General features: G+C 39.5%; 1 protein-coding gene and 1 non-coding gene across 4 annotated transcripts; both read left to right on the top strand.

Moving 5' to 3' along the window:
• The first annotated feature begins 660 nt into the window (after nt 1-660).
• On the top strand, nt 661-44,162 carry kansl2 (KAT8 regulatory NSL complex subunit 2). 3 transcript variants are annotated; one of them, XM_076276000.1, is made up of 11 exons: nt 661-1,014; nt 2,033-2,085; nt 10,194-10,452; nt 13,666-13,820; nt 18,690-18,804; nt 21,530-21,693; nt 28,233-28,396; nt 31,859-31,955; nt 32,971-33,224; nt 37,900-38,103; nt 43,065-44,162. In XM_076276000.1, exons 3-11 carry the CDS (start codon nt 10,202-10,204, stop codon nt 43,176-43,178), a joined length of 1,518 nt encoding a protein of 505 aa, XP_076132115.1. In that variant the 5' UTR covers nt 661-1,014; nt 2,033-2,085; nt 10,194-10,201; the 3' UTR covers nt 43,179-44,162. The 3 variants fall into 3 exon arrangements, with proteins under 3 accessions (XP_076132115.1, XP_076132114.1, XP_076132116.1); XM_076275999.1 differs by lacking the exon at nt 2,033-2,085; XM_076276001.1 differs by lacking the exons at nt 2,033-2,085; nt 37,900-38,103.
• Nucleotides 25,890-26,026, top strand: LOC143115666 (small nucleolar RNA SNORA2/SNORA34 family). The gene has a single exon (XR_012985269.1). It is a non-coding gene; the product is annotated as a small nucleolar RNA SNORA2/SNORA34 family (small nucleolar RNA).
• Nucleotides 44,163-60,948: the final 16,786 nt, after the last annotated feature.

The following is a 60,948-nucleotide window of genomic DNA, read 5'->3' as shown; positions in this document are numbered from 1 at the left end:
AAAACATTTCTGTTATACAGCTTTCCTATCTGAAGTTAGGAAAAAACTGACTTTAGAGCGGCTGTTCTGTAAGTTAGCCTCTCTATCTTCTTCTGCCGTGTTATCCCAATGAAGCTAACTAGACGTACCTAGCCGACCACACGTTTAAAGACAACGTGGAATTTTAAAAAATGGGCGGGGCTGAATAAGGTGAATACCCCGTTTTCTAGCCTCTCGGGGTACCGGCTATCAGTATTACACGTCCCCCATGCAAAACGTTTGACCATGGTCATCCGTAGGGGTTTTTTGAGTTAATAAACTCCATAAATAACCATTAATTTGTCATTTTATGCCTCCTCCCTGTTGTTTCCTATGGAGTTGTCCGAGCTGATGTCCGAGTCCGACTGTCATTGGCTCATCAGCGTTCTAAGGGTGGCGCTTAGCGGTTTGAACCTGCCGCTATTCTGAATGTAATTAGTGTCTACACGGACCCGGCTAGGTGTTGCACCTAGAGAATCAGCACGTTACGATAAAGAAGGACGTGTAGACACTAATTACATTCAGAAGAGCGGCAGGTTCAAACACACCTGGCTCCACAGGAAACAAACAAGCTCACCGGGAGCCTTTCGTGCAACTAGCCCATAGACCTCTCCAGAATAAGTCCCGCCTCCTAACTTCCGTATCCATCCAACCTTCGGTCGTCAAATGTCTATGGGAAATAACATGGCGTTTTGAAAGATCGTACTAATTAAACGGCACCGACAATCAAAAAATCCAGTGGAAACTAGATGGCAGAAGTGTGTAGACCAATCTGCCCACCAGCTTTTTCTACTTCGCTACCTACAGATGTTTTACCAGTATGATATTTCGAAACGCCATGTTATTTCCCATAGACAATCGACGCCAGGAAGTTGGATGGATACGGAAGTTACGGAGGCGGGACTTATTCTCGAGAGGTCTATTAGACATTCTCTGGTCTTAGCCTGCCAACTGTCGAGTCTCACGGACGTCTTCTTCATCTTTGGTCTTGCAATGGTAAGTAAATGCGCTCAGTCGTGTTATTTTATAATATATATATTACGATTTCACCGTATAAGTCTGTTTTAACGTTGTCTATGGATATTGCTATTGCCTGTGTTGATATTATGTCATGTGAAAGATTGGACGGCTACATTTTAAAATGTGTTGACAAAAATGGCCGACTAGTCAATCGCGTGCGTTACAATTGATTAACGTATTATCTGTGTTGTTAATACATTGTGAAATATCAATTAGCAGATTATCAAACACTTTTAATTATTGAGTTTGATAATAAAGCAATACGTAGGCCTAAGTTGAGACGTGAAAAGAATGACTCTTAACGCCATTTAAACGTACTGCACTCCCAAACAACAAAAAACACTTCACGTTTTTTACGCTGATAGCGGCCCTCAACATCATTTTCAGAGCGCTTTGGTGTTTTTGTTGCTATGTTACCAAAACCGTGTGCCTGGACGTCTTTTTGGAACGTTACCTAATATAATGCGAACCAACTAGCTATACTAAAATCTTGCTAAAATGCAGTGTGGTATTATCTGCTAGGTACGTCATAAGTCATTTTTACACTAAGATCGCGCACAATTCGGGGGAAGAGGAGACGTCTTTATGCCGTATCATGTCTAAAAATGCCTGGTACTTCCTACCAAAGATTCTAGAGCGCTACGCGCAAGATGGATTACTGGCTGGAAAATACGTTGGATATGTTGAAGTACGTTCTATGCAAGGGGGCAGGCGAATTCCCGGAAGTAGAACAATCGACGTAGGCTGGAGGGACCACCTCTCTGCTAACTCCCATAGAAGCCCATTCATTCTAGGATTTTTTTGAAATACCATAACTTCATATAACATATATCCTGTGCCGATATTGTAGCTTCTGTGTAATCCACATAAACACTACAAAGGCAAAACAGACTCCACTACCTCGTCCGTAACGTTGGTTACCCGTAAGAAGAATGGTTAGCTTGTTCGGTTGGAGGAAAGCTAGCTTTGACGTAATCTCTCTTTCGTGCCTTAGGAAGATAACCGTATTGTTTGGATAAGAAGCTCAGTCCACCTTACTGTCTGACGGTAAGTCATAAGCAAAACCTAGCATACACGACCGTATGTTAAGGTAAAGCATTACACAGAGGCAACCTAATAATAATAAAAAAGTAAACCTAATTTTTTTTAAAAACGGCACTAATCATTTCAGAGGTTTTCGATGGATTGACCGTAGGTCAGAAAAGTGGAAAGAGATTAGCTTCAAGGCTATAACTTTTTTTGTTTTGTTTTAGCATGACTGTTTTTGAAGATGATCATGTATGGTAGCTTCAACATAAACACGACTTGGTGAGGATGATATTAATAATAATACATAAATAAATGTTTAACTTCGATGACTTTGAAGGCGAAGGAAGTGTGAGAAGAATTTCTGTGTATCTATCATATGAGTTACAAGATTCAGTTCGATGGCTAACGTCACAAAGTTAAGTGTGAGTCTGCGCAGTACTGGGGGGACCAACTGAAAAATCGTTCTATTTGACTCAGTGCCCTCCCATTGAAAATGATGGAGTCTGTTCGTCCATTTCTTTTACTGTCTTTTACCTGAATAAGTTCAGGTGTCGTCACAGACGCTGGCTACCGTGGGAATCCTATGGCGCTGGGGCCTGTACTACGAAGGGAGCTTAACCTACCCAGATGTAACCCAGGGTTACTTTGTTAAACCAGGGTTGACAAAACCTGGTTATCTTAAGTGGTGTTAATCGGTACTACGACGCTGATTATGAAGTTGATTTGTTGAGCCGGGGTTAACCTGTGCGCGTTCACATAAAAGGGGCGGGTTGCAGCGCAAGTCACCACTTTCAATGATGACGCGATCACCTTATTTTACGGATGAGGAATGCACAATTATTATGACAAGTTATGAGGAATTAAAACCCACTCTACGACAAAAATCAAATACGTCGGCAGTGAGCAAAGCAAGGCTGTTGGCAACGTATTACAGATCGGGTAGCCTAAATGCCTAAAAGTAAAGTTTTATTCCCACATGTTCTTCAAATATGTGTTACAGAGGATTAGTGGAGGATTAGTAGCTTACGGAATGTCTGAAATGATTTGAAATAATTAAATAGCCTAATTTGAGTTCATAGAAAGGCCTACAGATGCAAATTCAGAAGTGGGCATATAGATTACAGTAATAAGGATAATTGAATGTTTAAGTAGCCCCCATTGACTGATTTAGTGTATGCCTAATCCTGTGAACATTTCAGATGCAACACCATTGCCAAACGCACATGGCAGCAGGTGAAAATGAAACACAAAAACATTATTCCGAATAGTAGGAATAGTTATAGCTTGCATTAATATTTCTTAATTATGAAAACATGTAGGCCTAGCTTATAGCATTCACTTGGCCTCTGTTTTACAGGTAACAAGAAACAGGTGTCTTCGAACACTACTGTAGGAGGAAAGGCACCAGAGTGTTTTACAGTAGCAGAGGAGTTGGCCATCTCAAATAATAGTGGAAGGCCGATTATGGAGGGGGTTGAGGGAGGCATTCGGTCGGATTTTGGTGCTGTGGAAATGTGTAGCCTTTATGTGCAGGGTACAGTAATATGACATTCAATTCAACAAGTTTGTTAAAATGGTGATTTTTATTTATTAGGCCTACTGTAGGCTATGTCCGATTTATTTTAGGCTATTCTTGCTCAGATGTTCAGCATACTGTAGGCCTATGTCCGATTTATTTTAGGACATACAGTATTCTTGCATCACCGATTGAATGCATGATGTCTACGTACGGGCATTGCTATGAGACGTCTTCCTAGATCATCTGACAAAGATAACTAATTCCCTCGGCTGACAATCTATATCTTCATAGAGAATATCGTCCGGGTAGGCTATATATATTTTCTGGCGGTCTTTAAAACCCCTCGCCCTGCGAAGAGAGTCCCTCACAATTTGCGCTCCAATGTCGTATGGATCAGGTAGCCTACGCCGACATGTCTCGGGAGAAATTGTTAGTGGAGGGGTGGTACTTATAAAGGGTGTGGTTAACGGAAACCTCGGGTTAACCAAGAACATAACCTGGTCGGAGCAGGTTTGAGATGCAGCGTAAATTGCCATGGCAGCATACCTCGGTTAAAACCTATCCACCTTTCGTAGTACGGGTTAATCGGGAAGTTACGCCACACGTGATCAAGTTACTCTCGAAGTTACCCAGATAAGCCAGAAACCCCGCTTAGTAGTACAGGCCCCAGATCCTAAAATGTTATCAATATTTATTCTTTAAAGCTGTATGTTGAAATTACGAGAAACCCAATAGACCACACCATGTCTAGACCAGTTAAATATATTGTATAAAGACATTGTCAAATTATTTCCGAGGGTAAATTAGGCTAGGGCACTGACATCTGTCCATCCTCCACCAAAACTAAGTTCAATAGGCCTATGTTTGGGATATAGCGTTAATGTAATTTCGTTACTTTGTTGGGAAACAAAGAAGTCTAAAGGTAAATTTAAATTTCATTAATTCGTTACAGTTACTGAATAACTGTAACGTCCATTCCTGCATTAGGCCTAGGCCTACTCAGCCTATTAACTTATTGTCTCCATGATTGCTTATTTAAAATATGGATTAGCCTTGACAGCCTAGGCTACATTATTTCATAGAGATGTGTAGGCTACAGCACGCATTCTCTCCCTGCGCCTCTCTCCCTCAAACGGGTTCAGCCTGCATCTCCCCTAAGCAAGCAAATCAAAACGGTGGCTTGTGCAATAACTGTTCATGCAGACTTCAACTGGCGCGGTAGCCTACACAACTTTGCAAAGTCAACTTGATTGTATCAATTTTGAGCTAAGTTAGTAGCCTATTATACCCTATTTATCACAACGTTGTCTGTCGCGTTGTCAATCGCAAACGCAAATTTATTCAAACGGCTAAGGAATTAACTGCAGCTTAATTTGTGGAGATCGAAGAGAAAGCATCTGTTTGACATAGGCCTACGCATAGCCACGGACGGGCCTAGGCCCGTCTACTTGCAGTCTTGCCCGTCCGATTAGAGGGCTTTCCTTCGTTTACGCTCACATCTTAAAAAGACGCGCATGCAAGTCAACACTGCGCTGAAACCTCAACGATCAGTCAAATCGTTTTTTTGTCAGGTGTGATGAAATGCGTTCATATTCCACTTCTTATGTCATAAACATTGAATGCCTATGGAAAGGTTTTGTGGTAGGATTGTCCAATGGTCAGTGTTGCATCAATTTGTGTTTTGATTTATGCGACGCACTGATGCTGGGTTCATCTTGCGCAAGTTTAAAACGTTTAGCCGACTGCCTAATTTGTCATTTTCGTTCTATAAGTTCCATTTATCATGTCATGAATGTAACATGCCTATGATAAGGCTTTGCAGTTGTACAAGATGGTCAATCTATTGTCTCAATTGTGATTCATGTGACGCGCACAGCGATGCTGGGTTCATGCACTTGATAGCCTAGAACAGGAACATTTTGGAGAGGGAATGAGAGAAAGAACGCACGCAAGAAACACTTTTTAATTAAACATAGGCCTAATTTACAAAGACATCGTAAAACACTGAAAGTTAATATTTAAACCACGGGTCTCACGTCGCTCTCAAGCTCAGTCGCGTGCTGCGCTCTTTTGAGCTTGCGAGAGGCTTAAGATGCACAATTGCGCAGCCTATAATAAGAAAGTAAATAATGCTTAATTAATAGGGCTGTAACGATATACGATTTGAAACCGAAATCGCGACATTTATATCCACGATACTGTGTTGCGGTGTGAAAAGGCCTTTCTAGTGTTTCACGCAGTTCTTTGCAGCTTACGTGGCCGCAAAAGCAACCCACATCTCCCGCTTTATGTATCGGTAGCCTACGTTGTCCAAAAACAAATAAATAAATAAATAATAATTTCATACCTCTCCTTGCTTTCATTGTAGACTATGTGTGCAACTTTACCAAACAGTATAGAAGTAAACCCCCTCTCCTTGCCCCGCTCTCTCTCGCGCTCCCTCCCTCTCTCCCTCCCTCTCCTGCTCAATGAACACGCGCAAATTAAATAAAACATTCACAATCGTGAAAGCAAGGACGCATAGAAGACGACTAGCTAAATTACTATTAAATCCGCTTAGCATCATTAGCATGCTGCACATATTTGTTTAAAACTCTTGCATTGAAGTTGACTGATCATCTCAATACCAACGTTTCCCAAAAGGGCCTGTCCCAAGGAGAACAAGTATTACCTTGACACATGGGGAAACTGAACAGTCCAATCAGTAGACTATGATAGGCTAGCTAGCCAACTATGCTACTTTGTTTACAATATTTCCAGGCTTCAACCAGACAGCTGAATTAAAGAGGTAGAGTTGTAATAAAAAAAATAGTAGGCCTAGGCTATAGGCTAATCTGCATAAAGTGTGCTGTCATAAATATCAGTCATTCAGAAAAATATTTGTATATCAGGATATAAAATAATAGATATATTATATTGTAATCCTCTGGTGTTCTAAGGGAGGCTATTAAAATGTTATTTAATAAAATGTCTACCCCCCCCCCCCCCCTCAAAAAAAAAGGGGGAAAAAAAGAAAAATCGAGATTCGTATCGAACCGTGGGTCAAAAATCGTGATACAAACCGAATCGTGAGGTTGGTGTATTGTTACAGCCCTATTAATTAAATAAAGGCATGTGCTTACGCAGCCTATAAGTAAAGAAAAGACCCATGGCATAATTTCAGGATTTACAGTAGGCCTAGATGAGTAGGCCTAAATAATAGGACTACAGCTTTTTTATAACTCAAGCAAATTGTTTTCAATTTTGCACAAATTAAGTTCAATGGTTAGATTCATCTGGACGTGTTTTAAGTTGGCTGCAGCCTGTAAATAGGCTAATGATTTTTGAAAACGAACTTCTGTGGTCTTTTACATAGGACAAGCAGGACAATTTGGGAGTTTTTGACTGCATGGAAACGATACAATAGTGTCAAGCACGGTTGTGTTTAGCCTAGGCCTACCATTTGCATTTATTTAAGTTATGAACATCAGACGCTTGAGTGAAATCTCGACCTTATTAGTGATTGATAGACCTTATTAGTGATTGATAGCCTATCTTATGCGCTGTGTTTAAGCAGGCCATGAACAAAGGGTTATACAGTCTCTCAATGGGAATTTATGTCAAGTCAAGTCAGATTTATTTGTATAGCGCATTTAACATGCACAGAGTGCAACCCAAAGCGCTTCACATATAAGACATTGTCATTGACACAGACTAACAAAGACAATAGATGCCGGACGGAGCGGCGTAGTCGCCAGCGTACCCATGACACCAAGACATACATTTAAGAAATAACAAACACAAAAGATGCCGGACGGAGCGGCGTAGTCGCCAGCGTACCCGTGACACCAAGACATACAAGAAACAAATTAATAAATAAAATAAATATAAATTAAAAATAAAATTAGTCCAATGTCCAAGGGGCAAAGATGACCCGCGTGACAACTGCGCACAGCTGTGTCTTCACGATGCAACACCAAAAGTTCTTAATAACTGACCAACCCGGAGAATCCACTGGCAGTCTGGAGAGCACTGGAAGGACAAGACAGTCCGAATTTGTGATGGGCGACCCTGCTGATTATCAGCTCGGTGGTCCTAGACAGTGACCGTTGTCACCAGTGATGTTGTTTCATGGTTGACACTGTCATCAGAGTTTCTTAGCACTCAATCCAGACTCCAGGCACCGGTAGATGCTAGCATAGCAGCTCGCATGTCAGTCGCAGCTCGGTGGTCGTGGCAGCTGCAGATCTCTTGCAGATTGAGGCACCCTTGCTGAGCAATCCTTCCGTCCAGACATTGGATGTGCAGCGTCACGGATGGATGAGGGACTTCAGAGACATAAGGCAGGCTAGCCAAGGCGCTCATCAGCCCAAAGGAAGCTGGTTAACGTTAACGTTAACTTGACGTTGATGGTGTCAGCCGAGTTTGTTAATCAGAAAAAAGGACTAAGAATAATACAAAAACGATCGAAACTAACATAAATAAAGAGTGATTACATTTAACTTGAAAAATAAATACAAAAAATTAACAGAACATTACATAAAATTACGAACATTACATAAATACAAACAAAAACATGATGCCAGACGGAGCGGCGTGTCTCGCCAGCGTCCCCGTAACCTAGCAACCCTGTTGTGTTGTGATCTATTTACCAGTGCAATAGCTACTTCTGTCTAAATAATAGGCCTATTTACCTCTCCTTATTCAGTGTAAACTTGGAAAAAGATCAATCGGGTCTTTCACACTGTCAGTTCTTGCAGTTCATTACAGAGAAAGAAAAAAAAACAGCTGGCTACGTTAAAAACAGCTGTTCAGGCAGGGGCGATTCTAGATCTAGAGGCCCCCAACTCCCAATAGCCTACATTTAAAAAAAAAAAAAAAAAATGTGCGCGCAATATGAAATAAATAGCTAGCCTACGGGTAGGCTACAAGCTTCAAAATCATTATTGTCACTGTAATACTGTAGGACCAGTACTCTCCCTCAATTGTTGTAGCAGCAACATTCAAACACATAGGCATAAGTAGGCCTATACTCACTGCATGAATTTAATAGGCTTTCCTACTAACACAAGCTTATTTTTTCAAATAATTGTTAATTGCTAATTGTGTAGCACAGTTCATGACTTTCTATTGCAATTTGCCTGAATACACACAAATACAACTCGCTAATGTTACAGCTATTTAAACTTATCCATCTCTTCAGTTTCATTTGTTTTATCCTTGATCTCTGTTAATTCATCTGTATCATTTAAGAGGCTGGAAAAAGAGGCTAGAAAAGCAGTTTAAGAAATATGTTAGGTAGTAGGAGATCAAGTTTTGCCATGTTAACCTATGGAGACTGACTGACTGTGGGTCGTGAAGGGCACTTATTTGGATGTGCAGTGGCCTAACTTAAAATTTTGCACGATAGAAACATGATATAAATGGGAACACTTACTGTTACAGCTATAATAATAGCAGAATCATCCATATGCAAGATATTTCCATAACTGCGAGATACGCTTCAGAATGACGCCAAAGAGTTGTTATCAGACTCACTATAAGACGTATAGCCCAACAGCAATCTAATAGACCTCTGAAGTTCGCCTACAAAAAAGAACCAAAACGGCCATCTTTGCCCATATAAGGAGATCCGGGTGTTAATTGAAGCTAACTATCTATGGCAAGTTGCATTGCAGGTTAGCTCTGGGGTAGCAAAAATCAAAGTGTACCGTCTACACTTACCGGAGATCACAGTATCCACTCGAAGGCAGAGGACAAAAGTGTGTTCAGGAAAACGTCTGCATTTCAGAGTTTTTCATCCCTGCGAGATTTTAACAGGTGCGATAATTCAAAATCCCCATGTTATTTTCCCATTGGAAAAATCGATGGCAGCTTTTTTGTAGGCAAACTTCAGAGGTCTATTAAAATAAAACATTTTTAAAGTACCATTGTAAGGGCCAGCTATATGCTATATCTTGTTTTCAGGACAGTTTGGGCTTTCCATATCTGGGAATGTATGATGTGGAAATACTATATTAAGGAAAAAACATTTGCTTAACATGGATTTTTCATGTTTTTGCATTCATGTCACCAGGCATCATGCCAGTAATATCTATTCATATTGATGTATGTGATTGTCTGGAGTCTGGCAATATACAAATCATGATGGTTGGGTACTCTGGCTTAGCAATTGACAAAATATGTACTTGAATTTATTTAAATATCTCTAGCAACTAGACTAAGTGTTAGTGAGCTACTAACTATTGATCATTACCCTTTACAGCATTTCAACATCAATTACAAAATGATAAAAAAAATATGTATGTAATAATGTACAGTAGGCTACCCATCACAGCCTACATTATACATTGACAGCCGGCCAGTGGACAGAAGACACTTTGGGAATACTGTCCTAAAAAAAAACAATTCGTAAACACATCATTTTCATTCAGGGCAACAAATTCACCAATTGCGCCACAGCTTTTGTGTTTTGGACCACTTATGAAGTGATGTCTGGCTGATGCCTAAATGAAGCATATTGCAGCACTGTGTGTAAAAACATTTTTCGCAATTTTTAGGAATGGCAAATTTGTCATTTCTCTGCTGGTAAAATTAAGCACTAACAACATAATTGTTGTTTTCTCAGATATAACGATGAACCGGATTCGTATCCACGTGCTACCTTCCAGCAGGGGAAGGATGGTGCAGCCAGTGCGCCCTATCGAGCCCCAGACTTGCTCATACAGTCACCGACCTTGCTCCCAACCATGCCTTGATGGCCTTGAGTTTTGCATCAAACATGTTCTTGAGGACAAGAGTGCCCCTTACAAGCAATGCAGCTATGTCTCCAACAAGAATGGAAAGCGTTGCCCTAATGCTGCCCCCAAGCCAGAAAAGAAAGAGGGGTAAGTGAATTCTCCATGTTCACTGTTGAATTTCAAATTTGGCAAATTGCTAAAGCGAGCACTACAAATAGGGCTGAACGATTAATTGCATTTGCAATTCCGATTTGCAAATCCGATCATACATTGACCACTGTGCGATCAATGTGTGACGTCACCAAGCGCCTGGGACCAGCGCGACACTAGCTACCTTCAAAGTGTATGATGATGATTACATGTTTACAAGGCTGGAAGTTCAACAAATATACTACTCCCTTACAAAAATAAAATGTTTGCATACAGAAGTTTGCCACTAGTGGCAGACACACACACACACATATTTAATTCATTTATTTGGAATGACCAATAGTCAGTACATTTGAGTTTGTTTATCAGCATAATGATGTGCAGAGAAATTGGCTACAATGTGCATACTAGTCCAATAAAAACAAAAATGGTGGGTAAGACAGCAATTCCAATGTGGATTAGAAATCTACACGTTTCTACCCCAGTCTGTAAATATTCAGCAAAAAATATGGTTTGGTTGAGAAAGGAGAGGAATATATATTTTTTACAAAAAGGTAAACATAAAATACTAGATTTCGGGGCAGTTTTCTGGGTTGTATCTATCCATAATTGAAAAGACATATCTTTCAGGCTTGTGCAAAATTCTAGAATTGAATTGAAACTGGCTCTTAAATTCCAATTCAATTCTTGAATTTCACTTGCATTTCAATTGAGGTAGCAAACAGGAAGCAGAATTGCAATTCGAATTGTGCACAACCTTGATATCTTAGCTAATTAAGATATCAGGCTGAATTTTTTTGTATGCTAGTCATAAGAAATGGGGCACTGATTGGACAAAAAATGTAAATCAGGTATGCTAAATGTACGCTACCTAATACCATTTAATAGAGTCCCGAGGTCTGACGTAGCGTTTCCATGGCGGCAGAATCACTGGATCTAAACAAACTTTCGAAGTGGCTTAAATAGTATTGAATGTAGACATGTGGCATCATTTCTAGCTAATAAATAATTTTAAATGTAGGCTATAGCCATTTAAACGTGCTTTGCCTGCTAGGCAGCAGCTTACCCACATAACACGGATTCCCTGGCAGGTGTAACATAAAGAAACAAAATTCCAGTGGATCTTCTTTTCAAAGACTGGCGGCTGCTAAGAGTGACGTTTTTTGCTTAAAAATAAAGCCAAAATACGTGCGTGAATTTAAGGATTTAACCACATGCTGTGAAGTTACATGCTGGTCTCTTTTACAGAGGAAACCCATGCTAAAAACGAATTTGATCGTGTTGGTATGTGATTCCTACAGTGTAAACAAATATACTAACATCTTAGAAATGGTTAGATTGATTTGTTTAGATCCAGTGAAATTGCTGCCTTGGCAACGCTACGTCATGGCTTCGGTACTCTATTGACAAATTATCCAACTTGTATATTGGAATATTGGCCAACAAAACCAAAATTCCCCAGCTTAACTTCCCATGGAAAGTGTCTGGAATGTTTAGCAGCCATTTTCCAATCCTTTGCACCCTTAGTTAGGAACTTAAAGCTGTATAGCAGGGGTCTCAAACTCAAATGAGCTGGGGGCCAATTCTGCCAACGTCATCTGATTGGAGGGCCGGCTATTTCTGAAAATGCAATGTTCTTTTTTTCAAATACCACACAAAACTGCAAACAGAAAGTGCAAGTGTTTTTATCTAGTTTTAGACACTTGTGCTAGCAACCTTAGCTTATAAATAAAATAATGATAAAATAAATATTAATACAAATTATAAAACAAATGAAAAGCATAAAAACAGGTATGTGTGTGTTTCACACCAAATAAAAATATTTTCCTCTCATAACTTTTTTAAACCTGGCAAACTATAGGTGTCAGGGTTAAGAAAGCAACACCATTGGATTTTTATATCAAAATGTCAAAAGGCCATGGCTTGAAAGTGGTCAGAGATAAAGTCCTACTGTAAATGTAAAAATCTTTGAGTAAAACAAAAAGTTTATGAAGGGGGTAAATTTACCCATCTAATTTGCCACTGGATGGCAAGCACCTCAAATTATGCACCTTTCAATAAATACTGGATGAACATATTTGAGCAGGTTTACTTTACTTTTTTCATATTACCCACATAACAAATTAACAGGAAAACACCTAAGATGTATACCAACACCTAAAATGTATATGGTTTCTAAACCACCAGGCCTACAATAAAGTATTCTGGTTAAATCAGTCCCAATCGCGGGTAATCTGAGTACCCAGAAGTTCGCATCATATTGCAGGTGACTTTGTAGTTTAGAGCCCTATTTCTACTAGCCCTGCTGTCTGTACCACGTCCATTACGGACACTATCATTACGATTACCACTGCAACCTCCAAGCTATGTTGGGACACCATCGTATACACGCAGATGCACCTTCAATAGACGATCGATCATAATCTCCAAAAGGATATTCTCCTTCAGATTTAGAATAGGTGAATAACATAGCCTACCTAAGACTTTATCACACGTAAACGTTTTTCAACATTTGGTGTAGGCCTATTTCTGCTTAATTTCTGCTTCAATTTATGCAACACTATGGCCTGCATCGCTTCCGCGTCATTACAAATGCACGTCTTTGTGTTTCTCGCGTGTAATACAAGTATTTCCTGAAAACTAGCACATAGTGGAGCAGAGTACAAATGAGATTTGTCACCGTACTTGGAACTATCGTCTATTTTAATCAGTATCGTTGTTTGTCACAATTAAAAAGTCTCAAGGGCCGGATTACATTATTATTTTGACATGCGTCGCGGGCCGGAATTGGGCCGGATTTGGCCCGCGGGCCGGGTGTTTGAGACCCCTGCTGTATAGCCATTATCATATGTTTATGGATGGCTAGCACATTCCAATGCCAATGTCAGGAATACTTTTCCAAACAAATCTCTGATTTTGATTAATAGGTTTTATGAAATATCCAGTGTCCAGTTTTTTTGCCAAGAACTACCTCAGACAATTTGTGTGTGCTGCTAAAGTGAATTCATAGCAAACAAAGTTTGCCTTTGCTTTCATTGACTGCATCTTGGGTGTATGTTGTGGTGTTTTAGGGTTGTGTTTAAATGTCTTTACTGTAAAGCTATTCTGAAGACTGATGAATCAGGTGTGGAATTAAATGTGACCAATCTCAAACTCATTTTGAGCATGTTTGTCTGTCTTCCTTCCTGCTTGTTCGGCTTTCTGCACCAGAGTGGCTTTTTGCGGAGAGCACACCCACAGAAATGCACTAGCCCTTCAGGCACACCTGAGGAAGGCTTCCTCTGGTCCGTCCCCAGAGTTGCTTCTTTCCCAGCTGAGTACTTATGGCCGGAGCAACGCTGAAGTGTATAGTGTGGAATGCACAGGTGAGTTCCTCTGGTACTCAAAGAGCATTTAGCCAACTCTAATATACTCTACAGTAGGGGTTGCAATGATTTGCTGTCCAGTACTTTAGGTTTATGTAGGTTTAGGTAGTATATATACATAGATGCCGCATTGTCCGTTAAGTTCTATTAGAAGGAATATGTCAACGCGGCCGCCATATTGGTAAGGGCAACACAAGCACATAAATGAATGGAGACTAATGATGACCTGAAGGAGTTTTGGGCTACAATGTCCTCAAACTTATCAATATTTCAATCGATGGGCATAAATTATATTTCATAGTTAAAATGTAGCTAAACTACATGAAGAAAACAAAAAAATAGCGCACTTTACGTGGAGAAAAATACATATTTTTTGAGAACAATTAAAAAAACACCCAAACTCATTACAATATATTTTTAGATTTATTTAAATATTTGACACCAGTTTCATTAAAAAAAAAAAAGTATGACTTTTGGCCGTTTTGATGGTTTAAAATAGAAAATGAGTCATGACGCCGGTAAATGTTGCGCAAGGTTCCCAAAACTTGAGTGGCCTGTGCACAGAGGGGAGGGGCGTGTTGAGTGTGAGGCTTAAAGAAGCAGCGTTAATCAGTGCGCTGTATGAGTTGAAATTGTATGCATTTCCAAAAAAACTATTTCTTCACGGAATGTGGCAAAATTGTTTTTTTCTTGATTATACTATTTTTGTGATTGTTTGGGGCCAAAATGGAAATTTGATTAATTGCACAGCCCTATCGGAACTCCCCCTATTGCCGTCGGTCCCGTATTTCCGCCGTCTTGAGTGTATGTGTCACTTAATATCCATTTCTATACAAACCAAGACGGCGGATTCCTAAAGAAACGCAAGCACCCACACCATAGGAATATCTAAATGAGCTATGTACTAAAAATGACATTTTACCGTGACTCGAAGAGCTGTAAACAGTGTTGTAAGGCTGCGTGTACACATCCGCTTGGAGCTCCAGTGGAATTTTAATTTCATGACGAGAATTCTCGTCTAACCGTTCATGTGCCGTTGAAACTGTAAATAGGCGACCCACCAGGCCAGCACTAACCTCCGAGCATGGTAAACAAAATCGGATATTTCAGGCATTAAATGCTCCCGTTAAGAGCCAGATTTTGTTCAAATCTAGACACCTATGGCTACTGAGAAATGTAAGGTTAATTTATCAAATGTTATTTTGAAGTATTAACATCGTTGTTTTAGAATTTTGGAACGCAAGTGGTGATAATTGGAGGCATTACGATAACTGCCCCAGTAAAATCTCAAGTCCAGGTTCAACCAGCCTGCACTTCTCGCAGAGTACTGATCACAGATATATGAGGGCATCATGCGAACGAGTGGAATCTAAGCTAGCCGACTCTAAATTAACCGACGCACTCCCTTAAGATAATCTAAACTAACCAACGCACTCCCTTACTAAATCGACTACATTTGTTGCACACTTGAAACTAAATGTCTTCGAAAGTATGTTAAAGGTGGTTACATTTATTTCCATTCCAGTAACTTCACACATTATATTTCTGTTTGTTCTCTACTGCAGTGTTTCTCAAACTTTTTCAGACCAAGGACCACTTAACCAATAAAAAAAAACTCACGGACCACCTAGCTTAAAAAAAAAAAAAAAAACAGTAGACCTACTTCAACAGTATATTACACAGTAGACCTACTCACTGAACCACCTTGCTTATTGTATTTGTACCTTGCTTATTGTGTCAGAAGATTCATTTAAACTGGCTTAGCTTACATAAGCAGTGTTGCAGAACTGTCTGGTTTTACATACAATTTGGTTCACTATGGCATCTAACTCATCTATATTATATTTTACCATGTCTGCTCGCGGACCACTTGGGTCAGCTTGCGGACCACCAGTGGTCCCCGGACCACACTTTGAGAAACACTGCTCTACTGGATAGAAAAGGCATAAATTATGTGAATAAAAATCTACAACATGTTTGAATGGCCAAAAAAAGGACAAATCATGGGGGGTATACCACACATTACCTTGGTGTTAGGGTAGCCTACTGCACATGCCATTGACAGTCTCCTACAATCTCCTACAACACTCATTAGCGAAATCTAAGAGATGCGTAGTAGGGTAGGCTATTAGGAAAAAACTGATATCCTCTATAACTGATATCGCCTATACCCCCTCTGTTTTTAAAAATAATTCTGTTGAACACTGATATGCTACAAACATGTTATAAACAGCTGGAAAAGGCTGTCGCAAATCCCTCGAACAGGTGGTCAATCAGAGATTTCAAATGAACGAGGGAACAACATGTCACAATGCAACGCGCTGTTTTCCCTTGATGAAAGTGAAACCATGAGTTTTCCCACATCTCAACTTTGGCCAAAGTTTTCAGAAATAATCTTTTTCAGTGATAAAAGCCATGTTTCCTTCTAGCCACAGCGTTTTTGTTGCAAACATAGGCCTAATCTAAACGTGCTCAGATGACGTGATGGACGAGGCGCTGTTGCTTACCTGTCCATCATTGTAAAGCCCGATTTGATTGGTCCGCCAGGTCTAGGGCAAGCATAGTTGCTCCACAACGGAGCAATGCCAGACCGAACTTCCCGACCTCAAATGTTGTGGGCGGGACTAAGTTCGGCTGGCACCCAGGCTAGCATGCCCCTGTACCCCCTACCATGGCTTGACTAAAACTTCCGGCACATCACAGCACCGCTGCTGGAGAAATATCTAGGGCAGGGGTCGGGAACCTTTTTTGCCTGGAGAGCCACTTTTACCGTTTTTTTTTTTTTTTTAATCTCAGAAGAGCCACATAAAGACGGTTACAAGAAAAAGTTTAGATATTTAACGTAGGCTACATTTACTTTCATTCAACAGAGGATTTTTAAATACATGTTCTACTAGTTTTAAAAGTAATGTGCAAGTGAACTTGAAATGTAAAGTGGAATGACAGAAGTATAGGCCTTAGGCTTCTCATGTAGGCTAAACACCACCGCTATTTTCCCAGTGTTCTTTTGGTATGCAAAGTAACCTCATAGTTAACAACACAACACTCAATTTTCATGACATGACATGTCATTGGCGAAATTGAACATTAGGCCTACTGTACCAGAGATTAGATTTGGTGATGGCATTGGAGTCTGGCTGGCTCATATTCAGTGAGGTGAAGTTTCATGCAAGAAAAGGCTGTCATCATTTAATGGCAACTCCACGCAAAACTGTCATATATCCATAACGCTAACATGGCATTGTGTTGGCGTTATGGATGTGACAGTTTTGCGCGGAATTGCCCTTAAACGTGAGCGCAGGTTTGTCTTTATATTTTTCATATGTGAGAGAGATTTCTCATATGCAAGTGGAACCGAACAGGGTTAACACAGCAATACTAACTCGTTGCAGTGTGCGATATATAACCAGACATCCCAAGTCTCCCGGAAGTTCCGGGAGTCTTCCGCATGTTGATAGCGGCTCCCTGACGCCCGCAAATTAGATAAAATCTCCCGGGATCTAGAGCGAGCGATCACACAGACCTAGACTTAAAATCGCGTGTGCATCCGAGTGTAGCGCGCACACGACAGGGGGGAGAGAAAGGGTGTGTGCCTTAACGCATCCAAGACAGAGAGCATCCTGATTGGCCTATTTCGCTAAATCAACCAATCAGTTTTCAGTATAGGCGAGCTTTTTATCTCTTTTTCTCCCGAACTTAATCAGTTCAGTGTATCTAGGAACAGGAGCCTCATGGCAGAGTCAGTGCCCCCAAAAAAGGAAAATGTAAGACCCATTTCAAAGTGTACCTTTGTCTCATAATCATAAGAGTAAAAAACAATGATAGGCCTAGTCTTGCACGCTGCACTGTTTGTAACAGTGACTTTAGCATTGCCCATGGCGAGTTCAATGATTGCAAAAAACATGTTGAGGTGAGTTTAACTAGTGTCAATTCATGTGCATATTCATGTGCAGGCCTATACTAGATGGCTAGTTGCCAAGGCTACATGAAAAGACCAAACTACCAAAATCTACATATTTTATTTTCACAATTTCTATCTATAGTCCTTCCTTATTTGGTGTGCTGACTAGACATTATTGAACAAACATATTCATCTGTATTTCAGTATCTAAGTAGGCTAAAGTTTTTATTATTATTTATTTATTTATTTATTTATTTTGGGGGGGCTGAAATTACTTTTTGCAGGTTGGGATGTCTGTATAACGGGCAGTTCATTTCGCGTTTTCAGAATCAGTCTTCGGATGGAAACTTTCCCATTTCAGCCCGCTTATGTTCGCGCTCGCAAGCTGTGGTCACTGACGTTTCCTTTTTGACATTTTCCTTATCTAGCCTACAGCAAGCGCACACATCAACAATAACAATTAAAGTGTTCTCGTTCATCTTTTTTTCTCTTCGCCATTTTCTTTGTTTTGGATACAACCGTTAGCTAGCTGAATTTTTAAGTAAAGCATCAGCGGGTGGAATGTTATCTCGGCACAGCATTGTCCAATAAAAAAACGCGTTTTTCATATCTGTACAGTACATCGACGTAACCGTGAACTTCAGCGGTAGAGAACAGACATGCGATGGATTAAACTACGTGAACATATATTATATTTCGAACACTATTTTAACATTTTGATTTCAGTAGGTCCATTTTTAATTTAATACAGTACCAAAATTATTCATGACTTATTGAGTAAACAAATGGCAGGTTTGTCCGAGAGCCAGATGCAGTTCCCAAAAGAGCCACATGTGGCTCGCGAGCCATAGGTTCCCGACCCCTGATCTAGGGGAATCACTTGACATTTATGACATATGTAGGATTTTTCCGTTTTTGCCAAAAGATTGTTTGAATACTGATGTTGGTACCTGACTGATCATGTACAGATGAGGACAGCTGGAGTGATGAGGAACAGGATCCTGTAGTTCTTGATCAAACATGGAGGGGTGACCCAGATAGTGAAGCAGACAGCATTGACAGTGACCATGATGACCCTCTCAAGTAAGTAGTGAATTGACAATGTCTACCTTCATCAATTGATTGCTTATTTTGATTTACCTGAAGCAAATTTCCACCTAGTGGAAAAAAGTGTTTTAATGAAAGACTTTTCAAATGATTAGAGATGCACCGATTGATCGGCTGGTGACTGGAATTGGCCGATTTTCACATCATTGGACATGACCAGTGACCGGCCGGTCAGTCAGTCTGAGAGATGCCAATTTTATGCCAGTTAATTGCACTCACGCGCTGCATGATTAACATCGCCCAACATCAGCAGCACACGTGCACGTGGCACACAAATGTAGGAAAACTTTCGGATTAACCTGCAACATGTCAGCTGTATGGAAGTTCTTTAGAGTGTATGAAGATGATGTCACTTCATACAAGCAGGACTTATCACCGCCTGTCCCTGCCCCCACTACAACGCAAATTGTGTGCCCACAGCTGCATTACAAGCGCAGTTAAATGGAGTTAACAGATTGACATTAAAAAGAATAGAAGTTTAGCGATCATACATAATAATAAGAGGCCAACAAGCAGCGACATACAGAGTAGGCCTAGTTGTGAAAGTGAAAATACAATATTAGAGAAAGGAAAACAAAAGTTAAGGTTGCTTTTGACATAGTACAATAAAGAAAACTGATCTGAATACTGATTCAACTGTCTCTGATATGTATATTAGTAAGTAGTAAGAAAAGCGCAGATTTTGCGCTTCAGTGGCACGCAAAATGCGCTTTGATCCATGTGCGATCAGTTTTGTACATATGATGCCATAAGTAGTAAGAAAAGCGCAGATTTTGCGCTTCAGTGGCACGCAAAATGCGCTTTGATCCATGTGCGATCAGTTTTGTACATATGATGCCATGTAAGGTTCAAAAAGCGTCCGAAATAGGCGGTTATTTGCCAGCAATTCTTAATACATCTAGGCCTCAGACACTTAAGGTAAATGTCAAGCTCAACCTAGTGCTGAGCCATCCACAAGTCAGCAACCTTTGTTAGCTCTTTTAAGCAAGGAAAAGAGTAAAGGGATAACGAGAAAGATAATGTAATTCATTACGCTAGATGACCAGCCGTTTTCTGAGGTTGAAAATCTGGGTTTTATTTATATAGTTCTATTTTATAGCGATTATCTGTTTATAAAAAATGTCACATCAGTATTCATTTTCCAAATTTGAATATGTTCCATGACCGCATGTTCAAATGTATCAAATTATTTTTGTATTTTTAGTTGGATATTGGATGTGAGAAAAAGAAAATGGTTGTTTCCATAACAACCATTACACATTTAGTAGTGTGTAAATGTCCCACACTGGGAAGCATTAGTTTGATACTGCAGCTAAAGTTAGACTTGAAGAGCAATCTGTCTGTTCACCTCATCCACTTTTTTAACAGCCATTCCATTATTGAAAAGTTGATTATATTTCTATGTTAAAATGTTCTATTAAGGCAGGTGAAAACATTGTTTTTTCATGCACTGGTCAATTTCGAGATTTTGGGCTAATTTGCTACCTTAGCATGTATTCTTTCACACTACTACAATAACAAAGTCCAATTTACACATTTGGGTGTTTATTTCATTACATTTTGTCTACTCGCCACTGTATATTTCTCCTAAATTCACCAAAAGTTAGCATTCACACATTTATGTATGGGAAATGTTGATTTTGTTAACAAACAACTGAAAACGTTACACAGGGGACCTTTAAACTGTTTACTGTTAAATTTAACTTTGTATTGTTATGTGTATGTCGCTTAGGACAAAAGTGTCTGCTAAATACCATAACCATGAATATGCGGTATAATCCACAAGGTGTGCAGTAGGGTGTCTCAATTGGTGTCTCAATCTCAATATCTTTTGCATTTCTTATGCAAACAGCGTCAAACTTGGCACTGCACTCACTCGTGCCCATAGTAAGACTTCTGCCGAGTTTGACACACACACACACACACACACACACACACACACACACACACACACAGATGACCTCATTAGTGGATAGATACTCTGTGTTATTTAGGAAAACAAGTTCAAAGGATTTAAAAAACTTTATTGTCTATCACTTAATGACAGAAAATTGATCATTCAAGGCCAGTAGTAGCCACTTAACAAATAGTGAACTGTTAAGCTATGAAAGTTGATGGTAATTTTGATACCATAGATTTAATAGAGACCCAGTCAGACCAATAGTATGAAAAATCAGGAACAGAGTTTATTTACAATGATGCGCATCAAGGGAGAGACAGCATGACTTCACCTAAAGATCCATCAGCTGCTCTAACTAGACAAGGAAATAGTTAGAGTTTAAGTATCCTTCCAGGCTGACGGGAGATGGCGTTGGTCATCCCATCTCACGTGGACTACACTGAATCAGACCCTGATTAGTGGCAGCCTGGCAATCCGGAGCAGATAGCTACTGACGCAGCCATGCAGAACAGTGAAACTCTGCAAAGTCATAATATTCATGCTTATCTCTAAACACAGTCACACAGATATACACAGGGACAGTACAGATATCATACAGTCATTACATAGAATCATACTTTTAGTATCAAAGTGACCTACTAATGAGAAATGCAGAACATTAAACCACATATTGGATTATTGGACAAAATGCAGAACATTAAACCATATATTGGAATATTGGACATAATGTTCTATTCCACTTTCTCTCAAAGTTGATACATTTTTAAATGTGCTGTTTCTCATTTATGTTCACAAATACAGACATGCAGGTGTTTATACAGCTGAGGAAGTGGCCCTAATCACACGGGAGAAACTTATCCGGTTGCAGTCCCTCTACATTGACCAGTTCAAACGTTTACAGCATCTACTAAAAGAAAAGAAGAGACGGTACTTGCATAGCCGTAAACTGGAGCATGACACCATTAGTGAGTATGCCTCTGGCTTTCCATTCAGGTTGGACCCGGTTTGACTGAGTTGGTCGGATTATGGCAAATGCATGTTTTTAAAGATGACCTCAGAATCACTCCCATACAACCCGAATGAAAGTGAAGCGAAATTCACTGCAATGCATGACACTATGCATGCATGCATGCAATGGCTCATACAAGGATGCACATATTCATAATACTCATGATATACTCATGCATAATCACAATACAGTAACTTTCCAGTGAAAAAATCGTGAGGCCATTCAAAATATACTCACATCTCCAGGTCAAAATCCTTCTGTATCCTCAGACACATAACTGGCCTCCGAGCCTGACCCCTCCTGGTCGATCCATGTCGATACCATTACCATTATTTGCTGTCTCTGCAGCCGTGTACTTCCTTGCCATATTGGGCATGCGCCTTACTGCAGTACAAACAAACGCTGCCTGTAAATCTATGAAACTAGCGCAAGTTGGGTACACGTGGGGTTTGTTTATGGATAACCAGACATGATGGTATAGTGCAGTGGTCCCCAAACTACGGCCCGCGGGCCGGATACGGCCCGCCACCTCAATTTGGGTGGCCCCCCAAAACATGTCTGTGGTAGGATCTGGCCCGCACGGGAGTACAACATAGTCAAACTATAACCTCCGTAATTTCCCCCATTCATTCTCTATGGCGAGTCTTAACAATACACATGTAATACTCTTTTTGTCCACTGGTGGTTGTTTTGGCGCTGTTTTGCGTTTGCCATCGAAAACGGAATCAACCTACCTGCAAACAATGTAAGAGGCCTATGCTGACTGCATCAGTGCTCAAAGTATTCTAAAAGTTTATCAATTAATTGTTAAATAACTAATTAACTAACTTCTATTCAATTTTTTTTTTTTTTTTTTACCGTCATCAATTTTGGTCAGTGATTCCCGGGTTACTGAAACACCAGGGAACATGAAACTTGGTGGCCACTCCGCCAAATAACTAGCCCTACCTGAACCGTTGCACCCAAGATGACAAAATATTTATGGTATGTTAGTCTCAAGAGCCCACATCAACCTAACCCACTCATTTGTGATTTGCACACACACGCACATGCAAGAACACACACACGCACGCACGCACACATACAGACAGGCAAGCACACACACACATAAACACATACAGACAGGCAAACACACACACACACACACATGCACAAACATCCACCCACATGAATGCAGACACATAAACACACACACACAGGCACACATACGCATGTGCGCATGCAAACACACACACGCACACACACACACACACACACACATAAACACACAAACACAGGCACGCATACGCACATGCACACACACACACTCTTATAAACAAAAGCAAACTCACATATGCACACACTAATTTACATGCACATGAGTTGCAGGAGTAGGAGATGGAGACAAATTGACAAGCGTGATTTATTTTTGCGAAGAGAATATGCAGGACTGAGAGGCGGTCATATTGTGTACCGCTATGCGGTACATCTAGTTTATTGCTGCTGTTACTCATGTTACTCTGTGGGTATTAGCTACAGAGGACCATGCTGGCATATCGCGTCACATTTAAAATTAAACTGTGTTAAGCAGACGTGAACGGCAGGCTGAACAGATCTGCAACAGAAGGAGGTTGCTATGTTAACTCCAGCTGCAAAGTCAGCCATCTTCACCAGCTAACACGATAATCCAGTTACTGTACAAAAACAGTATGACAGTTACGGGAAGATAATCGCTCAGATTTTCGTTATTAGGCCACTTGAAAATAGGCTATGGCTAGGCTAATCACTGGAGGTATTTTAATATTATGTTTGTTTTGCTAATGGTTAGGCAAGGCCTCCCTGTGGTTTTGATCAACCTAATAATCTTTGAAATGTCAACTGTAAACACTAAGGTGAAATGCGTTGAAACTGACATGCCACCAGAACAGACATTTTATCGGCTTTGAGGTATAATAAAGTCTCCAGTCTTATAAATTCACATTATGTAACATCCATAACGTCACATCCATAACGTCACATCCATAACGCACCATTAAAGGTTTTAAAAGTAAGAAAGGGGCACAATTTGGTCATCACACTTTACATTGATATAAATCAGCTTTGCACAGACACTTTGGACATTGTCGCATCAACACTGTATGTGTAGCATAAACTTTTCCTATAAAACGTTATGGATGTGACATGGCCATGGAACTTGCTGACTTAAAAACAAAAGCCTTACAAATGTAAGGAGTTGTGCTCTTAAAGGCAAGCTGAGCATAGACATTGCTCTACCATTCCCTTGTCAATCTGGAATTTGTCAAATGACACAATTTGTTTGAACCTTGGGTCCATTTATCCACTTTTTAAATATGTATAATATTACCATGTGAAAAATGTTGTTTCTGGTATGGTTGCACACCATATCTATGGTGTAAAAAGAGTGTAATTCTCCATCAAATTCAATCAGATCAGTTACAAACAATAAAATATAGACCTAAATGAAGATTTTAACAACAGTTCTATTTGCGTACATGCACAACTTTTTTTTCCATGGTAAGGATGACCTTTGCATGGAATTGCCCTATTATTTCATTTGAGCTACATTTTACATGGTATGATGGCAATATAAACACAGCTAACAATGGTATTACAACAGTCTACCTTAGTTGAATATTCCATTACATTTAATCATTGGCTACTGCAATATTGCAACTAAGGTAGACTGTTGTTGTTCACAGCACTAAGCTTTATGGTTACTGATATACTCCGAGTCTCTGGCCCCGTCTTAGAGCCAGGCATAGTGAGCTGACCCTCGGAAGAAAAAAGTTTGGGGACCACTGGTATAGTGTCATACACTGTTGGAAACCTCAGACGATTGGCTAAAAGTGTATCAACTTAATTTCACTGGAAATTTCTATTGCCTCGAACTATTCATGAAAACGATGCCGTCGTTGTCAGTCACATCCGGTTTTCACATTCACTGCCATTTTTTTCTGCATCCTAGGCACCGATTGGCTCGTCAGTGGTGTCAATCGATGCAGGAGAGTTTCACGGACGTCGACATTAGGTCAGATGTATGCATACATACAAGTGCGAGTCATACAATGTAAATAAAGCGGCGATATGTGTTTGGATCTACCTGTGTTACGTTACGTCGTAGGGCTAGATACATGGAGATATTGACGGAAATATGTTAGAAGAAAACTGATTTTATATTCCACATGCATGGATACTTGGCTATCTGTAAAAAGCATCCTGTGCCATAAAATGGTCGTTGTGGATAAAGGGGAGACTCTGAAGGTATGTAGGCATGTTTGCTAGCTATGCTTTAGCTGAATAGCTAACCTAGCTAACCGCTAATACTATTATGGCTGTGAGCAACCATATTATTCATGAGTGGTCTTAAATTAATCCTGGTGATGTAAGCTTTCCAATGGTGCATGGCATTCAGGCTTGGTGTTTAAAACAGTCAAGGAACTTGTCGCTACCACCCACCCCCCGCCCCCGTACAGTGGGCTGTACAGCCTGCCGTTACAGGTTAACCTAACTACAGTAGAACCACCTCCTGCTTCTCTGAAATGACCTGTGTGGAAATATTTTGAGGTTCATTCATTCACGGCAGTTAACACTAAGGCTACTCAACTTTGCAAGTCGTCTCTAGGTAGCCTAGAGTTCAAAACTACTTTAAGGCCTAAAACACACAATAACAGTGAAATATTCTGTGAACACTAACCTTGTTTCTCTTCGGAGTGTGTTATAACAGTCAATTTATCATGTTATTTCATTTCTCAATATTCATGTCCTTGTTGTCTGTTTTCTTTAGCTGCCTTGCTGGCAGTAGGAACGGTTTTCAAAATAAAAAAGCGGTTTCAAAATTCTCACCTACTATTTAGTTGGCTAGTATGGGTATTTGCATATAACCTTACTATCCCTTTATATTTTACAATGCTTCATGTATAGTCCATGTGCAGTATGTTTTATATGTTAACTCACAATTGAACATTTAGGATTTCCTTTTCACTGAACTAGATGCAGTATTCCAATAAAAATAAAGAAAATAAAACTAGTTAAAAATGTGCTGATTGTAAAATAACATTCATCTTACATTTTTTGAGAATGTTTGTCAGAATCAATGAAGTACCTAAACCTGGCCCCTAACACCACTCTGACTTTTCCTCTCATATCACATTTGTGGCCCTGAATCAAGGCTAGCAGCTTGTTGTAGCTACTGGCTTCAAACAGTGGCCCACAGCAAACTCTTCCAATGGTCTGTTGACTTTCCCATTCAACCTAAAATGGGAAAATCAATTCATTTGGAAGTAACAAGTTCTTATCCACTCTCCACAGATTTATTTATTTATTTACAGATCATCTTAACTTTGATTAGTGATGTTTATCCATGAAATCCCTCTTTAGGAAATGAAAAAAAATGACAGACTTTAATGTTGTGCATTCTTTATATTTGTGGATTTGCTGAGTTAATACTAGCGATGTTGTGATATGGACAAAAAAATAAAATCTCTATTTTTTGTGATTTGTGTTAGTGCACCATTTAAACCTACATGTGTTGCGCCATGAGCAGGCATTAATTATGAATTAGAATAGTATCCCTAGTAAGAACATAATAGTTTTATATTATATGGAATATTGCTATTTCGATTTAAGCTTAATATATGATTATTTTTTTAACTCCCTATCTTCTGTATTATTTAACAGACAGCAAAACATCATTCTATAGTAGCCTATGACCAACACAATATTAGACCAGGTCTATGTTATGACTACATTTGGTAATAATTGAAGTAGAAATATAATTCATATTAATTCAATCACAGTAGGCTAGTATATTTGAACTTTCAGCCTTGAAAACAAGTATTCCCTCAAATAAAATCTGTGCCCCCTTAAATTACTTATGGGGAAAAACACTTGAAATCACGCATTGAAACCCCATACATTCACTAAATCCAGGAAGTGTATGCGGGAGAAGCCCCTGGCTGCAGCAGAGCAAGTGTCATGATCGCTAGTGGGTCCACGTTGTCACACGCACACCTAATGTTTATTTTGTGCAGCGAGATGTACTTGGGATTTTGTGCGGCTACTTCTGTTCAAGTAGCATTGATAAGAGAGACACGTTTTTTCCTACACAGTATTATATGGAGAGAAAACATTAGCCGTTGAGTATTTTAATAGTCAGTTGTAAACAAAGAACTCTTCTCAGCCCTTTTTTTAAAAAATGGACTGAAGTTCGCTCTAAATATCTACGTTTATCGATTATACTAACCGTTAGCATCTCTATGGGATTTCTTATATACATAGCTATAAGCTAACACATTAGTTTCTCTTAAACAAAACATCGAATGAAATAACTGAGATGTACTCTGGTCTGCTTAGTTTTACAGTGAATCCTAAGTAAAGATTTGAAAGGAACTTCAGCTTCAGACTTTCTCTTGGGAAACTGTTAGGCCTATTTATCTTCTCTAATGTAGCTGGCTAGACAAGGTCATTGCCACACACAAGTGGGGGCAGAATTGGAAATGTCAGAGTGACAATGCATTGGTTGATTTGGTTAAAAAGTCACAGGTTAGGTTATTGGTTATTATTGTAATAATGCTATTCATAAATAATGAGCTGTAAAGTAACTCAGACTTTTACGAAACATTTTTTAAAGGATATCGACTAATTATTGTTACCGTCAAAATCACAAAAAATATCGAGATATTATTTTTTTGTCCATATCGCCCACCCCCACCTGCAACCAGCATTGAAGTCAGCACCACTAATGGCTCTAAAGTATCATGCATCGACTGTGTGAGACACGTGTCTTTGCTTCTCCCAATGTAATGCTACAATTTGATTATTAGATACAAGTTAACTGAAGACTGAATCCATTCATTTTTTAGGCTAGTTTGCTAGTAGATAACCTGATGGGCTATGCTTATGGGACAATGCTCTGCATTAAAACAAGCTTACTTCAAATTCACGTTGGCATAGAATGTTTTATTTGTCAAAAAAAAACCGAACGACCAAACTCATTTCAACTGACTGAAACTAAGTAACTTAAAGATAGACATGGGAAGGAGGGAATAATAGCATACTGTTAAATTGGTTAAGACTCATACAAAAGTGGATGGATTGCCTTTTTCATGAACATGGCCTAAAATAGCCTTATCACTAAACCCCAATGGACTAATTGTTTGACTTTGAGTCTTTGAGATTCAGTAAGGGTAAGATACCGAAGTATTGTTGAATACCGACACCAAAACTCAGGCACCGGTACCGATATTGGTTCAAATGTGATAGGGACAGTGTCGATTTCAGTGTTTAATTTCCCCAAAGTCTTATTTCCCCCGCTGTATGATAATTGCTTAGAATGTGTAAAAGCTGAGGCTGTTAAGAACCTTGTCTCAAAAAGTAATTCTGGTCTAGTGCAATTTGAAACAAACTTGAATTACGCATGGTAGTACAGGGCATGAAAACAGGTCTGTTTTACACCACTGTTGTCTTTCTGTTTGTCTTTGTGCCTGCATACTATAGGTAGCAGTTTGTTAACTGGGCCTGAGGGCCTATCTCTGAAGGAACGTGAGAACTTGCGCAAACTGAAGGCTCTACGAAGATACCGGTACCGTTATGGTGTTGAAGCACTGCTCCATCGCCAGCTCAGGGAAAGACGGCAAGCGGTCACTGATGGAGTATCACAGGTTTGGCCTTTTTCTTGTAAGCATTGAAAAGCATGGAAAAATTGTAGCATTTTTGGGGCACAGTCTCACAATCTGAGGGAGTTTTGTTAGGCTGACGTAGCCATACTCAATTCTATACTGAATTTGAGTCTGATACCGCATGCAGGGTGTCCGCGCGGTAGTAAAAGGTAGTAAAAGGTAGTAAATAGAATCTAGCAAAATTAAGGCCCTTGAAAGGTAGTAAAAGGTAATAAATGCAATTTGACTTGGTAGTAAATTTTTCATCACCACCTCAATATATGAGTTTACATTTTGCTTAATATTTGTGTCTACATGTTTTAACTTCATCTTGCCTAATTAAAAAATATATACGTGCTAACAGGACCTGAGTGAGTCGGAGTCGATAGCAATGACGTAGAAGTAAACTGTGTAGAGTTCCGTGGTTGACAGCCAACAAACAACATTTTCGCCTTTTTGCTTCAGTTGATATTACAGGGATACAAACAACACGCTTTTCGGTGTCTCCTTCACGTTGCTTTGTGCGACTTATATGAATCGTGCAGATCCGAAGAGTTTTTTTGGGGCCAGGGATGCAGGGATGCTTTTCGGCGACTCTCGCGTTTTTCACGTCATCTAGGCCCTACCGCAGGCTACCAGAGCTGCGTTTATCATATGAGCCTGCTGGTCTGGTGTCCGGTGCTTCTGTCACTCATCTAATAATATTTGTTCATGTAGCAAAGGAGCGGTAGATGTAGGCCTAGGCTAGCCTATCACTCGGATAGCAGCTAAAAAATATATAGGCTACACTCACTCCGTTAGGAGGCAACTCTCTCAGTTTACACTAGGCTACTTCAGCTGGAAGTTTTAACAACTGTGGACTTGACTAGTGTAGGCCTAAGCTTTCGTTCAGCTGACGGTAGCGCTGCCATCTGACTGTGATCATCCAGAACCGTGCAATAAAATTCCACCTATCCCATCAGTAACAAAGTTCGAACTAGTCACTGTAACCGACAACATTTTTTTAACGTAACCTAGACCTAGTATCTAATGTTACGGAATTGCAAGAAAACGAGTGAAAACAATTCCTTACTTTTAACCACGCAAGTGCGCGTGTCATTTATTAAAACGGTAGAAAACTGAATCAAAGACGGAACTGTCCATCAACAAAAACAGCATGCAGTTTAAAAGTCCCGTTATTTAAAGTCCCAGACATTTAAAGGGACAGCGGTCACTCAAGACAGACCTACACCACAACTGAGTGATGAACGTGAAATTCTTTGAATAGCCTACAAAACACTGCATTTAGATGACCACTGCGTGAAGAACCACGCGAATCTAGTTAATGGCGAATTAAGTTTATGGCATTCACATTTAAATCATTCAATAGCCTATGAAAACTTGATCAGTTAAATTGTTCTCATAAAAGGAACAGCAAATTATACAAAATATTCCAAATAGGCTAGTTTTATTGCAGTGACAGAAAACTGCAACATATGAGTTTAAAACCATGTTAAATTTGAAAGCATCTAGCTAGTGACAGGAGGTTTTAGGGGGGGAAAGAAACTCTGTAACCTACTTGATTCCACAGTCAATGTTCAGTATTTGGCTTATAATTTAGCCTATAATATTGGCATTTGAATCCATGAAAACTAACCAAAATCTATCATTTCCTATCGACAACAGACCAGTAACGCATCGAATCGCATTGCTACACATTTTGAAGTATTGAAAATAATCAAATCATTGTCTTAAAGAATCTATATTTTATCAAATTGTGATTAAACTTGATTTACACTCCTAAATGGCATCCTTACCTACCTACCTAACTGTTGTTTTGGGAAGTATTTATCATGCAAGCATCGTGCATCCATGCTGAGTAATGCAATGAAATCATAGTTTTCAATTTTGCATTAAAGCACTCCACTGATGTGCATGTTTTCACGGACTGCTTTGTGTCAAATGTGCAACAACAATACCATACCAATAATAATGGCTTTATATATCCATATAAATAGATTTCTGGGCCTATCCTTAGACTAGAGTTGTTTCGGTGGTGTTTGTTCTTCATTTTTCACCACACATGTTTTAGCGTCATTTGTGCCAAGGTTATCATTCACCTTATTAGGGCTAAGGGCTGGTTAGGATAACTCAAGGGCTAGGGTTAAGGTAAGGACAACTGAAACTGAACTCCTCGACACTACAAAAAAACATTGTCATTGACAATGACCATACTTAATTATCACAATTAGAAATTATTAGTGTACCTAATATTTATGATTTATACCTTATAGCAAGTACTAAGTGGTACCCCCCCCCCCCCCCCCCCCCCCCAAAAAAAAAAAAGGGCTGCTGCTTGATGTCGTGTTGGTAGTAAAAAATATTGTGGAGGTAGTAAAAAAAGGTAGTAAAAAGTAGTAAATTCAACTCTATGATTCCTGCATATACCCTGCTATTACAACTCTACCTCTTTAATTGTCTGGTTGAAGCCTGGAAATATTGTAAACAAAGTAGCATAGTTGGCTAGCTTATCATAGTCTACTGATTGGACTGTTCAGTTTCCCCATGTGTATTTAAGTTTCAAGGTGATACTTGTTCTCCTTGGGACAGGCCCTTTTGGGAAACATTGGTATTGAGATGATCAGTCAACTTCAATGCAAGAGTTTTAAACAAATATGTGCAGCATGCTAATCATGCTAAGCGGATTTAATAGTAATTTAGCTAGTCGTCTTCTATGTGTCCTTGCTTTCACAATTGTGAATGTTTTATTTGGATTGTGTTGGCCGAGTCATGCGTGTCCAACGAGCGAGCAAGCGGAAGAGGGCAAAGGGAGGGAGAGCGAGAGAGAGTGGGGCAAGGAGAGGGGGTTTACTTATATACTGTTTGGGAAAGTTGAACACAGTCTATAATGAAAGCAACGAGGTATGAAATTTATTTATTTATTCATTTTTGGACAATGTAGGCTACCGGTAAGTAAAGCGGGAGATGTGTGTCGGTTCTGCCTTTTCACACCGCGACACAGGTTCGTGGATATGAGTGTCGCGATTTCGGGTTCGAATCGCATATCGTTACACACAAGCTTTTTTAATTGTTGTAATATTGAATGAATTCAATCAAAATTTTGAATTCATCAAAAAAATAAAGCCTAGGCCTACCTAGATGGACCTCTTTGTTTTGTCATTATGCGGAGCTGATGATCATTATTCATGGCATTGCATTCGGGCCAGCAGTTGTATAGACATGCCATTTCAAAAATCTTTTATTTATTGTCAGAAATATGATGTTTTCAAAAACATCACTTTCATCACATTTTATGTGACATATTTCCAGTAGGCAACTGACTGCAAGCAGGCACATCCGGACACAAACAAGCAGGCTTATGTGCCAGGGCTGAGCCCTGGATAATATTATTATTTTTTTAAATCTGACACACATTGTATTTAGTTTGGTGACACTGTGTGTGTGTGAATGTCTTCTGTCCCTTAGGCTCACTGTCTTCGCCTCAGTCAAAGGTGTATCTCCTTTGTAGAGGGTACACGCTGCTCCAATCAGTGTCTCCCCATGACCAGACATTGTGTGTCTCGTATCCTTTTGGCTACCTTCGGAGATGGGACCATTTCAGAGGTATTAGCCATATCCAAATTGAACTTGTCTTTTTTTTTTTTTTTTTTTTTATTAATATTTGAAAGTTTTGTCATTGCATCAAAAAAAGAACAATGGGCTATTTTTTATAGGGCTATGGTATAATCTTTCAGAAAATAAGCTGAGGGTATAAGTGTTCAGAAAATATATGGTTTATGGTTTATATTATTGAATCAGTTTTCCTTTATGGTACAGACCAAAATGTATTAGGTGCACACTTTTTTCACCTAAATCCATAAAATGAGTTTTGAAAGTCCATCACACATTTTTGTCATGTGGGGGCATAGAGAAACAAAGAAATATGGTGTGATACATAATTGAACTTTAAATTATGATATAACATGTCAAATACTTTGTGTTGATACCCAACTTGCTCAATATTGACCACTTTATGCATAAGCAATGGCCAATTTCATCTCTCATTTGTCTTAAAATCGGTATTTTTCCACCACTTGGTACCAGATGGTCGGAAAGTGGTCTACCAGATACAGTGGGAATGAGTTAATTTCTTGTTAACATGATTTTTCTTAAACTCTGGGACCAGGGCTACAATTAAGTCTAGGTGGTGGGTGTGTGCGCATGTTCCCCTCTTAGCCCATATATTACAAGAAGATGCAAACAATAAATGATTATGAAGTACTTGTCTGAAAACATGAACAAACTTTCATTAAAACGGCTTTATGAAAATTACACTACTGCTGTGATCATCTTTAATCCACAGCCCAGCAAATTATGAGTACATAATGTGATGCATGTTAAGATGTATGTGATACATGTTAAGATATATATATAATATGTTAAATGATAAAGGATTGTTAAGGAAATGTTAAGATAAGGTATCAGTGTCTCTTAACAGTTTGTGTTGTGGCCTTGTATGCTGTTATGTTTCAATATGAACAATTTCTGTTTCAATTTGGATTCAAATACTTTGGTGCTCCTTAACTCCCAGGCTGTAGATATTTATCAAGACAGCAGCCAGGTTCTATTTAGGATGTGCCCAGGTCTGAAGGATATGCCATGTGATCGCCCAGTTCACATGGGTCAATCTGAGGAACCTCATTGTCCACTGCATTCATCCCTTCCACCACCCATGTACCGTCCTGAAGAGGCACCACTGACACAGTCACCATTGCTTCCCACACCTTCTGAGCTGTATCTGAGTACTGCTGAGCTACAGCCAACAGAAAATTTGCCCCTCGAGTTCAGTGATGTACGTACACACAACATTGTTCCACATGCCTAAACCTTATACTCCATTGAAATAGTTTGGCTCATTAATTGTCATTTGTGATTTGAGATATTGACATTATCAATTCAGCTAGCTTTGGCTTGTAACCAGCATTGTGTTGCTAGTATTGGACTTTTTTCTTACCAGCTATAAACGGCTCACTACCGTGGTTGTAAACACGTCATTAAATCGATGAGTGTCGTTTGTACAGTTTCTTTAAATACACTGAGGTAAAGGGCACAGGGGTTTCCCCCTAAAGTTCCTGTCCATGTTGGACGACACTTTGTAATGTTGAGTCTAGTCAGTGGTGGAAAAGCAGTCCATTTTATTTGCCCCTAGATAGCATGCTTTTGATATTGTATCAATTCATTCATTTGGTCCCTACTGAAAGTTTGGAGCTAAACATCTATAAATAGGGCCTAGGTTATAAATGACTAGGTTTCTCATTAAAAATATCGTGCTTGCATAAGCATTAAGCCCTGATCTATTAATTTAACCCCACTTAGTTAAATACAATCCCTTCGCTGCCATAACAACCTTACATCGTTTTATGTACCAGCATTACATATCGCTACCTGTAGCAAGGAGGTGATGTTTTTCAGCTTGTCTGTTTGTAAACAGGCTATCAGCTACCAGCCTGATTTTTATGAAAACGTTGGAAAGGTAGCATGGGCCAACAAGGCACCCAGGAATTTCTGGAGTGGATCCAATTTATGGGGCTGCTCCTGCTTTTCTTTTGCTAGGTTGTCTTAAACTTGGCCAATAGATTAAAATGTTCAGAGACTTGGAAAATGTGCATGTGCTAATCATAATCCAAGTAAGAGAACAATACATTCTGATCCATCCAATTTCCATCACTTCCCAATCCTGATTTATCAGTCTGGCAAACAAATATCACAGCCCCCTTTATTGCAAAAAAGTGGTGCATTATTTCTGTATTTTGCAAGGAATAAGGAACATGGTTAAAGCAACATCCAATTTCTCTCTCTCGGTTAAAGCAACATTATGTAGCAACTTTGCCTTAAAGTAATGGTTTCAAATTAATTTAGACGGTCCACTGACTTAGTGAAGCGATTCTCCCTATTGCTGTCCTTGTCACTGCCCATCCATGACGCCTGGTACTTTTTCTTTTCACTATTGTGTAATGCGTTCGGCAAACAAACAACGGAACAATACCAAAGCCAAAACTATCACTACATTGTCTAGGACAGGGGTCGGGAACCTTTTTTTCCTGGAGAGCCACTTTTACCATTTTTTTTTTTTTTTTTAAATCTCAGAAGAGCCACATAAAGACGGTTACAAGAAAAAGTTTAGATATTTAACGTAGGCTACATTTACTTTCATTCAACAGAGGATTTTTAAATACATGTTCTACTAGTTTTAAAAGTAATGTGCAAGTAACTTGAAATGTAAAGTGGAATGACAGAAGTATAGGCCTTAGGCTTCCCATGTAGGCTAAACACCACCGCTATTTTCCCAGTGTTCTTTTGGTATGCAAAGTAACCTCATAGTTAACAACACAACACTCAATTTTCATGACATGTCATTGGCGAAATTGAACATTAGGCCTACTGTACCAGAGATTAGATTTGGTGATGGCATTGGAGTCTGGCTGGCTCATATTCAGTGAGGTGAAGTTTCATGCAAGAATTGAGGCTGTCATCATTTAAGGGCAACTCCACGCAAAACTGTCATATATCCATAACGCTAACATGGCATTGTGTTGGCGTTATGGATGTGACAGTTTTGCGCGGAATTGCCCTTAAACGTGAGCGCAGGTTTGTCTTTATATTTTTCATATGTGAGAAAGATTTCTCATATGCAAGTGGAACCGAACAGGGTTAACACAGCAATACTAACTCGTTGCAGTGTGCGATATATAACGGGCAGTTCATTTCGCGTTTTCAGAATCAGTCTTCGGATGGAAACTTTCCCATTTCAGCCCGCTTGTGTTCGCGCTCGCAAGCTGTGGTCACTGACGTTTCCTTTTTGACATTTTCCTTATCTAGCCTACAGCAAGCGCACACATCAACAATAACAATTAAAGTGTTCTCGTTCATCTTTTTTTCTCTTTGCCATTTTCTTTGTTTTGGATACAACCGTTAGCTAGCTGAATTTTTAAGTAAAGCATCAGCGGGTGGAATGTTATCTCGGCACAGCATTGTCCAATAAAAAAACGCGTTTTTCATATCTGTACAGTACATCGACGTAACCGTGAACTTCAGCGGTAGAGAACAGACATGGGATGGATTAAACTACGTGAACATATATTATATTTCGAACACTATTTTAACATTTTGATTTCAGTAGGTCCATTTTTAATTTAATACAGTACCAAAATTATTCATGTCTTATAGAGTAAACAAATGGCAGGTTTGTCCGAGAGCCGGATGCAGTTCCCAAAAGAGCCACATGTGGCTCGCGAGCCATAGGTTCCCGACCCCTGGTCTAGGAAAAAAGCTACAGCTAGCACCTCACTGAGTACATTACAAAGCATTATCCCTGTGTGTGCGTGTCATGTTCTGACTTTGGTTTTTATATGTCAAAGCGTTGCTGAAATATGACTATACTTTCTGTGATTATAGCGCCCCCATAGTGGTCAAAAGTCATAACATTTATTGAGCCTCCTCCTTATTGGGTCCTGACCCCATGTACCGACTTTGTTTACTATATGTTAAAGCGTTGCCGAATTGTAAGGCTACTTCCTGTTTGCCAAACTCGATTGGTCGTGACGTGCGACTGGTTTTGGATATGGCTCCAAAAAGCAATGCGTTTATGAGTCATGGTCTGACGATCATCTGCGTCAAGTGAAAATCGGGTAAACTTTGACCTGTGAAAACTTTTAGGTGTTTTTGATTAAATCCAATATGGCGGATATTGACGTCATGGGGTGCATTGAGTTCAGCTTCATTCAAGGATTCCAAATATGCCCCCATGTGTACGGTTGAAACGTTAAGCGCATAGATGTAATGCAAAATTTGACACATTGGTGGCTAGAGCACTTAATACTGTACTGAATCAATGTGCCAAATTTTCCAACTTTTTACTGTATGGTTCAATGGCAAATGAGCTTTATGTTATAATAAGAAATATAGCTGCAAGCAGCAGTGAGGGGGCCAAGCAGTTGAGCAGGAGTTGTAATGGCAATGCAATGTTGTTACATTATAACCCCATAGTGGTCACAGGTCATCTCACATTTGTTTGACCCACATCCTCAGGATTTGTTCATGAGTCCATGTAAACCAAATGTATTGTAAGTAGGGTTGCAAAGGGGCGGAAAATGTCCGGTAAATTTCCGGAAACTTACCATGGGAAGTTAAGCTGGGGAATTTTGGAAATATTCCAAATTGGAAACTTTCATGGAATTAAAGGAAATTATGGGAATTGATGGGAATTTACGGGAATTAACTGGGAATTTTGGGTAATTCATACAAACTGTTTCATATACAAACATTAACGTTTTGTTTCGTAATAAGCAATATGATTTGTATGTTTGTATTTCGTTTAACTTAGCATACAAAGCTAGCTAGCATGCTAGCCGAAATCCCATTCTCTGCCTATGGTTTACTAGCGTGCTTAAACTAGCCACACTGAACTGCCCAAGATACACAACACCACTCAACAACAAAATCCAATTGGTTGGAACATTTTTTCCCCATGCATATGAACGCACCATAGGTTTCTAGCAGCCTGTGCCGATTGCTGTGTGCATGTGATCGACATATGTGCAGGCTAAATATTCGACTGAAATTGCATTAAATCAGGTTGTTTAACTAATATTAGACTGCAAGATGGGGTTTTGTCCACTACATTTAAGTTCCCTGTTATAGACTAACTTGCCTTATTAAAAATTCCCAGTTTATTCCCATTAATTCCCGTTTATTCCTGTTAATTCCCATATATTCCTGTTAATTCCCATGGAAAGTTTCCAACTTTGAAAATTCCTGAATCCCTGAATTTTGCAACCCTAATTGTAAGTCCTCAGAATGTGTTCATCAGTACGTGTTGTTAATTATAGTGCCCCCCTAGGTTTTGATACGTGAAAGCATTGGCGAGATATGAACTCATTTCCTGTGATTATAGCGCCCCGATAGTAGTCAAAAGTCACCAGATTTCTTGAGTCTCCTTATTATTGCGTCCTGGCCCCATGTACCGACTTTTTTTATATGTGAAAGCATTGCTGAAATATGACACTACTTCCTGTGATTATAGCGCCCCCATAGTGGTCAAGTCATAACATTTATTGAGCCTCCTCCTTAATGGATTACAGCAAATTTCATGGCAGTTGGCCATATATTGGCTGAGAGATGATCTCACTTCCTGCTTGACGGCTTTGCTGTCAATTTTGACTGGCTGTATTAAGTGAACGCCTGCATAAATGTGAAGCTTTTGTGAGGCTTGGTCTGAAGTATCATGTGACACATTTTGTGAAGAATGGACACAATGTGTGACTTGTGAAAGCTTTTTTGTGTTTTTGATAAAATCCAATATGGCAGGAAATTCTATTTGGCAGTAATTGAAATCGGTTCAAAAATATTGTCCCTAGGTTGAAAAATACCAAACTTCTCCTTTAACCTCTCAAAGACTGAGCTGCTGGTTACCCTGCCAAAGCTTTTAAGTCAACAGAACATTAACAACCCCACCCCATGCATTATAGGATTTGGATGTGGTTGGAGATGGCCTGCAGTGTCCTCCCTCCCCACTGCTCTTTGACACCGCACTGGCTCTAGAGGACCAAACCATACGCGCCATCGCAGAAGCCCCAATGGATATCCTTACAGAGGTGGAGTCATCTGAATTGGATGCCCGTATCCCTGGAGCAGATATCTTGGAGAGGGAACAGGTCTCTGCTGATGATGAGGTAGATGTGCTTAGAGATTTAGATGTCTGATTATTATTAGTGCCAGGTGCATTATGTGTTGAAATAAGAATAAGTCTAAGAAATACTTTATTCATGCCGAAGGAAATTTGACTCTCAACAGCACCATCCTGTGCATGTAAATAAACACAAACATTGTATTAACATAAAAGTGTCACATCAGCCACAAACAGCCTTATCACTGTGGCACTGTGAAGACATGATGGCCATTTGAAGGAGTGACCTACTGTGTCTCAGAGGAACATTTGGGGAAGATTAGCCTCCCACTGAAAGTACTCTTCAGCTCAACAAGCCTATCATTTATGGGAGATGAGGCGTTGTTCAGGATGCTCAGCTTGTGAAGCATCATCCCCTCTGCCGTCATCCGCCATGTGTCCAACTTAATTCCACCCCCTATGACCGAGATGGCTTTCTGAATAACTATGATAATAATAACTGTTATATTTCAAGGCAGTAAACTCTGGCACTCTTTCTTATATGTCAGATATTTCAGTTGACAGCTCTAGTTTTGAATGAGCAGTTAATAATTGTCAGGCAGTGACATTACCACTGTTGGTCCACACGCATATTTCTGCATGAATCTGAAATGTAACGTTCATACCGTGCGGTGTAGTCCGGAATATTTTTGCAGCCATATCCATTAAGAATGGAATGTCACAACGAAAATGGGAGTGCATGTGCAGTGTGTACGTGTGGTAAAGCCAGCTAAGTGGTAAGGTGGGATCAAAAGCACTGGGCAGACAGGAAGAGCCAATCCCAAAGTCCAGACTCACTCACAGACTTTAACAGACCAATGTCGAATTTCAAAGGGTGTGAGTGTTTGAGTACACACTTACCGAGCCCTTTCCGTGAGTCTGCATCGGTGCAGACTTCACCAAAGGGAATTACCCACAAAATATCAACACACATTCAACACAAAATATCACCAAAATGCTGCAGGAAGTGAATACTGTCAAACTGAGACTGTCAAAAGTCACCCTTCACAAAAAGTGTCTGAAAAGCACACTTTTCATTGTTAAAATCCAGTGCTAAGGTTATGGGTAGTCAAACATCAGTACTAAGGTCCAGTTGCACTAGGACTGATGTTTTGCCTGCACCTGTATTGAGGCATATGTCATTTAAAACCTTAATAAGAGCCGTGTCAGTGCTGTGATTTGCCTGAAAACCAGACTGAAAGTCATCAAAATACCCATTTGATGTTAGGAAGGTGGTTAGTTGTTTAAAGACTACTAAAACAGCTGTTTTCAGGGACTTAGGCAGAGTGTTTAAGCCACATGTAGAAGAGCTGAGATTCAGTACCGTCTTTTTTTTCTTCTTTCTATCAGGCTGAAATCAAGTTAAGTTTCCCTCCCTTTTTAGCTAGACGTTCTAAATGAGTTAGTAATTGAGAAGATAGTTGAGTCAGATTTTGTCAGTTGAATTTAATTTGAATTTTAATTCAAGAAAGTTAACAATGTCATCCATAATATTTGCCATTTTTTAATTAAAGTTCTTCACCAAGTCCCCTGAGTCTGATAGTTGACTTTACAGCTGTTAAAGAGCTTGCCATACCAGATAAGTGCTCTCTTTGAGCAAGCACTTTCACAGACGTCGAGACATTGAGTCCTGTTGTGATAACAATAATAATAAGATTTATTTGTATAGCACCTTTCTCATACACAGAATGCAGCTCAAAGTGATTTATATTTGGAGCACTTAACACGATGTGCAAAGAAAGAAAAATAATAATGCAAACAAACAAAATAATTAAAACAGAGATTTAGAATTAAGTCAAGATTCACAGGGTGGTAAGGAGACAGATACAACAACACATAATACAACTAGTGTAGTGAATTTAGGAAGATGCTGTAAATAGCAGCAGTAGAATGTAAAATAGTGTGAAGAAATAGGCTACGAGATATTAAAAAAAAAAAATTAGTTGACTAAATGCTCTCATACAGGTATTTTCAGGTCTTTTTTAAAGATATTAACTGAATTTGCCTGTCTGGTGTGCAGAGTGTTCCATAGCTTTGGTGCATAATGGATAAAAGCAGCTTCTCCACCTTGCTTGTGGAGCACTTTGGGCACAATTAAAAGATTAGCATTGGAAGATATAAGGTCTTTGTGGTTGTGGAATTCACAGTGTAATTAAGGGCTGTTGCTTCACTTAATCAGTAGCCTAATATGACGGGCTATAGTAATGACTTTCACTTGCACATTGTTAAGGCACAACACCCAAAGTCATCTTGAAATTGTATTGTTTTTGAGTCGGCGAGTAAGTTTAGTGCATCAAATCCTCCAATCATTCCTCATGATATTTACATAGAGGTTACGTTAGATAACCACTCGCAACACTGGTGAGTCAGACAAGCCTGTGTAGCCCAAGCGAACCAAGACTTGAAAGTGAAGTTAGCATGAGGACCGATGTTTAAGTTAAACAAACTGCTTACACATGACGTCCTGTCTTGTATTTAATCGAGATTTATTCTGAACACTACATACACACAAATAAATGCAACAGACACTTTTGCATCCTGATGTTTCTTCAGCCTATGGGTTTGCCACACTGAAGTGGTGTGTCTAAAAGTTTCTGTAAACTTTGGTGTCTAGTTTGGTGGCAGTTCAAAATAAGTCCTTTGACAGTTTGTGTACACAGAGGGTAATTATGTTGGATAATAGACCTCTGAAGTTTGCCTATAAAAAGGACCCAATATCTTTCCCCATATAATGAGATCCTGGAGCTAACGGAAGCTAAGCAATTATTGCAAGTTAGCTCCCATAGCAAAAATCAAAGTTACATGTCTTAATATATCGAAGTTCACAAAACCCACTTGAAATCAGATAACAAAAGTTTGTAAGGCAAAACCTTTGCCTTCGTCTTCACAAGAGTTTTAACAAGTGTCATTGTTCAAAATCCCCATGTTATTTTCCCATAGGAAAAATCACAAGTACCCAGATCTTTTTATATGAGCAATCATGACAGCTTTTTTGTAGGCAAACTTCAGAGATCTATACTAATAGGATCAAATCTGATTTCTGGATTTCCCCTGCTTTGAAATAGCTGTGCATTACATGCACCTTTCACTTTAGACCAGGTATTTCTTGGTCAGTGGTGTTATAATTTTTAGTGATGATAAAATAGTGCAATTTTTGTTCATGCACCTGATCACACCTGTTTTTTTCATTGACACACCTGTGGGAGGGCATTGTCCATTTGACATCTTGTGAACTTGTGAACTGAGTTGAGAGTAAGATAGGAACAAGATTGGTTCGGGCTTGCTGCCAGGATGCACTGGGTGTAAGATGGAGCCCTTAGTGTCTTGCCACCTTAAGTATTGATACATTGAGATGCATATATTTCAAACATTATAGCATATTACAATACAGCAGGGGTCTTCAACCTTTTTAGCCCAAGGACCCCTTGGCTGAGAGACACTGAGCACGGAAAGAATTAGGCCTTTAGGCCTGATATTCATATCTTATATTTGGAGCTAAGTGTCAGTCACTCACATCGAACACGCATGTTAAAGCGGCAGTTGGCAAGATTATTTTGATCATATTCACTTAAACCAACACTATGCTCCAACAGAACAACATAAATCAGCCGGTTTTAGAAAACCCACACTTCTACCTCCACCTAGAGCCTGTTATTTGTTTTGCAAAAATCCACAGCTCCCGGTTCTTCTGGTCCAATCAGAGCAGGGCTGTGTGAGATCTGACTGTAAATCACAGTCTGGTGCACACTGACGAGCACAAACTCGATGAGAGGGTGCTTGGTCGTACTGGGGGAGGGGCATGAGAGTTGTAAACATTCAACATTTTGGCTAAGTCCCCTCAATCTGTCCGACTTGCCAACTGCAGCTTTAACATGTACATTATCTGTAACAGTGGTGCTTTATAGAACTCGTTTCAATTTATTCTGTTTATTATTGACGATGAATCACAGGACCACTTTTTGGGCAATGCTAGCAATGAATCACATGGGAAGCGAGGGAAAAGAAAGGCCTCATATATTTTTAAGTGTTTATGTTGAAACCCAAAATGGACATTTTACTTGACCAAATGCTTAAAGGAAAATTCCGGTATTTAGCACTTTGAGTCCCTTTTCTGGTTTGTTTTGGATGAACTAGAGTGGTGGATACCGAAATTTTGACGATTGGTCCTGTCTTGACCTTTCTGACTCGTTTTGAATCGCCTTTGACTAGTCAGAGTGGCTGCCAGCAGGCATACTGTAGGCTACTCAAACATGTCCTAAAACAACCCTTAACGTTCGTTTTCAAAACTGTGCAACTTACCGAGTGGTTAGTGGTGTTCGTTGATGCTCCAAAACAAGTAGCGTAGCGAAATACAGTTTCTGTCGTGTTTTATTTGGCATTTTGTAAAATCCCATTGATTTCTGTTGGAAGACTCATTGCACGTTGATATTACTGCGCCACCGTCTATGCTTCAGGTTCAAATATTGAGCTGTTGTGAATAATTCCACAATAGCAAATAAGACGGCTGGAAATCATACATTGCATCTATTTTTATGTGCTGAGGTTAAGAAAACATTGTTTTTTCCCAGTAAACTGTTCGCTACCATTGCTCCATTGAGGTTGAATGGGATTTAGCTAACTAGCAGTGATTTTGCTAACAAAGTTGCTAGTTGTCTGTTGCCCTCATTAGTTGCCCTGTGTTGCTGGCAACATTACCTCGTCTATCATCAGCTTCACAGTTAGCCATCACATTTTAATTAAGGAAGGACAAAGAATTAAGCTTGAGTATGGATGCAATATCTCATAGCCTACCTAGTGAGAGTCTGACCTAGTCTGGTCAGGGTTGAAATGCAGTTTAAATCCATGGTTTCTGAGGCTTGCTAGCTGCAGTAAAAAAAAATAAAAAAATGTATTGTTGTTATTTTAATGATTTACATCACATGACATTTTCTGATTGTTTAGAGTCAATGCCCTGTTTGTTTATCCTAGATTTTCTCTGGAAGGAAGTTGACCAAAGAACCAGCAAGGACAGCCCAGCAGAACTCAACACAGACCAGGACAGGACAATGGACACAGGACAAGGGTGTAGCCAGTAGAATATGATTGACTAAAAGACATAGTTCTCACATGCTGTAATGTATCTACTGCTTGCTGTCTCATTTGCTACAACCTTCAAACCTCTCCAATTCACTATCTGGACACGTTCTTGTGAGACCACTGGATTTTGATTGTGTCACTGAACATGAAACACTCCCTGCCTTAACACGCTTTTTAGCATTAATAATGATTTCATGTAATTTGGACAGAACAATTTGAGCTTGTATTTCTCTGAAGACGGGAGAAATGTGGTTATTTTCATGTATCCACCAATACAAGTTATTTAATCTTTCTCAGACTGTCATTGGAGGAAGAATATTTCCAGGTATCTTGTCCAAGTACTTGTACTAAGCATATCAAACCCTCTGTTTCTAAGTGTGTGCATGTCCAGGCATCCTAGTACAGTTACCACATCTGTGAGCCAAAGCCATAAGGTATGATTTTGAGATTCATGGAAAATATAAATAGTGGACCTTAATAGTCACATTTTAGATTGTAGCGTAATTTCACAGTATAATGTCTTCATTTTTTGGATTTTTCAGAAATTAAAACATACATTATGCGCTGGCCCACAACGAGGAGATTTTAAGAGACTTACAAGTATTTGGTTGGTTGTGGCATTTAACATTAGCTGTTGCCTGGGCAGGGTTAAGGAATTAGAAGGCTTGGGATCAATGCCTGTTTCCTGCATTGATAAAAAATCAGAGCAAATATCACAATTATTATCTGCATTTTTCACATAGACAAAATTTATGTAAATACATGGACTTAATTTACCCAAAAGTTGGCATGTTCCTTTATCTTCTCTACCCCTTGCTGTCTCTGTGTGCACTTTGTGTACAATAACCTGCCATAATCTTAACATTATATTGAAGGGTAGTTTCTTAGTTACAGTTGATTTCACTGTTACAAAGCCTGCTTGTTAGTTCAGTCATTGTTTACATTGATATGGGATGGTGATAAAAAATAAATAAATAATAATAAATACTTCATACGTGTCCCAAGTTCAGAATTAAAAGCTCCCTGTCAGCCAATAAGAAAATAGCCTTTCCAGTCTCTTGCACATTATTTTCAATAATATGTATTGTGTCTTTTAAAATGTGGTATACCATGCTGCCATGGTTAAGATGATCTGATAACAGGGCTGTACGTTAACTTTTTTTGCACGTAGCAGTGGTGCTACAGAGGTTACAAGATTTGTAGCACCAGCCACAAAATCTGTAGCATCGGTATAAATCTTCTAAAATCTCTAAAAACAATCACAAATAGGGCAGTTCATCAATTGTGGATGGGATCTAGGCCTACTGCAACTGGATTGATAAAATGCCCTGGCTACATTGTGTTTGAGAAGAGCTAAAGCCATCAGCATGATGCATCTTATTTAGTAGTTTTTTTTTTATTACAAACATCTAACCGGTGGTGCAAATGAATAGGCTAACTGACATGTCAAAAAGTGCATCCATGAAATGAGTCACTAGACCGTTCTGTACACCGTAGCCTACTGAAGATCGCTGAAGGTCCGTGGCCAAAGCAGCCCTAATTGTTGTGAAGTTTTTTTCGGAACAGATAATACTCTTGTAAAGGATAAAGCACTACTAAGCGAGACTAGTGTTATGTTGAGCATAAAGCATGAAGTGGGTTTAAATTTGACATATAGAAACTGGGTGGACTTTTTTCTTTTAAGTTTTATATTTGAAAGGTGTTGTGAATTCTACATTGTTCATTTTAAACTGAACTGAAAATGCAAAGCAACAAGGCAATTACCAAAAACTTCTACCTGCTTGCCTAATCTGAATGCACCTCGGCTCGGTTGGAAGATACTCTCACTTTAGGCTTAACTATTATAAACTATTAAACAAATAGGCTCGATTCGCAAGGATAATTCGCAAGATTTGGTGTTGGATTGTTTGGATACTAGGCCTACACACAAGTAGACATGCTTTTTAATCGCGTAGACTACAACTACCAAGGTGAAATCAAAGTAGGTTACATCGATTCCCCTCTCACAGACGTATAGCCTACACAGGCACTTCAAACAAACGGTTCACAGGGAGGCTACACCGGGCGCGTAACTGAAGCGCTCCGTTTGCAACATGCAAAAATAGTTTAGAAGGCTGGTCTACGCGCTGCGATCACATCTGCGCTGTTAATCACCGCATCCTTCTCTCTATACTTGCTAACATGGGAATCTCCGGTTCTGCTCTCTCCTGGTTTGAATCCTACCTAACAGGACGCTCGTTTAACGTATCATGGCTTGGTCAGCTATCTGCACCTCACCATCTCACCACAGGGGTCCCCCAGGGCTCAGTGCTGGGCCCCCTTCTCTTTGCTATCTACACCACCTCCTTGGGACAGATTATCCGTTTGCATGGCTTCTCATACCACTGCTATGCAGACGACAAACAGCTATATCTGTCCTTTCCACCTGATGACCCCTTGGTTTCAGCACGGATCACGGATTGCCCCTCAGACATAGCTACATGGATGAAGGCACACCACCTCCAGCTGAACCTCTCAAAGACTGAACTGCTGGTCCTCCCAGCTAAACCTACCATACACCACGATCAACATCAAATTTGACTCCCTGTCTGTTTCACCTACCAGGACTGCAAGAAATCTAGGAGTTGTTCTCGACAACCAACTAACCTTCTCAGATCATGTTGCCTCAGTCGCCCGGTCATGCCGTTTCGCACTCTACAACATACAGAAAATCAGGACTTACTTGACTCAAGATGCTACCCAACTTCTGGTTCAGGCAATAGTCATCTCATGACTTGACTACTGCAACGCCCTCCTGACAGGTCTCCCAGCCTGCGCAGTGCAACCACTTCAGATGATCCAGAACGCGGCGGCGCGCCTGGTCTACAACCAACCCAAAAGGGGACGTTACCCCGCTGCTCATCCAGCTACACTGGCTACCTATGGCAGCCCGCATCAAATTCAAGGCTCCTACATGCTAGCATCTACAAAGTAGTCTCCGGTTCTGCTCCCGCCTACTAGTCTGGCAGCCATGGAGTCAGACCTGGTTTTGTCGGTTATTTTTGCAGAATCTTGTAGACTAGGGGTATCTCTTTAAGATTTAGGATGGTACCCAGTGATATCCCTTGGGCAATTTTGTATATTAACCCTTTCTTGTTCAATGTATTGAATACAAGGTGAGAGACACTACAGGTGAATAGGGGAAAAAAATTAACTAGCAGATATCACTATGAAACTTCCCCAGTTGATTACTTATATTAATATGGAAAAAAAATGTATTACAAGTTATCTGAAATGTAATGTTTGAATATGCAAATTAGGCATAATCTAATTAAATATATGCTGATTTGCATAAAGTTTAAAAAGAAAAAATCTGAACATTAGATGAAGCCGGGTTCAACATTATTTTTTCATTGTGTTTACATATTAGATGAAAAGTATTTTACACAGGAAATTTGGATTACAAGTTTTCTAAAATTTAATGTTTAAATATGAAAAAGCCCAATGTGCCAAAATCATGAAAAAATAGGATATACCTCTAATTTCAAGATGAGTAGGCCTACTCATATTAAATGCAAATCAACTCAAATAAAATGTACTAAAATACAGTGTTCTGTGTGAGTTTGTCAGACAGTACATTCAAATTTGGACAATTTAACCCTTTACTAAGTGAATTAATGAATTTCTATATTTCAGATAATGCCAATCCGGGAGCCATGGGGTCAGACCTGGTTTTGTGGGTTATTTATTTATTAATTTTTGCTTAGACTTGTTGACTTGGGGTGGCTCTTTAATATTTAGGAGGGAGCCCAGTGATATCCCTTGGGCAATATCCTATATTAACCATTAAAGCCCTATGTGCTGAAATCATGAAGAAAACAAAATAGGAAAAGCAAATAATCAACTCAAATAGAATGTACTAAAATACAGTTTGCAGTGTGATAGTTATTCAGACAATACTTCATGCATTCAAATTGGGAAAATATAACCCTTTTCTATGTCAAATAATGAATTTATAATAATTCTGGCTCATCCTACCCTAAAACATGCAGAGAACATTGTGCAAGGCACCATTAACCTGGCAACTGCATCTGTTAGAGCAAGTCAAGGATTCAAGGATTTTCACTCTTGCAGCCACATCTGATCATCTCCAAAATGTAGTTTGGTGCAAGTTTGACATTTTCTGGTAGACTGGTTGGGCTCAGTAACGAATCAATGAATCTTTCTTCAAATGGCAGTTGAATTTCCAACTGAAGTATTCCTTTATTTCAGGCTCCAAATATTTAAATACTTAAAAATGAATATTCTCTTTTTGAATGACTAGTTTAGTCTCTGAGCATAGACTACTACTGCAATAAAGAATAAAAATAAATATATATTTTATACATATTAGAACAGTAGAACAGACACCCTGTCAGCTAATAGAGGGCAGTTTAGGCAAGTTCCACTCAGCAGCCATATTGTAGTGCCTTTTGGGCACTTAACAGGCATCTATTTCGGCGTGAGCAAGACTTCACAACACCAACCTTGCTCCAGCAGTGAGATCACAACACATGATTGGCACGATGTATTCACAACACACCACATGATTGGCACAATGTATTCACATGTTGACTTTTTTACCGCGGAAGTGGCGGGAGTCGTGCTAGTGAGAGATGCTAGCATGTAGCACCCATGGATTAGTTTCCTCTCCCACTCTGAGAATGAAATCTGCCCTTCAGAAGCACCTACATACACCAAACTTATACCTAACTATTGTGTTGCCCCCTGCAGGTAACCCCCAGAACCTAGTCAGCGTCAGCCGTTTCTCAGACGTAACCACAGGCCTATGCAGTTAAGACCCACGATACCCTCAAGAGGTTATTGCAGGTAGCAGGGACCTACTGTCGAGCGAAGTTGCACGTCTTCCCTCTGCGGTGCAGATAACCTATTACTCCTATTTTAAATATCCCCCTTGGAAGTTGATCAGGCTTCCGTGGTGGATTTATGATGTTATTAGATGAGAAGCGACTACGCCTAGGTCTCGAACAGTTGGCTAACCTGCAAAGATGTTTGACCCTAGAGTTTATCTAGAGACACAGGTTATAGGCTACTTCTTGCTCAAGTTTTATAAGGATGGAGATTTTATTACCGTCCAGCAGTACTAAAGTCCAACTATCCCAAGTCTTAGACAGAGCAGATGAATAACCACAGAAGAAGCCAGTTATCTTACCCTTCTGCTGGAATTCGTAGAAAGACCAAGAAAAAACAAAAAATACTGCTTGAAGAATTGGATGCCAAGGTTAAATGAGTTCTTTACTTTTCAGCACTTTGGTGATGTTAACAAAATGCGGCGTAATATCCACTTGCAGGTTACAATGTTGTAGAAAATGTAAAAAGAGTAAATCCACAAAAGAGAATACAATAAAAATAGTAATCCACAAACGGAGAAGAGAATACAATAGTAAATCCACAAATGGAGAAAAAGGGTATATAAGAAAAAAAGTAAGTCCAAATCCGCTGATTGTTGTTCTGCAGTCTCTCACTGTCGGAGTAGCAGTGCGATTCCGGCAACAGGTGGTGCGGAGTTACGGTCCGCGGCTTCAGCCTGGCACGAAGTCCTAACACTTTGCTTTTCAACGAAGTACGGACGACGAATCCTAACAATTCAGCGTAACAGCAAAAAGATAGCACGTAGCAGTAGAAGAAAAAAGAAGCAGCCCCGATCATTTGGTTCGACCCCTATTTATACTAGGTAGACTTGACCTCCCCCACACAATCCTAAAACAAATCAATCCTATTTTCCCACGACAGTTTAGAACCTTCTAGAAGTTCCCACGATAGCTGGGAATATTCTCACGGTAGCTGGGAATATTCTCACGGTAGCTGGGATAATTCTCACGGTACATCACATTCTAGAAGTCACTGATCTTACCCAACAATTTAAAATGACACACATTACTTCTCCGGGTTACATTTCGGAGATGCTAACATTACATTCAGGTTTACAGATAGTTTCCAGAGGTTACACAAATAGTTTACAGTTACAATTATAACAATGTGACACATTACATTTAGCAACGTACACTTTTACAGTCATCAAGAGAGTTTGGTTACATTCTTACAGGTTACAAACACTTATGGCATTAACTCTTCACACAATGCAATCTGAATACATTCATTTAAACAGTTTAAGGCACTTTACCCATTTCACAGTTTTGAGACATACAATTCTCTAAGTACATAATTCCCTAAACTTTACAATGTCAGGCTACTAAAGTACTTGTAATGATACATTTCATTCATCACACTATTATTTATTATGGGGTCATTGTTTGCAGTTATGGTTCATTTTCCATTCTTTTATTCACATTCAATAATCATCAAGTATTTCTGAGGTCAGGGTAATCTGGTTCAGTAATCCAGCACATTGTTCAACATCTGTTTCAGCACATTCATTCACTTCCACACTTTCAGGTGAACTTAATTCAAGAGTAGGTTGCAAGGTCATTGGTTTAACATAACGATTCAATTCCTGGTCAGTTTCTTTCCTAATTTGCCTAATCATATTTTCTAGATCAGATAGATTACCTTGATAGATAGCGCTGAATCTAGCCTTTCTGCGTTTTCGCCTTGTAAGACGTATTGGTTTTGTGCTACCGCTCTGTGGTCCATACGGTTGGTGTTCAGGCAACACGTCACTATATTTAGAAGGCTTCTACTGAGGGGTTTGTTGATATATTATTCCTAGCCTTTTTATATGACATTTTATTCCTAAAAACATGGAAACATTTTATTTTTTAAGGCTATTGGCAGTACTTTCTGATTTACGGAATAAATAAAAGAGATATCTAAAATTCCCTGTGTAAAGACTTTTCATTTAGTATGTCAACACAATGAAAAAGTAATTTTGAACCTGCCTTCATCCAATGTTCCGATTTAGTTTTTTTAGTTTATGCAAATCAGCACATTTTATTGGATTATGCTTAATTTGCATATTTAAACTTTATATTACAGATAACTTGTAATACATTTTTTTTCCATATTAATGTAAGTAATCAACTGGGGAAGTGTCATAGTGATATCTGCTAGTTATTTTTTTTACCCAATTCACCTGTGGTGCCACGCCTTATATTCAACACATTGGACAAGAAAGGCTTAATATCGAGAATATTTAAAAGGCTTTAAAACTTAAACTGTTTACCATGTTGTAGAGATGCGCGGATGGGCTATTATTTCAACCGTAACCGCATAACAAAACTTATCATCCATCCGCCATCCATCCGCACCAACGTTTTTTGACCAATTTTCAAATCCGCACCCGCCCGCCATCCGCTGGTTGTTTTAATGTATATGGGTGATGCGGTGCTGCTGACGTGAGGCTAGAAAGCTCTTGCCTGTTCTAGAAAGACTGATCCAATGCAGCAAATATATTAAAAGGCTAGTCCTACATTTGCTATGTTGTAGCCTATCCCCAGAATATCATCAGCAAACTCAGTCTCTGTCTCGCAAAAGTCTCCAAATAAAACGCAGCCTGTAGCCTACAATTGTATCATTGTAATAAAAAACGCAATTTAGCACATCATTTCAACATGCTGCTATTTAGCCTACTAATTAATGCCTATTGTACTTTATTTTTTGCAAAAAGAAAGAAATCCTTAATAAAATAAGTCATTCACATTAATAGGCTACTTTACGCACTGTAACCCACCGCACAGCAGTGCAACGTGCATGTTTACATTTTTAGTAACAACTTGCTTGCTTGCCTTACACATCTAAGTTTTCCGACTATTTTTCTTACCTTCTTTTTTCCGCTGTGGATGTTACTGAGCTTGTAGAAGTTTTAGCTCTTACGTTCTGAACATCTCGCACTGCCATTGCCCGATGTCAGTTCTGAGTCATATCACACCATAATCTGTCTCCCTTTTAAATGCCTATTCCCTGAATGGTAGGCTAAAATGACTGTGTTTTATATATAATATCGAAACAAAATAACCCAGTCAGTCTCATCTACGAGATGTTTAGGCCTCCTCCAATACTGGCAGCTGGGCTCATAGGTTGCAGATTTGCTTAGTGGCCTACCAAGGCTCTGCAACGAGACGCGACATGGGAGATGAATCATCGGTCAACTTGCACTGTAGCCTATTCTACTTTGTTATTGCACACTGGAGAGAAAAACATGCTGTTAGGCTACGATAGGCTACTTAATTTAAACTTTGTTACCTTTAGTGTGTGTGTGTGTGTGTGTGTGTGTGTGTGTGTGTGTGTGTGTGTGTGTGTGTGTGTGTGTGTGTGTGTGTGCGTGCGTGAGGGGTTGCTCAGTGAAACATCGGAATACACCAATTCCGCAACACCGTCTCTGATAGATAAACAAAGCAGCATGCATGGAAGCAACTAGGCCAAACTGCCTGATGAAAATTTGACTAGTTCAAAGTGTGCTCGTTTTTTTCGGATGTAGGTAACACAATTTAACAATGTATAGGCTATATTTTTTTCATTTGATTGTTTCAACCGCCACCCGCCCGAATTTAATTAAAATATTATATTTCTTCACGTCATCCGCCCGATCCGCGGTTTAACCGCGGAGTCAGCGGCTGTAACCGCGAACCGCGCATCTCTACCATGTTGTTAGTCGCTTTGGCTAAAAATGCGTCAGCCAAATTTAATGTAATGTAATGTAATGTAATCTGGTGTAGCCAGTTGCACTGATCACAGTGGAAGGTAGGGGAGACCGGGGCTGGTTGGAACAGGGGCAGGTTGAAACACTGTTAATATCCAGGCTACTAGAGGGAGGAAATTCCAACACTAAACTGACGGCCTTATTGAGTAGAGTAAACTCACGTATGTAACTGGTCTCCAGGTCATTAACCCTTTAGGTGAGAACAACATTTTAATTTTGTAGTGTCAAAACTTAGAATATGCACCTCCCACTAAATACATCCTAGAAGGGTAATAGTTAGGGATATAAAAAAAAATATTCATTATAATGGATTGCTAGGGGACTCATCTAGTGCTGCCACTAACGACTAATTTTCTAACGACTAATCTTTCGACTAATTTTTCGATTAGTCGACTAATCTAAACGACTATTTTTTTTTAAATCAAGTGTTTGTTATTTTGTTGTGTACGTTTTATTTTGAACTCAACTAAAGGGAAAACGTAAAATATATATCACCCTACTTTTGTTAGAAGCTGTATTACTGTAAGTAAACTGTTCAAAAACATTATGTATTAAAAAAAAACACCCATTTAAAATGCTACCTTCAGATCTTCAGTAATGTCAGACCTTTGATAGACTTTATTTGTATGCCAGTGTTGCCATCGACATAGACAACTTCTTTGACCTGAGACCCGGTCATGGCATACTTTGGGGTCATAGGGCCCACCTACATGAACCCACCCCCCATCAAATTATCATTATATCACATCACAATTATTATTGTTATGCTATATTGTTATACATGCACTTCAAAGCAGCCAGTGTTTAAAGTGTTAACATTGTTCACAAAAAGTTTGAAAACATGCACATCAGAGGACTGCTTTACTAATGTAAAATATAATTAGAATAGTTCCATTGCTTTTGCATGGTTGCATGATAAACAACAGCAATTATATGGGTGTCATCGTTTTGGAATGTTTCCCTCATACAAGCATCATATACTGGTAGGCAAATGGAAAGACATATTTAATTATGCCACAAGCTTTTGGCCACGTTATTAAAATTTTACTATACAATACTCTAGATAGTGTATTATAGTCTGTGCTCTGTTTTTATGGAAGTTGCATAAATCCACATTGTTCTATTAAATGTAGTTTCATAATTAAATAGCTTTCCAATAGGTTGAATTGGAGATTTGCTACCAACGTTATCAAGTGGTTTCAGTTTCTCTCGCGCATTGAATGAACGCTCATACCACCATTTAATTGTATGCCTCTATGTTTGATGACACCAAATTAGCAAGTAATTCATACTGATTGCAGAAAAGTTTGTTTTCTTTTTCTGTCGGTCCGCGGTTCCTTGATCAATTGCGCAGCAAATTATCAGACGAAGCCCCGGGAATAATTTCACTCCGCGGCTCCGGACCAGCAATGTCCACGTTACGGCCGGTGCTGGTCCGCGCGGCCCATAGTTTGAGAAACGCTGGACTTTGAAAGGCGACAGGAGTTGAGGACTTTGCAAATGAACCTAACATCAGCATGTTCAAAACAAGTAGGCTACAGGCACTTTGCGCGTCTTACCACATAGGTTACTTCACTTTATCAGTTGGCTTGAACGCTAACAAAATATGCGTCGTGACTTATTGACCATGGGAAATGACGCGCACCTTGATTGTTGATATCACGGGCGGCGGCATGTTCGGTTTAACGTTTTTTTGTATGAATGAATTACAGTAATGACACGCCGTTGCGTTGTCAACGTGAGACACTTCACTTCATTTATTTCAATTTCCACAATAGGCTACTATATTAGTCAGAGTCTGGACTAGCGTAACTAGCTTAGCTCCCCCCACTTAGCTCTGCCTAATAATTAATTGCGCTGAAAGCAGGCAGGCACGCAGCTTTGCTGCTGGCGTTAACACTTGCGTGTATAGTGGGGTTTAAAACATGCCAACGTCTAAGTAGCCTGTTTAACATCCAAAGACAGTCATTGTACTTTTCAAGAGTTAATAACATAGAGTTAATATAACATTACAGCCGTGTGAGACCAAAAATAAATAGGCGGTCAATAGTAAAACGACTCTTCGACTAAAAAAATTGCCGTCGACTAATTTTCATGGTCGATTAGGTCGACTAAGTCGACTAATCGCAGCAGCACTAGACTCATCTATATCTTAAAATTAAGTTTGAAAACCTGAGGTGACTGATATTAGCAGGCTAACAGCATTTGTGCAAAAAAGTTTGACCTAATGTGGGCGGGGCAGGTTGGCACACTGATTTTGGGGTTGGTTGGCACATACATTCCCTATGGCTATTTTGTGACAAATCTATAAACTTTGTATTTTACACATAAAAACATCATCAATCTTTATTTTAGCATTGTTATTGTAATTACTGAACATAGTTTTACATTTGGAAGCATTTCAGACATTTTTAAACATTTGAAGTAAAAAAAAAAAATCGGTAGGGACCAAATTAGTATTGACGGTGGGCCCTACTGAAGAAAAACACACAGGAAAGACATCAGCAAAGCCCTACAGGCAGAGATATAGATGAGCACCTCAAACAAAACCAAAAGGGGTACTGCAAAGGATCACATAGGTGTTCCAACCAGTGGCGTCATGCCCATTGAAGTTAAGGGGGCACGTGCCCCCTCGGATTTTTCGTCCTTGATAATTTTTTTGATCATAACTTTGTTCCTATTATGCTCCATAATAAGCCAGAGCCTATAATGACTCAAATGTATTCTTCTAGATGTGTAATAAACCGTAGCAAAATAGCTGAAGACCAGTCAACAGCCCTTTTCCTAAAATTGGTGTCTGTGTATGTTCCCGTAACAACTCACACGTGCATTCAGCTCGCAATGTTTTGCTTGTGTTGAACTGTTAGCTACAGTTAACTTTAGGCTACAGTTTGAACAGTTGAATTGTTACAGTTACAGTTTAAACAGATACAGTCAATGGTGTTGAAGTGGCAAGTAGTTAAGCAATAAAAAGTAGTGGAATTATTTGTAGTTGACCAGGAAATTTTGACTTGATCAAATAGTTAGAACTATGGATTTGATGTTGGCCGTGAATTCAGAGCATTACGTTAACGTTAGCCTACATGGTGTCAGTATAACGTAGCCTAGGCTACTCTTACAAATATTACAAATATTTGGCAAAGTCTCCTGGTTCAATTGTTTCCAGTTTCATAAACGAGGGTGTTAGATTTGCAGTGACTACAAAATCCAACCTAATAAAATTAGGCCTACCAAGGAATTGCGTTGGATGTTATTCCACTTGTTCTCTTCATGTATCTGGCTGCTAATCCATGTAATGAAATGGGATAGGCTACCCGTTCAAAAGGAGGCTTAAAGTTGTTTTATATAGGATTGCTATGACCGTGATGTAGAGGGCAAGAAAGTATAATAGTCTCTCTCGTGCTCATAACTTAGGTTATTATCAGGTCACTTGCTCATGATTTGCAGATAGCAACTTACAAATGAGGTAGCCTATTGCTTGCCATAATGGTCATGAAAAATATATTAGCCTGTTAAGTAAAATATTCAAATATTTAGGGTTAACCTTGCTCAGCACTGAAACCTGTCAAACTTCTTTCAAAGTCCTTCATCACATGAATTAAGATTACAATAATTTAATTTCTGAGCACCACAAAGTCAGACCTCAGCAACTTTTTTAATGTAAGATTGTTCTTAGGTCACATATCAATCAAATCATAACAACTGCAATGATACTGTTTTTAAAATCATGTGTAGTAGGCCTAAATGTAAATGTGTGTGTCTAAACATGCTTTAATGAGCTGAATTTGAGCTTACAGTTCTTTCACCAACCTATGTGTTTTACATTAACTTACAAAATAGATACTTTAGCTTAGTCCTCAGATAGAGGATGGTTGCTGCTTGCTCTGTTAAGGTAGGCTATTTCTGTCCCTCCCAAACTGCATTGAAATTGTATGTTTAGCAGCATACTGGGGTTGAAATCACCGGCCCCCCTCTAACAGGAACCCCCCCCCGAAAAAAATTGCCTGATTGTGCCCCCTCTGAATTTTGCCTTGCATGACGCCCCTGGTTCCAACCAACCCCGACTACGTGTGCCAACCAACCCCGTGCATGGGGCAGGTTGGCACACGTGCACAACACCACTTTAATCAGATATAACTCAAAACAAGGGATAATTTGTTGACATTGAATGTATACATTTTGTTGCTGAGATCCCAAGCTTTCAGTTAATCACAATTTGACAATTTCAACGCATTGTAAGACGGAGAAATATAGCCGAGAGTGAAAAGTGTTCCAACCAGCCCCGGTCTCCCCTAATTGGTGTAGCCTCCCTGTCAGTCTCACACATATTTATTGTATTGCCATACAACTGTATCGCACTAGTGCTACGTTGGAAAATCATCCATCGCACAGACTGATTTTTTTGTAGCACTGCACAGCCCTGTGATATAGCACATAGTATTATCCTTCAACTGACTATATTGTTTTGTGTTGATGGTAATTTTCCTAGTACCATGGTTATCTGGAAACTCAGTCAGGATGAAGGTCAATCAGGAAACTTTCAATGATGAGCATCAAGGGAGAGACACAAGCTTCAATGGTCACCCATATCTCTAACTATATACATGAGGAATCCTAAGCTTTAAGTAAGTTACAACAGAGGGGGGCATTATCTGTTGTTCTAACTTGGGGCTCTTACTCCAAGATGGTCGTTAATTAGGAGCACCCCAACTTGCACATGGCCAAATGGTAGCAGCCAGGGTGCGATTTGTAGGGGGGGATGGTGAGGATTTCCCCCCCTCTGGTTTTCCTATCCCTACCTCTGCTAAATTAATTTTATCCACGGTGGGGACAACATTTATCCCCCTCTGCCCCTCATATTGATTAATGCTACTTCATATAAGTAAAGCGCTGCAACGTGAGAACAGTCTAGTAGGCTAGCCTACATAATAATCTGACATCAGAAACGCACCGTCACCGTCAGCACTCATGCTGCTGACACAGTGGCTGCGTGATAACTTAATTTGGCCTTGATCGTGCAGGACATTTCAGAATGTCGAGTGTGTAATCCATCATAAATGGCTAGGTTCAATGGAAAAGTTAGCTGGACAAATGAAAGAAAACGAGAAGGATTCAGTGAAGCATAATAATGTTTTAGAACCTTCAAAATTAGAAAACTGTTACAGAAATTGCTTGGCATCGCTTATTCAATGGCTCTCTACCGAAACACCTGTAGTTTACGGAGGACGAACGAGAAAGCACTCGTTTGATAAATCAGCCAGTACTAGGCCTAGTAGACAAATAACTTTCAGAAATAATCTGTACTGCAAAAACGAATGTTGGTGGGTATTTAAACTATCTAGCGGGTGTTTTAACAGCTGCAAGAAATAGAAGCTTCATGGTCTTTATTTTCTGGTTCGTAAATTATTTTCATAAAACTTCAAGTTGCCCTATAACTTTACTCTCCAAACCAGTGACGGACTGGGATTAAAAAACGGCCCTGGCATTTTCACTAACCAGCGGCCCACACGGGGACGCGCATGCACGCGCGTACATGTGCCCACAACACACAGATATAACTTCACATGCACGGACATAACACGTTTGTAGCCCCATTGGTGATGAACTCTAACTTTAATATGCAAGACTGAACCAAGAACATGGATATATCAACGCACAACTCCAAAAAAATGAATGCAATATGAAATATGAAAAGGAAAAAAGAATAGCCTACATGGATTTCTATGCAACGTCACGAAAACATGGGTGCGCAAGAGGCAGAAAGCACCATAGAACAGCATAGAGCAGTGCTCTCCATGAAAAAAGAACAAAACCAATTTACACCAATTCGAAATCACGATGGTTAGAGAATGTTCAATATCCCTAAAGGAATGCATGTCTTCGCCAAAAATGACAAAATAGCCTACGATGTTAATGCAAATGAACGGCAAACTCTGAAATAGGGGAGCGCGGGGCACAAAGTAACGCGGGGTTAAATGTAACACGGACTTTTTCCCTATTTGCAGGGGGTTGATCGAGGCATGCTATTGGTCAGTTAATCACATTACTATGAGACGGTGTTCCACAAATTTTCAGTCAGTATGGACGTGTTTCCACGTAGATCTGCAGCAAAACGCCTTTTGAAGACATCAACTTAAATGTCTAGGTGGTACTTGTTTTTCCATTACTGAGTTGTGGGTGCAGCTCACTGACTCCAATCTTCTATCATCTTAATAACCGTCTTGTAGGCTAAAAATGAACACCGTTTTGAAACATGTAGCCAACTCATAGCAGGAGCTAGCTTATCTTATAACAAACGTGACCCAGCGGGGTTAGTTGTAACGCGCTGTTACAACTAAGCCACTCATACTGTACAATGATGTTGCAATACAAAAATATGCCCGTATTAGTGTTAGTTTTTGTGATGTTTTGCATTTTGCCTCATGTGTTTTCAGGTTTGAGGGCTTTTCTTGGCAGGATTGACCTTGGTTAGACTCATTTGCTTCAATTGGCGCATATTTCTCATGTTATTTCTCCGTATAGAAAATAAAGTCAATTTTCGACACACGTCTGTTGTTAGTTCATGACTTATGTATCATAAATAGTCAGATCCTATTCTATCATACACATTCAGATACATTTATTGAATTCATTTAATTAAAAACAGCCTTTGGGATGAGTGTTACAACTAACCCCGCATATGGGGCAGGTTGTAACATTTCACCTATCGCCACTCTCGGTGGAATTGTAAAAGAACAGTAGCTCCTACAAACAAACTTCCAGTGCATATGTGTAACAGAGATATGTATGTTGCTTGTTAAAAAGTATAACTAGTGAAACTCAAATGATTTTAGAATTATTTAGCCATAACCAAAAAGTGTTACTTTGTGCCCCGCGCTCCCCTATAGCCTGAAATGAGATGTTATTATCATTGAGACAACAGGGGACCAGGGGTATATAAAAAAAATTCCGATTAGCTTACAGCAGCCGACTATTTAAGTCAAGTTTATAACGTTGTGGCACCAAGCGTCTTCTGCCCCACGGCTGCGCGCGAATGTAGTTTTGTTGGTAAACGGGAAACCCATCAGAGCAGCCGCTCCACAAACGTGTCTTAATTAACGTCATGCAGTGAAAAAGGTGCGAAGGAGCTTGCTCTTCTTCTCCGCAACCAGGGGCGGAGCTACGTGGTGGTCAGGGGGGGCCACGGCCACCACTGGTCAAAGCTTGGCCACCCTGCTGCCCCCCCCCCCCCACCTCCGTTCAGTGAAAAGTAAAAAAAAAAGAATTGCTGCCGTTTTCGACAACACTTTGCAAAGCAGGGACTGAACCAATTACTGCACTCTATCTACGACCATTGGCCCAGTCAGGAAGTGTAGCCTACGGTTCTGATCACATCGTGAGTAGGCCTAGTGCAGCAGCAGCAGCAGCAGCGGGACAATTCAAGCCATCTGTTAAAAACACTTGACAGTAGACTAGGCTAGCCTACTACTTAACCTCAGTACCAGGTGAGTTGATGAGTTGGAACATTAATGCTAATAAGATGTTAGAATGTGTCACGAATCATAGCCAAGTGAGCTGCGTTGGGCTGTCCTTGTTAGGTACCCTTATCAGAAAGTCCTTTAGGATTCCAATAGAGGAAATCCTGTAGGATTTCTATCAGATTTTGGAACCAGAATCCTATAGGATTTACAAAAAAAATTATCCAGTAGGATTATTGAATTCCTATAGGATTTCGGTTCCAAAATCTGATAGAAATCCTACAGGATTTCCTCTATTGGAATCCTAAAGGATATTATTCCTACAGGTTTTTTTCTTTTAAAAACACTTACAGGATTTTAAATCCTATAGGATGTTACTAAATTAAATCCTATAGGGTTATATAAACAATATTGAATTTAAATAAACCAGTTCCCAATAACAGACATGAAGTAATTATATTTATTATTAAATATAAATAAATAAATAAATAAACAAATAAACAAACAAACAAAGAAATAGCAACAATAAAAAAAATATTACTGTTACAAATAATCAGTGTGTGTGTGTGTGTGTGTGTGTGTGTGTCAGTCAATGTGTCCGCCTCTTCTCCATCTTTTCCTGATCCGCACATTTCTCGGAGATGGCCTTCTTTACCTCCCCCTGGTCGACCCCAAATCGTTTAGTGATGTAATCTGTGGAAACAAAAACAGCGGGAAAGTGTAAGAATACGTTAGCATGTGCTTTATATTGCAAGTTAGCTGTTGTTATGATATGCTTTAATTGGACATAGGCTTTTTTTCAGCTTTTCAAATCTTATATTCATTCACGATAATGCAGAAATTAACAACAGGGGTGCCAATTACAGTGGAGGGTACTGTATATGATGTTTAAACAGTTTAAAGTCAATATATCAACCATTAACTTACATTGTAAGTGAGGGAGAAATAAAGTTTTACTCACTTATAATGTCGCTCACTTTGACCGGGTTAAGCTGGGGTTTAGCTGCTTTAGCCCGAAAAGCATTTGACTGTTTGCCAGTGTAGGAGTGGCTGGCAAGTATGCTCCTCCCAAACACCGCCAGAAGAAGGTCCTTCGTGGCCTTTTTAACATTAAACCACTTGATTGAACCATATTGAAGCTGGGTTATTGAAGTGGAAGGTCCTATATGAACCTGTGGATATACACATGAATTTTGATTACGAAATGGTTACTACTCCTCACTTGTCAGCCACAACTGTTGTTAGATATGACTCAAAAACAATTCCACAGACCTCTACAAAAATTACATTTAGCAGGAGATAGCATCCCTAGTATTATGCTCCCTAAACCACAAAACAACTTTGTATGTAAAGGGAGACTATTATAATTAGGGCTGTCAATCGATTAAAACATTTAATCCAATTAATTACACACTTTGTGACATTAATCTAAATTATTTCCATGCATCCATTTTTGCTATGAACATATCTTAAAAACAAGTTTGGCAGATGAGTGAATACATGAACAGCCAAACCAACATTATAGACTTTAAAGTTCAACGTGTCTCTCTTTTATTATAATTTCCCCTTTGATAGGCATCAGCATAGTGCCTGGTGTCAGATTTTTAGCATGATAAATGCAAATGACTGAAGTTACCACTCACTGTCAATGGTACGTGCAGAGAAGGCTATCCTAACACCA

The sequence above is a fragment of the Alosa pseudoharengus genome, unplaced genomic scaffold (genome assembly GCF_046254945.1).
Source record: "Alosa pseudoharengus isolate Yale_2024_CS ecotype anadromous, Long Island Sound unplaced genomic scaffold, YU_APseudo_1.1 YU_APseudo_1.1_scf_9, whole genome shotgun sequence".
NCBI lineage: Eukaryota > Metazoa > Chordata > Actinopteri > Clupeiformes > Clupeidae > Alosa > Alosa pseudoharengus.
Note: the sequence above shows the minus strand (reverse complement) of the source record. Positions and strands in the feature narration are given on the sequence as shown.

Coding starts and splice junctions, on each gene's coding strand:
- kansl2 (XM_076275999.1), top strand. CDS start 10,202: ATGAACCGGATTCGTATCCACGTGCTACCTTCCAGCAGGGGAAGGATG. Junction 18,805..21,529: donor GACCATGATGACCCTCTCAA/GTAAGTAGTGAA, acceptor TCACAAATACAG/ACATGCAGGTGTTTATACAG. Junction 28,397..31,858: donor TCACTGATGGAGTATCACAG/GTTTGGCCTTTT, acceptor TCTGTCCCTTAG/GCTCACTGTCTTCGCCTCAG.